Source organism: Myxine glutinosa, chromosome 6 (genome assembly GCF_964187855.1).
Source record: "Myxine glutinosa chromosome 6, kmMyxGlut1.1, whole genome shotgun sequence".
Lineage (NCBI taxonomy): Eukaryota > Metazoa > Chordata > Myxini > Myxiniformes > Myxinidae > Myxine > Myxine glutinosa.
The window spans coordinates 17,825,901-17,897,989 of NC_136266.1; the positions used below are offsets into that span (position 1 = coordinate 17,825,901).

At 45.5% G+C, this 72,089-nt stretch overlaps 2 long non-coding RNA genes across 2 annotated transcripts; both read left to right on the forward strand.

Moving 5' to 3' along the window:
* Nucleotides 1–2,246: 2,246 nt before the first annotated feature.
* LOC137429140 (uncharacterized) lies at nt 2,247–5,247 on the forward strand. Its single transcript, XR_010984811.2, has 2 exons — nt 2,247–2,477; nt 4,908–5,247. It is a non-coding gene; the product is annotated as an uncharacterized LOC137429140 (long non-coding RNA).
* A 6,135-nt stretch (nt 5,248–11,382) lies between these two features.
* On the forward strand, nt 11,383–19,891 carry LOC144892491 (uncharacterized). Its single transcript, XR_013623698.1, has 3 exons — nt 11,383–11,536; nt 16,059–16,214; nt 19,854–19,891. It is a non-coding gene; the product is annotated as an uncharacterized LOC144892491 (long non-coding RNA).
* The last annotated feature ends 52,198 nt before the right edge of the window (nt 19,892–72,089 follow it).

Below are 72,089 nucleotides of genomic sequence, written 5' to 3' on the forward strand. Positions count from 1 at the left end.
GGCTTTGGGGGGGGAGGCATGGGAATGGGGGGGTGGAGGGTGGGAGAGGTATAAAACATATGGACACTGCCAGGACTTCCAGGAAAGAAGTTGTAATTTCAAACAAGGTGGATCTGGGGTGAATTAGTGGGGGTAGAAAAGATCAAGGTTTTGGATGGGGGAAGATAAGAGATGGTGGTGAACAGCTGTTTTAAAGACCTGGAGGGAGGAGTGGGATTGAAGGGAGTGTGGGAGTTTGTTCCAGAGGCGGGAGAAAAGAGGAATGAAAGAGTGAAGGTGAGCAGAGAGCCGAGATTTTGGCAGTTTAACCATCAGAGGGTTGCTGGCAGATCTTGTGCGACCAGTAGGAATATTTGGGGGACAGAGCACAGAGAGAGCTGGGGGAGCAAGGCCGGAGAGGAGTCGGTAGAAGACAGAAAGACCACCTACCTGCCTGCAGTGAGTGAGTGAAAGGCCCTCAGAGATAGCTTCATCGCGGGAGATTCCAATGATTCTGAAAGCTTTGGATTCAACAGCGTGAAGCTGAGCCAGGTGTGAGGCAGGAGCACCAGCCCATAGGGGAGAACAGTATTCCATTGAACTGCGGATGAAAGCCTTGTATGTGGTGAGGAGCTCAGGTGTGCCTAGGAAGGACTTCGCACGACGGAGGATGCCCAGTCGGCGACTGGCTTTGGAGGCCAGCTTGGAAATGTAGTTTTCCCAAGAAAGATCATGGCAGATAGTGAGACCCAAAAGCTTGAACGACAGAACTTCTTGGAGAGGATTGGTGAGAAAGTAGATGGGAGGGTTGTCCAGTCGAACTTTTCGGAGAGACATAGTAAGAGTGTGAGATTTGTCAGGATTGAAAGACATGTTCCACTTGTTTGACCAGTCTGTGATTTTGTCCTGTTGATCTTTTGATCTTTGTCCAGGCTTGTTTGAAACTTTAGTTGAAGAGTATAGTATGACCTGGGTGGAGGTACCAGTTAGCAAATAATGTAAGTATTAAATTATTTTGAAGTACTATAAGTCTCTGAGCTGTCTGTCTCCATGGAAATTTTATTTTTACATATGGCCTACGTTTGTTGTAATTTGTATATATTAGTGAACTATTAAAGGTGCATTGCAAATTTGCAAATTCCCATGCTTCCTAACGAAAGCAAAGTTGAAAGGATAAGGTTCGATCAGGGTCGACCCAATATCAAATTTTGAGTTAAAAAAATTTTTTTGCACAACCATTTATGACGAGATAGCGTGACGGACAGATGAACGGACGGACAGATAGATTGAGCCAATTACAATGTTCTCCCCCACCCGCACCTCCCCGTTTTTTTTTTCAAAACCATGGGGACAACAAGGGTCAAACCCTGATTTAATTATTGGATTCAACAAGGGAAAAGTATGTATGGCAGATAACCACAGGCCACTGGGCTAAAAATATCCAACCAAAGCAAATAACTATCGGCGAATTGTGCAACATTTAAATTTCAATCAACTCTCCACTTTTCAAAGAAAATTTTGTCGTTGTACCATTATTATACAGGTATGGCAAAAACAGGTCGGTGATGCTTGCAATTCTCAATATACAGAGAGATTGATTGTTGAATTCGTAGGTTTTAATCATGTGAACCATATTGACATTTCAGTTATTGTCCTCCTCCTTTTGTCTTTATAAGTGGTGAGGTCTATAATTTCAGATTGGCATTTAAATGTTTTTATGTTTGCCACCCTTGTTGTATACATATTATGTAAGGGTCATTTTTAATTTGATGGCTTTGCCATAAAGGCCCCTTCAAGGGTTACCAGAGGGTCATAAATGGTCATAGAGTTTCGATTAATTTAGTTGAAATATAGAATAAATGTTTTGTTTTGGAAGCGGGGGAAGATTAACTGCCTGAAAATATTTCGGATTGCTTTCTAATGTTGCATTTATTGGTGGTGAAGAAGGTTACGAAGCATTTTCCAATTACCCACCACAAAAGCATCTCTAATTTACCGAGATGCTTTTTAGATATTAAAAGCTTTAGACCTGCGCTTTTGTTTTATCAATCAAATTTCAATACTGAGACGTAAGGCCTTGTTTGTGTCAATTGTTTTAAGGATAACCAATCTTCCGTTTCTCCTACCACAGCTGAAAAGACGACTGAGCTTATAGATTTAGAAGTTGAAGATGATGATCATGATGATGATGATCGTTGGCTGAAATATCATACTGTGAGTGACCTCGTGGAATATTTCAATGAAAAAACAGCTTGCTGATCCTGATGACAGTGAAGACTTGAAGAAGAGTAGAAACATCGACACAATGAACTCTCCTTTCCTCACTCCGATGGGGTTTGAACCCTCACTAACGGAAATGTCTGGAGCTGAAGGCGGATTCCTCGGAGGATCTTTGGATTCTGCCAATAATTGCACCCTTTCACCAGCACAACCAAAACATTTTCCGGTGAAGAATGACCAAGATGAACAGACAGCTGAGACTTGTGACAAACCACTCGGTAACGAGTGATTCAGGCCAGGAAGTAAAGTTATTGTTTTCGTGCTGTTTAATATTGTCACATGATTGGAATGTAAGTTTTCCTGTTTTGATATGCAATCTTGTCATTGCTGTTTAACACTTTAGACCAAATGTTTCACATCATGACAATGTCCATCTCAATTTATTTTTCCGGGTGGTGGAAATGGGATCATTTTCGATCCCAACATTATATACAGTACCCTCCATAAGTATTGAAACGGTGAAGTCAAATTTGGTATTATTGCTATAAACTTATGAAATTACTTTAGCGTTTAGTAAAATTACAAGAAATATACTAACAGCATCAACGTTCGTACCTCTCTTGTACCGTGCAGCTGTTGTCGACTGCTTTGAAGGTAAAGGTAGGGTTGTGGGCGTTTGCCATGGTTGTGTGGTGAAGGTCTGAATCTGTGGGATGGTGGTTAAGCAATCTGGATCGAGCAGGGTTGGTTTGAGCGTGGTCGTTAATAAAAGTGCGAGGAGGAGTTTGTTCTTCTGGAGGAAGGTAGTTGTGGTATGGTGGTGTGGAGATGGCTGGAAGGTTAATAGCGGTTAGTGGTGGTCTATGCGATTGCCTATAGTGGTGGTGACCATTGGAAATTGGCGACGGATTTGAATCTCGTTCTCGCCCGAATATACAAATGACCTGCACTTCCTTTATGGTGGGTCTACGGGGACAGCACTTCGTTTTAAAGAATAATAAACAAGAAATATGTCGTGTGTAGCACGATACTTGCGATATCCCTAAAATAAGTTGTTGGCCTATGATGACCTAAAAAATAATTGGTGGTTGAATTGAGTGACCAGATATGCAAATCCTCTAAATTTTCAAGTCAATCAGATGAAAATTGAAGATTTTAGAAATTTGGCCTATGTTGACCTTTTGGCCTATGTTGACCTCAAAAATACTTGGTGGTTGAATTCAGTGACCAGATATGCGAATCCTCTAAATTCCCAAGTCAATCGGATGAAAATTGAGGATTTTAGAAATTTGGCCTATGTTGACCTCAAAAATACTTGGTGGTTGAATTCAGTGACCAGATATGCAAATCCTCTAAATTCCCAAGTCAATCGGATGAAAATTGAAGATTTTAGAAATTTGGCCTATGTTGACCTTTTGGCCAATGTTGACCTAAAATATAATTGGTGGTTGAATTCAGTGACCAGATGTGCAAGTCCTCTTCAAATTTCAAGTCACTCGGATGTAAATTGAGGATTTTAGAAATGTGACAAAGTTGGTGACCTTTGGCCTATGTTGACCTTTTGACCCCAAAAACAATAGGCTGCTTGCTTATGACCAACTCTACCATTTGGTGATGTTTCGTGCAGATCGGTTGAAAATTGTGACTCTTAAGGCGACAGACATACAAACAGAGACAGACAGACAGACAGAACTAGCACAGCACTCAGTGGAGAGCATACCTCCACCAGGTGAACAGTTTACGTTTTGTATCCTCGTTCACAACACAACTAGACCAGAAAATCACAACACAGAATCATATTTAATCAAAATCAGCCGTCCACAACTTTTTGAGACATCCTGCTATGTGTTGGTTTTAGTCCTATCTCGCAATGGTGAAGAATCACTTAAAAAATTAAATAATTCACATATCCGAATCCATATTCAGATCTTCACCAAAATAGAAATGAATTGTCCTTGTCACACACACAACCTGTCCACCAAGTATCGTCCAAATCCGTCCACAACCTTTTGAGATATCCTGCTATATATCGTTTTTGGCCGGATCTCGCAATGGTGAAGAATCACTTTAAAAAAAAAAAAATTCTCATATCCGAATCCATATTCAAATCTTCACAAAAATCGAAATGAATTGTCCTTGTCACACACACAACCGGTCCACCAAGTTTCGTCCAAATCTGTCCACAACCTTTTGAGATCTCCTGCTATGTATCATTTTTGGTCCTATCTCGCAATGGTGAAGAATCGCTTAAAAAATTCTCGTAGCCGGATCCGGATGCGGATCCTCACAAAAATCTAGTAATTTCGTCCTCGTCACATTCGCTACATATCTGCCAAAATTCGTCGGAATCCGTCCACAACTTTTTGAGATATCTTGTTCACAAACGGACAGACAAACAAACAGCAGACAGACCAGGGGCGAAAACATAACCTCCATCCACCTTTGGTTTTGGAAGCCGGGGTAGATTAAATGCCTGAAAATATTTCAGAGTGTTTTCTGATGTTGCATTAATTCGTGGTGAAGAAGATTACCAAGCATTTTGCAGTATCCCACCACAAAAGAATCTCGCATATACCCAGATACTTTTTAGATAAAGCTTTAGGCTGAGCTTGTGTTATATCAGCAGAATTACAATACCATACAGAGATTTAAAGCCTTATCTATGTTTGTGGTTGAGGATGACCAATTTTCTATTTCTACCACCACAGATGAGAAGATGACTGAGCCTGCAGATTTAGAAATTGGAGAGGACGACATTGGGCTGGGTGATCTGATCATATTGTAGGTGATGTCATGAAAATGAATCACCACAGGAGATCTCTGGAGCAGAAGGTGCATTACTTAGAAGATCTCGGGATTGTGGTGATAATTAACCTCCTCTCACCAGCACAACCAAAGATTTTTTGTTGAAGCAAGACAAGCAGACAGATGAGACTTCTGACAAACTTATTTGGTAACTAGTGATTCATGCCAGGAAGTAAGGTTATTGTTTTCCTGCTGTTTCATATTCTCAAAAAATTGAAACAATAAACTCTTTTTTTGATCTGCCATCATGTCGTGCCTTTTTTTAACATGTCAGAGCAAATATGTCACATCACAAAAATATCCTTCATTTTCCTCACTTAAAGGGGCACCCAAACGCAATTTTTTTTTCTTTCTGAAAACCATTGAAAATCATGAATCACGGTCTAATTTGAAGGGTTTTTTTTTTTGCCAATCACAAAGTGCCAAAAGCCCTAGAATGTCGATTTTCGATTTCACCAGTGACGTCACATCAGTGATCTCACCTCAATCCAAATGGCGACTTCTGTGGAGGTGTAAATTTATGAAGCAAGTAATTTCTATGAGCCACAACCTGCTTTCCTAGTCTGCAAGTTTTTTTGTGCTTTCCATGCAGAATTTGGGATTTCCTACAGTTGGCAAGTTATCTCCGACACTCTGGCTAAATTCGTTTTGCATTCCATGCTTTCCATGCAGAATTTAGGATTTCCTACAGTTGGCAAGTTATCTCCAACCCTCTGACCAGGTTTGTTTGCTCGAGAAAAGTAAAACTCTTAGTATAGGCAATGGTAGATCGCATATTGCCATGGCAAAATTATTTTATGACTGAGGGGAATATGTAATACAGATGGGATGTTTTTTTTGGAAAATAATGTAATGTTAGATCGAGTATGTCTTATGGAGTTATATAAGCAAATTGGAGAAAAATATATTGTTTTCTTTTGATAATTAAATAATACAACTGGAGCCACAATGTCTACCCAGGCTCTTTGAAGTGATTTGCTGGGTTATCGAGGCTTACTTGCCAAAGCGCTTGGTAAACAAATGTTCGTTATGACAAATCGTTTCAGTACGAGGTCTGGAAAACTACCATTGTTTTAATAAATTAGATGTAAATATTTGTAAGGTGTGTCCCCTCCCACTTTTGCCTCGTGACTTCTGGGGGATGGTAGTTCCGAAATCCATCCTCAACTTAATGTTACAACTAGGTTTTGAGAAAAATTGTGTATAGAACGACAAAAATTGCGTGCAGTATTGAGTTTTAAAACAAAACTAAACTGAACAACGGTTCAGAAATAATAAAGTATAAAATCCATGGAGGCTAGCTCTCTCTGGCTCTCTGCTTCTCAGTAAAGATCTTTTGTGGGATTGCAGTATGATTTTGACTTATGAGGGAAAAGATGATTTGCAGATTGGAAAAGGATGTGATTGTCATAGCTACTGAGTGACCTTTTGATTAAATAAGGACTTTCTTATGGTATATTTTCTAAATATTAAATCATAAATGTCCCTGCAATGGCATTATAAAACGTTGCTGCAACGTTTACGCATCGTTATGATTGATAGTGTCTTGGTGCCGAAGAGTCTGAAGCAGCACATTCTTCTCATTAAAGGATTTGTAAATGCAGATCTGCTCCCAGCGGGGGGCATTCCCATCCCAAGATTTCACTTGACCAATCACATTGTATCCCCCGATCCTTGCTCCCTCCCACCCAAACTTTGCCCAACCAATCCTATTGCTCTCCTCCCCTCTCTTCGCTCCTCCCCCCTCCACTTGCTCCTCCCACTTGAAAATGTATAAAAATCAGAATGGATGTCCAAATAGCCAGGATACTTCACTTGGCTGGTCGATTCTGTATGTTCATACTGTATGTTAACTGTATTCTATGCATGCTACTGTATCCTTATGCTTCTGTATGGTTACACTGTATGTTAACTGTATTCTATGCATGCTACTGTATCCTTTTGATTCTGTATGGTTACACTGTATGTTGACTGTATACTGTGCATGCTACTGTATCTCTATGATGTTTCCTTTGTTGTACATCTCTACTGTACCAGGCGTTCACTTGGGACCTTCTGTGAATCTTGGAATGTGCTTTTGTGAATTGTAGCATGCTCTCCTTGGTTTGATAAGGGTTATTGTTTTCTTGCTGTGTATTTCTTTGTAGACAGAAAGTGTTATCCTCCTCGGGAATTAAAATTTGTGACTCTCTTCTGACATTGAATTTTTGGTTCATCTATTACATACTACTGTAGGAAAATATCCCTAACACTTCCATAGAGAAACAGTGTATTCCGAGTTCGGACTCCGATACCGATTCCTCCATCATTAGCAACTCTGAAGGCTCTCAGTATATTCAAACGGATCAGTGAGAGTGTGAAGAAGCTACTGGAGAAAAGATTATTGATAGAAACACTTTTGGAGGAAGGTGTAAAAGTCGTACCTATAAACTGGGCATCAGGGTATATGGATATGCTGCTCGATTGTATTTCCTGCATCTCCTGTGGAGATATCGTCTTTATATATTGCAGTGCAAGATTTTCTTTCTGTGTATGTCGGCACACTACCGTAATCAAAACACACGCACATGCACGCATGACAGACATTTCAGACATACTAACCCTCATTCTCTCTCTTTTCTTGAATGTCGATCATACTGAATTTGAATCTTCCTTGGGTGGTAGTTTATGGGGTTGATGTGATGGCGTCCGAGACAATGGCTTCTAGGTTTTTGAGCTCTTCAGATGTGTCGGGAAAGGTGTTGGCAATGTTCGGCAGCACATCTAGTAAGGTAGAGGTAAGTTCGGTCGACGGCAGACCAACACAGGTGTTCGATTCACTACTCAAATCGCCTGGGTCCATATGCTGGTAGCTCGGCAGAGAAGGTGTTACAGATTCATGTGACGGCTGTTTTTTTTCCGTTTAATCGCGGGATTGGCACCCTCTCTCAATCGTGGCGAATAACCACAAGATATAGCAATCTCTGTTGTTTCATAGCAGTTTAGGCCGTGTGCAGCAGGTGGAAAAAGCAGCTAGAAATCGGTTTTCGTTCCATGACTGAAGTGCAACTTGAAATTTCGCATATGTATAGACGACTACATGGTGGACTCTGAGTAAAAAGTTCTCCAATAAATATCTGTCCAACACGGTGCTGTGGGATGTTAAAGTTTGCTACCACGATCCAAAAATCCACTTTGTGGCAATTCAGCCATTTTTAAGGCCTCGTATCTTCAGCACCACTAATACATGAGCTATTGTACTTGGTAAACTTGAAGAATGGACAACATACTTTTAAAAATTCAAAATCCAAAGGTTGTCCTTGCTTTATTAAAATAATTATCCATGACGAGAACACAGTGATTTTTCATAGATAATGGCAACCACTCTCGTTTTTGATACGTCAAAGATTCCTAACTAATTACGGTAGAGACGCCATTATACATCAAAATACTCCGGTGAACGTCTGTCAAATGAAGTATGAAGGTCTTGTAATCTATAATGGTTCTGCTGTATTTATCGTAATCAGGTACTTCAGTAAATAAGGATTTGAGGATTGGCATTTGGCATTTTCGGCCTTTTTCATGCACCTGTTGCTTCAATTCAATTTTGTTTTGATTTTTTGCCAAATAAATTTGCAATTTTTTGCATTCATTGCTTCAAGACAAGACAAGTCAGACAGTTTAACCTGCAGTTTCTGAGAGTTATCAGAACAGGGTTTTCAAAGAGGAAGCAACAATGTTGACTGGCAATTATGGAGGGAATAATAATGCCTGGAGTATTGGGATTTATCCAAAGAATCAATATGGTATCTGCCACATTTTTAATGGACTAGTGGGTCCGTTGGACCAAATTTTAATTGGTCCTCACACGATGTAGCGTACCCGCCTGCAGTAATTGGGGGTTCTTTTGGGTCCTCACGGTCTTTTGGGTCCTCGTGGTCTTTTGGGTCTTCGGGGACTTTTGGATCTTTTGGGTCTTCTGGGACTTTCGGGTTTTATGTGTCTTTTGGGTCCTCGGGGATTTTTGGGTCATCTGGGTCTTAAATGGTTTTCAAAAGTCAAAGGGGTCTCAGCAGTTTAAAGGGCTAAAAACTACGTTACAACAGTATGTAATTAATTAATAGACGTACGTAATTAAAAGACACAAAAAGCATGCCATACACACATACATGCACTCACATGCTCTCCACGTGCACCACAACCACACATTCAATGAATTTATCCAATGGGATCAGAAAATGGATGAATGGTTCACAGAAGGCAACACCTTCCTCATCCCAAAATCTAAAGAGACCCAAATACCCCACAAATACCAGCCAATAACCTGTCTACCAACAACATAAAAACCTTTAACAGGAATCATCACAGACACAATGTACCACACCACAATGTAAGAGGCCTAGAGGCAGAACAGAAGGGATGCAAGAGAGGATGTTACGGAACAATAGACCACCTATTACTAAACAAGGCCATGCACGAAAATTGCAATACGAGAAGAACCAAATTGTCCACAGCATGGATAGGCCATAAAAAAAGCTTTTGACAGTGTTCCACATTCATGGATGATAAAGTGCATGCAAATGTACAAGATAAATCCCCAAATATATAATCAAGCTGATTGAGAAAGCCATGGATCTATGGAATACCACACGAATCCTGCAGCAATCAGAAGGAAAGATTGAAATACCAAGAGTAAAGATACGATGCGGGATCCTCCAAGGAGATAGCCTTTCCCGTCTCCTGGTTTGCTTGGCCCTGGATCCACTAAGTAACCTCATTAATGAGCAAGGACACAGATACACCTCTACATCTAATAAAAGAACACCCAAAGAAACAGGAAAGGTGACACATCTACTGTTTATGGATAATTTAAACCTCTTTGCACCACGACCAAAAAAATAAAAATCGCCAGAACAACTGAAATTAGTGAACCAGTTCTCCAACGACATCCAAATGGAATTTCGCCGAGATAATTGTGCCATGTGCATATTCGTACAAGGTAGACAAACAAAAACGGATAACATAAAAATCGACCTAGATACAACAATACAGGAGCAAGACAACAAAGCATCTTACAAATACCTTGGAGTAGAAGAGGGCTACCAAATTTGTCATAAAAAATGCGTAAAACAATGACCATACAATACCTACATAGAACGAGGCTGATCCTGAAAACACATCTCGCCCAAGAAACAAAATCAAAGCCATAAACCAACTAAATGGTATTCATAGAACACTTACCCTGCGCAGTCAACTTATTGCGAGCCAACTCTTCTGTATTTGTCCTCTAAACACCAACCATGTGAGCGATGACATCATAAGTTTATATTCTCTAATGTAATGGTTGCATAGATCATGCTCAATAGATTTCAAACTGATCAGACTAAGTGTTGTCCCTATCAAATAATGACGTCATAATTATGGCACCAATGACGTCATCGTCAACAACACCTATTCCCCATATGGAGTTCTTTACAATGAGCCAGGTCTCAATTTTTTCCATGGAGTGGTTTCAGAGATCTAGAGGTGTATGTATCTGGTCTCGTCCGTCCGTGCGTCCGCAGCCATATCTCGGAGATGTATGGACCGATTTTGGTCAAACTCGGCAAAACGACGATACATGAGAGTATACATAAGAAGAAGATTTTGTTTTGTAATCCGATCAAAGATGGCTGACTGGCGGCCATTTTAGTTGTAAAAAAAACCCCCCGATGTTGAACACGTCCTCAACCATATCTCGGAGATGTATGGACCAATTTTGGTCAAACTCGGCAAAACGACGATACATGAGAGTATACATAAGAAGAGGATTTTGTTTTGTAATCCGATCAATGATGTCTAACTGGCGGCCATTTTAGTTGTAAAAAAAAAACCCGATGTTGAACACGTCCTCAACCATTTCTCGGACATTCATTTACCGATGTAGTTCAAACTTGGCACACAGACACACAGACAATGAATGATGGTTTACGTATGCACGTCATTTTCTTTCGAGATCAGATCCAAGGTGGCCGACTGGTGGCCATTTTGTTACTTAAAAGTGTCCCCAACCATTTCTTGAACCTGCATCGTCCGATTTTGTTCAAACTTGGCACGAGCACAGTACATGAGCAACACAGGATGGAGATTTTCAGGGAAAAAATAAATCATGTTACATTGCATTCTTCTTTTCAGTGTGACCATCACAATGTGCTTCAAATATTCATGCAAGAGTGAACACTTCAACTCCATGCTGAGTAAGTTTTTGATTACTTCTTCCACCGGACCTGCACGTTTCCTCAATACTACCAGTAACATTACAAAGAGGATTGGAATCGAATTACTTATTGGACTATTTGAGACTGTAAGGGACAATATCAGTTGGATGTCTTTTTTTTTCCATTCAGAGCTGAACTTGAACTTAGCAGCAACTGTACAATCACCTACCTGGATACATCCAAAGTACCTAACCTTCCAGGGGCCTGACGGTGCTCCGCTTGCTGTCTTTAATGATTCGGTGAAGCTACCAAGGAAAGAGGAAGAGGAATGTGTAACAACCATCGCACAAATTACTGTGAGTGGTTCCTTGATGGGAATGAGAGTACATTGAGGGGTTATGGTAGATGATTAATGTCTTGTCATTAGAGGGAAGCAGCCAGTGCTGCCTTTTTAAAAAGAGGCTTTGCTCGCTATGATGACCTCTGCCACCTAAGGTGGGCAGAGGTTATGGTTTCACCTATACCTGTTTGTTTGTTTGTTTGTCTGTGAACAGGACATCTCAAAAAAGTTGTTCTACAGATTCAGATGAAATTTGGTGGAGGTTGGGTATGTGACAAGAAGGAATCGATTAGATTTTGGTGAAGATCCGAATCTGGATCCAGATACGAGAGTTTTTTTAAAGTCTTTTAGTGATTCTTCACCAGTGAGTGATAGGACCAAAAAACGACATATGTAGCATGATATTTGAAAAGGTTGTGGACGGGTTTTTTTTTTTTTTTTTTTTTTTTTTTTTTTGTATACAAGATCGAGGCTCGTGAAAGAGCGAACATTAATCACACAGAAAGACAAACCGACACATAAAACATATAACATCGGGAGCGGTAGACAAGATGGGGAGAGAGGGGGAAGGACACAAACACAACATTTGAGAGCAGGGACCGAGAGACATGGAGACATCGAGAGATCTGAGAGAGGGCGAGGGCTTTGGGGGGGGGCCATGGGAAGGGGGCGGTGGGAGAGGTATAAAACATATGGACACTGCCAGGACTTCCAGGAAAGAAGTTGGAATTTCAAACAAGGTGGATCTGGGGTGAATTAGCGGGGGTAGAAAAGATCAAGGTTTTGGATGGGGGAAGATAAGAGATGGTGGTGAACAGCTGTTTTAAAGACCTGGAGGGAGGAGTGGGATTGAAGGGAGTGAGGGAGTTTGTTCCAGAGGCGGGAGAAAAGAGGAATGAAAGAGTGAAGGTGAGCAGAGAGCCGAGATTTCGGCAGTTTAACCATCAGAGGGTTGCTGGCAGATCTTGTGCGACCTGTAGGAATATTTGGGGGACAGAGCACAGAGAGAGCTGGGGGTGCAAGGCCGGAGAGGAGTCGGTAGAAGACAGAAAGACCACCTACCTGCCTGCGGTGAGTGAGTGAAAGGCCCTCAGAGATAGCTTCATCGCGGGAGATTCCAATAATTCTGAAAGCTTTGGTTTCAACAGCGTGAAGCCGAGCTAGGTGTGAGGCAGGAGCACCGGCCCATAGGGGAGAACAGTATTCCATTGAGCTGCGGATGAAAGCCTTGTATGTGGTGAGGAGCTCAGGTGTGCCGAGGAAGGACTTCGCACGACGGAGGATGCCCAGTCGGCGACTGGCTTTGGAGGCCAGCTTGGAAATGTGGTTTTCCCAAGAAAGATCATGGCAGATAGTGAGACCCAAAATCTTGAGCGACAGAACTTCTTGGAGAGGATTGTTGAGAAAGTAGATGGGAGGGTTGTCCAGTCGATCTTTTCGGAGAGACATAGTAAGAGTGTGAGATTTGTCAGGATTGAAAGACATGTTCCACTTGTTTGACCAGTCTGTGATTTTGTCCAGGTCTTCAGAGAGTGAGGAGGCAGCAGACTGCCGATCTGAGGGAAGAGGAATGGAGCGGCAGAGAGTGGAGTCATCAGCAAAGAGATAGAGAGGATTTTCGAGAGAGTCAGAGAGATCATTGATGAAGACCAGAAAAAGCACGGGGCCCAGAACACTGCCTTGGGGAACTCCAGCCTGAACAGGAAGAGGAGATGAGAGAAACCCATTCAGGGCCACACGTTGACGACGACTAGAGAGGAAGTCCGCCAGCCATGCGTGGAGATTTCCATGGATACCAAAGGAGGAGAGTTTGGTGAGCAGAGCGGGGTGCCAGACCGTGTCGAAGGCACGTGATATGTCGAGGGAGACAGCTCTAATTTCCTGTTTGGCATTGAGGACCTCCATCCATTGTTGAGACAGCAGAAGCAGCATGTCCAGAGTAGAGTGACTTGGTCTGAAACCAAATTGATGATCAGAGATCAAGCCATTGGAGAAGAGGAAAGATTTCATATCCGAAGCAATGATGGATTCCATGACTTTGCTGATAATTGGGAGAAGGCTGATTGGTCTGTAGTTGCTAGGATCTGTTTTTGCACCTTTTTTGTGCAAAGCGGTGATGTTGGCTGATTTCCAAGCAGATGGCAGTTGACCTTGAGCAAAAGAGAGGGTGAAGAGAACAGAGAGAGGGTGAGATAGAGCGGCAGAGCAGGATTTTAGGACCCGTGGGCTGATGCCGTCGGGTCCAGTTGCAGAATCAGAGTCGAGGGTTGACAGAAACTTTTCCACCTTGTCAGGAGGAAAGGACACGGAGTCCAGGAGCAGCAGGGTACGACTGGGTATGGTGGGTACAGAGAGGGATGGGTTTGGGACACAAGATTTAGAGGCAAACACAGAGTTGAGGCATTCAGCTTTTTCACGTGCGGAGTCAGCTGTGTAGCCGTTTGAGGTAAGGGAGGGGATGGAGGGGGAACAAACACCAGAAACGGATTTGACCAGACGCCACCAGGATTTGGAAGAGGGAGACAGATAAGAGAGTTCGGTCTTGAGAACGGAGAGATATTGTTTCCTGGCTCTCCTGAGGGTGGACACACACTTGTTTCGGGCTTTGTGAAAGGAAATGAGATTTCCTTCCGTTGGATTTGCTTTCCAGGAGACGAAGGCAAGTTGTTTCTGGGCAACAGCCTCACCACAAGATTCCGTGTACCATGGACGGGAGGAAGGGTATGACAACTGAAGACGAGATGGGATAAATCTGTGCATGAGAGAGAGCAATTTACTTTGGAAGAATTCCCAGGATGGGTTGATGTCAGAGGTGGTAGAGATGGGAGACCAGTCCAGATGATTGATGGCTGCTTGAAGACCGTGCCAGTTGGCCTGAGTGAAATGCCAGACTCGTCGACGCTGAGCAGGCTCCCTGAGGATGGTCAGAGAGATGTCCACTTTAACAAGGACATGATCAGATGATCCGATCGGAGCAGAAGAAGAGCAGCAGACATTTTCAGGGAAGTTAGTCATAACCAAGTCCAGAAGAGAAGATGTTCCGTTGACTGAGATCCGGGTCGGGAAATTGACAGATTGTGTCAGTCCCAGTGAGTCGCAGAAGTCCTTTGCTGAAGAGCCATGGCTGGTGAGAGAGGTACCCACACCCAGCCAACTGGCATGGTGACAATTGAAATCACCACATATGAGGAAGAGAGAGTTGGGATGAGTAGATAGAAGTTGGTCCATATCATCAGACAGCGAGATGTAGATGGAGTCATCACTGTTTGGTGGACGGTACAACACACATATGAACAAGAGGTGGGAGCGAAGGGGAAGCCGTAGCCAGAGGTATTCCTGGGGGTGAGGTGGAGAGAGTGCAGTGCAGGGCGAGTGAGGAAGAGAGTTTTTGATAAAGATAGCAACCCCGCCTCCAGGACGAGGCTCAGGTCTATCATACCGGAGGAGGGAGTAGCCCGGGAGAGATACTATGGAATCAGAGACATCATAAAGGAGGAAAGTTTCTGTTAAGCAGATCACGTCTGGTTTGACAGAAGCAACCTGTATGGAGAGATCAGTTAAGTTTGAACGAAGGCCCCGGATGTTTGAGGTCCATACCGTTAATGAAGAGGAAGGGGGAGCATCAGATACAGAACAGGGGAGAGGAGGGGTAGGGTAAGATGTGGAAGAGGTGGAAGAGATAGGGAGAGCTGTTGAAGCTGATTAGATTTTGGTTCAGGTCTGAATCCAGATCCGGCCTATCAGTCAGATACAAAACGTGAACTGTTTAGCCTGGCAGAGGTATGCACCCTTCCCTTCCGAGTGTTGTGTTCCAGGCAGCTCACCTGGAACGTAGTTCCAGTGAGCTTATGAGATGGCGCGTCGCGCGTCCATCAGTCCATAAACACTTGCAACTTTTTTCTCTGAAACTGCTGATGGGATTATGACCAAACTTGGGTAAAATAATATTTGAGATGTGGCAACTCAAGTTTGTTCACGACATTTAAAAAAAATCTGGCCCTAAAGGGTTTTACGGGGGAGGGGGGGGGGTTGCACCCCCAAATAGGTATTTGGTTACTTCTCAGATACTACACACACAATTCCGATGAAACTTGACCACAACCTTCATTACCCTTGATGTACCAAAGTTTGTTCACGGCATTAAAAAATCGGGGTCTATGAAGGTCTATGGATGGGAGAGGACGGGGTGGGGGACAGGTGGGGTTGCCCCCCAAAATAGGTATTTTTTTGTTTGTCTTATGATTACGTTAGTGTGATTCTACATGCTACCCTGCCTATAGCAACCATTGAAATTGGTTTAAAATACCATGATACTGTTTAAAATACCTTCATTCAGTTTAGTATACTGCTTTATTCTACCAGGTGAGCGCCCAGGGCTGTTGCCCCTATTTATTTTATTTTACGTGCAATCAAATGCCCACATCACTCTTGAACCACCTTCGTGCAATGTTCTTTTGTTCTCCGTGCTTTAACCAACTTCAAATGAATTACTCTGTCTATCCCTTGAACATTAACTGACATTTTATTGGCTTTACCAGGGAAAAGTTGATAATCTTCTGAAGCCCCTGATCTTTCATGGTATTTATGGGATTCATGAGGATGAAATCTCAACACCTGAACATGGTGCCGTTCCCACTTTGATTGCCCCACATCCCATATTGGAAGATGCATCGAACAATCACTTTTCATTGCAGGTAATGTGCTGAACATGATATGTACCGGTTGAACAAATTACTGTGCAGGATAACTGGATAATCGATATAGAAAAGGAGCCAAATTTCTCCGGCCATAACGCTTTATTCCAAAGTTTCTGCTGTCGTACGAAAATAGAAATGGTGCTGTTGGAAAGCTAATAATCCATTTATTTGGAGCAAAAATTTGTTCCTTTAATCACAAACTTGCCTGCTTTAAAAGCCCAGTGTTTCAGGATTGAGGAAGAAGAAGCGGGACCTCGAGCTTTAACGTAGCGGTTCCAACGGTAACATATCTTATTCTACGACAGCAGAGACCCTTTATAAGGACACGGGAGGAGCACACAAAACAAAATATAATTATACTTCTTGAAACAATATAAAAATCTATAAACGTACACATTTCTTATTCTACGACAGCATATACCCTTTATAAGGACACGGGAGGAGCACACAAAACAAAATATAATAATACTTCTTGAAACAATATAAAAATCTATAAACGTACACATTTCTTATTCTACGACAGCAGAGACCCTTTATAAGGACACGGGAGGAGCACACAAAACAAAATATAATAATACTTCTTGAAACAATATAAAAATGTATAAACGTACACATTTCTTATTCTACGACAGCAGAGACCCTTTATAAGGACACGGGAGGAGCACACAAAATAAAATACAATAATACTTCTTGAAACGATATAAAAATGTATAAACGAACACGGAAGTAGCACACAAACACCAACAACCACAGCCACCACAACAACAATTATGTGTTATTAAATTCCTATTTCACACGTTTCATTCACTCTGCATTCTATTGACACGCACAGATCGACATGCAATATGTTTGTCTAGTACAACAACAACAACAACAACATGCATTTTAAGGCCATTTTCCCTGCTAGAGCGGGGGTTAGCCTTGCGGTCCCCATGACAATCTTCTCCATTTTGCCCTATTTTCTGCATCTCTCCTTGTTAACCCCCTTGCCCGCATTTCTTCTTCCACCATCTTTAGCCAAGTCTTTCTCGGTCTTCCCCGTCCTCTACTTCCTTCTACATTTATTTCCATCACTCTTCTCAACCAGTCACTTTCATCCTTCCTCAACTCATGACCAAACCATCTCAACCTGTTCCTCTTCACAGCATCAATCACAGGCAATATTCCCATCATCTTTCGCAATTAATCATTTGTCTTCCTCTCTCTCAACGATACTCCGCACATCCATCGAACCATTCGCATTTCCACCCTTTCCAGCCTTCGTTGCTGCTCTACGTTCATTACCCATGTCTCGCTCCCATAAATCATAACACTTCTCACACATGCAGCATACACCTTTCCCTTCAGCTTCAGTGACACTCTCCTCCTCATCAGCACGCCACTCAGTTCCCGAAACTTCTTCCATGCACATCTCACTTGAGCAACCGTTGCCGAGTCTGATCCACCTTCTCCATTCAGCATGTCTCCGAGGTAGCAAAATGTTTTCACACCTTCCAGCTTCACGCAGTCTCCAAGATCCAACTCAACATTTCCTCCATCTGCAGCTCCCTCTGTGCACACCTTACATTTGAATGTAGCTGCCACACTGGTTAATGACCCTCTCAGACCACTACATTTTTGACGACCCCACTCAGCGCACATTGTACATTGAATGGAGTTCACTCCGACACCCTTCCTGCACACAGCACACGGCCACTTCCCAGTTCTTTCCACCTCACCACATGCTTTACCACATTCCATCACCTTCGTCTTTCCGATATTCACCTTCAGACCTTTTGTCTCCATACATTCCTTCCACTTGTTCATCTTTTCCTTCAGTCCATCCATACTTTCCGCAATCAACACCAGATCATCTGCATACAACAACTCCCACGGTAAACCCTCCTTTACGTTCTGAGCCAGCACCTCCATCACAGCTACAAATAGTAGTGGACTTAGTACCGACCCCTGATGCACTCCCACCTTCACCTCAAACTCACCACTGTTCCCGTCTTTCGTCCTTACAGCTGTGCGCGCTCTTTTGTACATTGCCATCACTACTCTGATCAACCATTCCTCCACTCCTAACTTCCTCAATGCCCATGTCAATACTTTGCGTGGAACCCTATCGAATGCTTTCTCCAGATCAACAAACCCAAAAAACAACTTCTTCCTCTTCTCCATGTACTTCTCCTGCAACTGCCTCACAATGAAAAGCGCATCTGTCGTCCCTCTTCCTGGCATAAATCCAAACTGCATTTCGTCGAGCTTCACTTTCTTCCTTATTCTCCTCTCCAACACCCTTTCCAATACCTTCATTCCATGCTCCAATAACTTTATCGCTCGGTACGAGCCACACTCCCGAGGTTCACCTTTCCCCTTGTACAGAGGGACGAGGGTACTCAGTTCCCAAGCCACTGGAATGCGGCCTTCTTTCACCACCAGATTGCAGATCTCTGTCATTCTCTTCACACCCCAACTTCCCACTGCCTTCAACATATCTCCCACAACTCCCGTCGGCCCTCCCGCTTTTCCACTCTTCATTGCTTTTATCGCTTCCTCAACTTCCTTCTCAGTTATCTTCTCTGCCGGTCCTAAAACTGGGTTACTATCTTCGTCTAGTACAATATGCTGTATTTTGATTAAACATAAACATGTCTAGTATCATTAATTTGGGCAGTTGTGTGAATCGCTCATCATCGGAGCGTGTTGCTTTTCAGTGAATTTATCTTTGAATAATTTTTCCCCTGGAATTCGCCAGTTTTGTTAGCCTTCTCCGGAAGTTGGGTTGTTTAAAGGATCTTATAACTTTCGCCACAACATCTGAGGGGCAAAATCGTTCTGCTGATGAGTCTTGCCAAGATAAATTATCCATTAAGTATAGCCCGTTGTTAAGACATACCAGATAACAATGATAACCTAGCTGTAAGAGGCTAGCTTTTTAATCATCTGGGGAATTTCACCGAGCTCTACCATTTTATAGGTACAATGGGATGAACACTGATCCCAATGAATGCTAGTGTCAGTTACCACTGTGGTGAACACAGTGCAGCTTGTGTTTCAATTATGAGACCTTTATCGTCCTGGTGTTGGCTTAGCGGTTAGGGTGCTGGCTTGGGATCCTAGGATCCTGGGTTCGAATCCTGGTCGATCGCTGAATTAACACCAGGGGGGTTGACTCAGCCTGTTCATCCTTCCGAGGTCAGCAAATTGAGTACCAGTTCACTGGTAATTCCCTGTGACCCTCAAGGAGGTTACCCCCTCCTTGAGGGTCATTATTGACTCAGCTAGACTTTAACCAACAATCTGAAGATGGGATGGTCGTTTTCCAAAGGCTTAGTACTGCTGCCTTCAGCTAGGGTGTACTATATTAACAACTGTGATGTTAATCTAGTGTCGTAACCACTCGACTACTACTAACAGGTTACCTTTATAGGAATCAATTACAGGAATTATACAAATGGCTGTATAGTCCATACCCCAGAAGTTTTCTAGCTTTGCGTGCCCACCTCATGGATTGCCAGGATTATTTCCCAACTTCTGATATGTTCCATACTCTCCTTAAGTCTTTAAACGTAATAAGTTGCGACAAGTTGTTGAGATTATGACTTACTTTTAATCCTGATTCTTGTTCAAATGTTGGTCATGCTGTTTCAGGTTGGTTTCCTTATCCTGGGCTGTAAGGACAATAGAACTTACCAGAGCAAACTGAAGTTGAATAGCACCTTCTACCTGGGGAATGAAAACTCAGGCTTTCTGCAGCTGTCTCGGTAGGAAACTTTCTTGACTTCCAGTTTACTCATTCCTACATCACCACCAGTGCTTACCTTTTTCGCTACACCAACACCGAGGTTGATGAAATGGGAAGTGATATAATCTCCCATTGAAGGCTCATCATTCATGGGGTCCTTTAATGAATTTCGTCAATGTAGTAGAGGTTATTGACTGGTAAAGGTCCTAATTGGCAAAGTGATCAATCTGAACAACCAACTCCAATAGCAAGTTAACTCAAAGGTGAGCACACACTATGGTTGTTATGAGAAAAGCCCAAATCAAGAGTGATTTTCTGCTCTTGATAATCTCGAATCATTGTCTTGATAGGGCTGGGAGCACAGGAATCCTGGTCCCAACCAGGTAGATGCCACTGACATTGAGCTCTGTAGTCCATAGAGCTGGCAGTGTATCCCATCGAATGTAATCAAGTACTTCCTGCTTCTTCGCAGATTGCATGAAAAGGTGGACTTGTGAAATATAACAACCTTTCTAAGGGTTAGGAAGTCAAATATTTGCGGCAGTTTGGTTCGAGCATAATGCAGATACTGTGGCGGACACATTGTCAATGGGCAATAATTCCGCGCACCAGTGGGTGGCGCGAGCATCCGGGCGTGGAAGCGCAGCTCGGGCCACGCCCGGAGCGAAGGCGTCACGAGGCGCAGGGTGGAACTGAGGACATGCCCCGCCTTTCGGCCGACTGGCCACGCCTGGGGGCAAGGCGTGGCCTCAGGACATATATGCGGGCTCGATAGTCGAGCCCGCCCAGTGCTTACGTGCGAGCTGTTAATAAAGCATTTCAGTTTGTACAACGCGTGGTGGCCTACCTTCTTGGCAAACGTATCGTGTGTGCACAGCACCACACTGGTGACCCCGACTGGTTCAGCCGTAGCTGACCCCCGAATGCGCCATGGCTACTGTAGGGGAAGTAGTGGGGGAGACTCAAGACTCCAATGACCGGACACAGGTTTTACAAAAGGTCTGGTTTATTAACTGGTTATTCACTTCATTCCATTACCAAATAATACCGTTTAATTCAATGGACCAGGTTAACTCTATTCGCATGGTCCTTCTCGTTCGGCCGATGTTCCTCCGCCACTCCCGTCGGGCAGAGGGTCTGATGATGAGTGCTCGTCCGTTCCGTCGGTCAGAGCTTCTGGTGACAAGTCTCCTTGACTCAACGTTTGCTCTGGTTTATATGGACAAACTGGAGTTAATCCCCTGTCCGCTGAATGTTAATCCTTTCTCCGCTAATGCCCCGAGGTCATGCATGCACCGAGTCCTGGCATCAGCTCGCTCCCCTCCTGCTGCGAGTTCCGTTTACCAAACGATAGGGGGGTGCTCCAGCCAGGGGCTGTGACCAGGTGGACAAGAGATTACCATGTGCGTGCACATTCTTGGCATCCATTTACGAAATCGTTACCAGTCTTTAATCAATAAGTTACACTGAGTTACACTTCCACAATTCCCTCATCTTTTTGTTTTTGTTTATATTAACCATTAATCTAAACATCAATATAAGTAAACAGTCAATCACTACAAGTAAACATCATTACAAGTATAAGTAAATAATCAATCACTGCAAGTAAACATCATTACGAGTATAAGTAAATAATCATAACTTTGGTAATCAAATTCCCTTAGGCATACACCGTCATCCTGCAAGAATCACAAAACATTTCGTTGGTCATTGACTCCTTCCATATTGTTCAATCTATTGCATTTGCATCACAAATATATTTTCAAAACAACACTTCACCATCACCAAGATACAACAATTTCACTTCATTTTCAAGTTTTGTAAAGCATCTGCACCATCTGGCAAAAAAAGTTTGCCTCCACACAAATGTTGACTTTGTTTGAAAGGAAGGGCTGATCACTTGTGTTTGAATCCAGGTATGAAACATTTTCTCCTAATGTCTTCATAGCTCCTGCACTACTTCGTGTAGGATTTCGCTGTTGTGGTAACATTGCGGAGTCATAGACTGACCCTGCTCTCCTTGTAGCATTCTTGCCACTTTTTTTGCTGTGAACCATAATGATTCCTTGAACAAGGCCTTCGCCCAGTTGTAGTCGACTTGCCTCCTCCCTCATTATGAGTGGGCAGCAAGTATTGGTGTGACGTTGATTGGCCAGCAAGATGTGGAACAGGGATGCCGGATGCATCCACAATGATGTTGGGACCATGGTGTTCAGGTCATTCATGGTCCATACCAGGAGTGGCCCGCAAAATCGTGCACAGCTGTTGTGAAAAGGCACAGCCATTGGTTTGCAGCTCCATGCTGGCTCCCCGGAAGTTGGTGAAGTAATAACATATGTCCCCGCATTTCACAGAGGTTGCAGGTAAAATGTCGTTGTCCTGCAACTTCTGATGTGATGAATGTTCGAAGCCTTCGAACAAGAGTAAGTGATCGCCTTTCTTTCATATGTTGCAGTGTGATCCAGGCAAATGGTCACATAAATTTCCTTGGTGAAGGTAAGCATTCATCTCCAAGTTACACGGGAGAATGTCTTCATCATTCTTTGAGAAAGAGGGTGTATGCCACGTTTAACTTCATTTTTTTTAGCCACAAATTTTCTTTTTCGAACTTCTTCCCAATTCCGTTAGCACTCCCTTCAAAATGTGATCTCGTCTTATCCTTATGCTCAGTCACATCTGAATCTGCTTTCCGCACACACTGAATCAGATAGGGTACATCTTACCATGAAATCAGCATAATCATGTATATCTTCCGACAGTTTCACATTCAACAATTTGTTGTTTTTCCTTAACACAAAAAGTTATATTCATTTATATGCGTCACACAAATAATATTCAATCAGGTATGTATTTTATTACTAAACTAAGAATAGCATCCACAATTGCTTTCAGGTTAATATAGTTCAAAAATTAACTCATGCAGGTATTTTAGCACTACTCTAAGAAAATAAATTGTATATGATTACAATCACAAACGGGAATACCTAATTCCCAACAACAATTTTCCCAAACCAACAAATTAAGCCTAATGTATTATTACCATAATTCCTCTCCACTTTTTCTTTTTCCCCTTTTTTTCCTAACAGTGTGTCACTCGTGGTGATATGAGTTCACTGATATTGTGATTGACACAACTCATAACATTGTCGTTATGCCATTATCTTAATTCTACTGTTTATGTCGCCATAAAAGTCTTCCTTTTCTGGTTCCACATTTCTTTCCTCATTTGTCACTTCATGCGTTATCATCGTGTTGTTGGTTACCTTATTCAAACACACCGTCACTGAGGCTTTCAAGCAAGCCACCACTAAAACAATTGCCAATATAACTACTAAACCAACAAACAAGTCTGCTACTCCTTGTATATATTCATACCTATGACATAGTTATATGTCGATGACATTCAACATTATATACCAAACTAACAAGCTTCCTAAAAGGTAAATAAAGAAAATCCCTTAATATGTAACATAAATCAGATTATTTGTCTTACCCTGATCCCCCTATCTCCCGGGGTTGAACTCAATCCCCTGATCATGAGTGTAGTTGTGATACATTTTTTTTCACTCATGTTGTATTAATATCAGCAGGTAATTGTATGTCATGTAGGCAAATAAATGTCACTATCCCAAGTAGGAATATCACATGTTGAAAATGTAATGTTTATCAATGCAAGGGGTGTTAAAATGTAATTCAAATGACTGTAAATCACGACTATCATTTATCTGCCACTGAATGTTCTGCTGGGCTGCTAGGTGCAGCCTTATTTTCTGTGGGATCGTCCACCTTAGCCCCATGTGCTTGTTTGCAATGAGGGGCATGAATCCAACTTTCTATTTTGGGTCCATATTTTTTTCTATTCTTATCAACCTCCTATGGTTTATCAATTTGTTCCAAAACACTGCAACCAAAGGTTTTAACCAAAGCTCTACCACACTATTTCCAATTTGAACTCAAAATGCTAATTAAACAACAATTCAAAGAATTAACTTCAATGGGTCAACAAACTCATTTTATAAACAGATCTAATTTTCCCATCCAATAATTTTCCTTGCCAAATGTCATATTGCAACACTTTAATAAACCTTCGAAAAATGTCTCCCAAATCAATAAATTCCCTTTTTCTTCCCAAATACTCATCTGTAAATTACATATTCAATTACAGTTTCTCCCAATTTGTTCGGTCTAAATGGCCACCGAAGTGGCTGCCAACATGCAGTACCGTTTTTATCTACCAAGCAAGTATTCGTCCACATAAGGCCTCTACCAAAATGTTGTTTGTAAAACAACAAATCTGGGATTTCTGATTACATGGATGCACACTCTCAGGACATTTCAGGCTGCTTGTTAACAATCCACTACGATAAATTAATTCCTTTACCCACAATCAAATAATTAGTACAAATTGAGGATATTCTCCCTATCACATTCATTTATAGATTCATTATGTTGGATCTAAATTTTCTCCCACTGCTGCAAGGAAGAACAATAGCTCTTATAAGTCTTTGTAATATCTCACTTCATTTACCGCAGCATCAAAGAATTTATTTACTCTCCATTCCCATCTGTTAACCAGTGACTTTGTTTGAACTCCAAAACTTAATTTGATGAATCCCATGTGTACAGCTACCACTTATTGAAACCCCTACTTTTGTAGAAAATATCCAAGTAAGTGTTTTTTACACCCCCTTAACTGTTGCTCATCCATTTCTATGCACCCAGTGAGTACTACTGACACCAGTATGCCAATATAGGTGTGCGAGATTAACAAATATGTTGCAGGTACACGTGACATCGCGTTCTGAGTATAAATAACGTAACAGCGCGTTCATGGCTGCCCCTTGGTTTAAGATTCACAATGCATTCCGTTTTAAAACTCACAATAGTTCCAACCAGCAAGATATTCTTTACTATTTTCCCATATCATCTATGCCTAATACACAACCATACATGCAGCACAATTTATATGCTGATAAAATTCAAGTTTATATATATATATATAAATCCATGAGCAGAGTATTCTGGGAAGTCAGTGTAAGACCTCTCCCAAATTTGGATAATTTTGTACTCCCTCATTTCTTTTTATGAAGCTCATATCCATAAATAGATGTTATTCTCATATAAATTCTATCAAAAATGGAATCCCAAAATTACTCACAATTTTACTATTAATTAATGGCTGCTCATAACCCAGCACATCAAATCTTTATATTCCATCTCCCTTGACAAAAGAGATAATGTTCATAATCAAATTATATTTCTATTTTATTTTACGGATTCTCTGGATATTCAATCCCATCCACATAAAACTATCCATTTCCAGACAGGCACACTGTCGGTGTCAACAATCTTGTAAGATTGATATACAAAACAACAAAAAACAAAAACACTAACATTGACACACATAAACACACACACACATGCATTATGCGTATTTGTTTGCGTTGGAACCATTATTTACAGATCAAGATGGGTGTCAATTTTATTTCAATTTCATAAAATTTGTCCTTCAATTTTATAAATGCTAATACACAAATAGACCAAAAAGTTTATTCTTAGAAAACCCCTATAATGTCACATTGAAATTACCCTTTCAGTTCCCACCATAATTTATCCAAATTTGACTACACACCCATTTGCATGTCAGTCGACCACTGACCTATCAATCATGCGGAACACTAGTCCGAAATTCCCACCTGATCATCATGTGACTCTTGTCACTTGGTTTCAAAATTTTTTTTTGTGCCCAACATAAAAGATCCAATTTCGGCATTTGATCAATTAATTACTAATTTGCTTACAAGCAAAAGAAAAAATGAATAATTCTTGCTCCGAAAACCTTTTCAGACCCAAGAATCATCGACAGTTATTCATGTTTGTCCAGTATTCTAATTTGTTGAGGCCAATCATCATTTGGGATTTGCAGCAATGAAGGCCTAATCATTGTCTGAGGTACCGGTAAGCACTGGTACCCTTGATCTTGGTTTGCCCCATGAACTTGTCTTCCTGTTGACATACGGACATCTTCTTCTCCAATGTCCCATCTTTCCACACTTGAAACACCGGTTTCTGTCGTTGTCTGATCTGTGCACCTGTGCACTTGTATTGCTGGGCTGCATCTCTACATCCCTGAGTTGCCACTGCAATCTCTCGTTATCTCCTGAAACACGAAAAAATTCTCTGTACCGTCCTTTTTGGGGAGACAACTGGAAATCAGATGGGACAACTGTCACTTTCATTCCTAATTTCGAGGGCAGTTGTGCATTTGTCTCCTCCACTGTATCCTGTATCCTTTTTATTTTAAGTTCTAGATCCGTTATCCGTTCTTGCTGTTCCCGTTGTCTGGATTCACCATCCCAAAGATGGAATGCAAGCCAGTCTACCGTTAGATTCTGTCTCTTCCTGGCTTTCAATCTTTGTTCCAATCTTTCCAATCGACTTCGCTCAAATGTACCATCTCTTGGAAACTCCTCATCATGTCCCTTTGTCCACAAATACCAATTCTCGACCTGCCTTATAGCTTCGGCACCATAACGGTCGTACATATGATGTGTACAAGTACCTTTTTGTGGAATCTCTGGTTGTCCTTGTGTGTTCTTGCAGGCTCCATTTCCCATTCTGCCTTTTATCAAAGTAGCGTTGGATGTGTTGTAGTTTGTTCCTCTAAAGCTTCACTCGTACCTCCAGGAAGGATCTCTCCACCTGTTCAAACGGTGATTTCCAGAGAATCTCCCTCAGCTGTGGCTTTTGCACAATCCAATCTCACAGATCAGTATTTGCAGATGAGCCGGAGGGTCAGTATGAAATGGGTGAATCCTCAGGTGTCCGCTCTGTTGACGGGGAAATCACACAATGGTAACCGCACATATATATCTGTATATAAACTCACCACCTTGCTCAATTTTCCAAGGTTGTCTTCACATTGATAATATCTCACAAAGATATCAAAGCTTCTTTCTTGAGACTGTATTTTCATCAATCAAACAATCAATATATTCAATTCAATTTATTCAGTTCAATTTATTCAGTTAAATTTATTCAATTAAATTCAATCAATTAGATTCAATCAATCAACAATTCAATCAATTATTCAATTTCAATTAATTCATCAATATTCATCAATAAATCAAATTAATCATTTTGGATGACTCCTTGCATAAGCCCTTTCCCCAATGATGTCAGGACAGGTCCATCCATTGACTGAGATCGAATCTCATCGGTCGTCACCTCTGGTTCGTACCTCATGTCAATTGATGAATCACCGTCCTGTCCTAGGGTCATATCTGACATATTTCCCCATTTTGCCTGGTCTCCACAAATTTTCTTTGCAACCACTAAAGGCAACTCATCCTTCATTCGTGAGACAGCCAAAATGGATGGCAGATATTAAAGTTCATTGGGAAAAATATCTCATCTTTTTTTTTTAATAGTACCCAAATCTCTTGGCAATATAAATTTCGTAAAACTCCTGAAATAAGACTGTAAAATTCCTTCAATCATGCTAAATTTTGAAACTCCATCGCTTGTAACACCCAATTTATCCCATAGGGCTTGAAAGTTCTTTCCCAAGTTCATGCAATCATTCTGCATTTGAACCCTATGATATCATTCATAATAATCATCATGATTTTATAGTCATGGTCATATCATAATCATCTATTTAAAACGAACATTTCCTTTATCACCACAGCTATGTGGTATAATCAACAATAGAATAAAACTGTACATAGCAACAGGCTACCTCATGGCCACTTAGTATACCTATTGACAATAAGTCATAACAATATCGAATAATCATTGAACAATTCAAAAATCGCTTCCACTGCTCCAGCCGCAGCATTCGTCATTTTGTCTGCTCGTCCGCATGACCAAAACGAAATAAAGGGAGCTCAACCATTACACAGCGCTTTTAATGGCGCATGCCATAGGACCTCAACGCAATTTCGACTCAGCCAGAAAACGAGCAAATTTTGCAGGATGTTAACTGGAATTAGTCGTGAAAATATATCCAAAATGCACAAAAAATACACACCCACAAAAATAAACAACAAACCCAAACAAACCCAAGGTCGACCCTCTTACATAGTAAATTACATCATTTCAGCATCGTATTGATTGCTGAAATATTCCAGGGTTTATACACACCTTAAAAGAGGTATGCGTGGTGTTGCCCCCTCCCACGTTTATTCCAGGGTTTATACACACCTTAAAAGAGGTATGCGTGGTGTTGCCCCCTCCCACTTTTAATTCCTCATTAAATTCCTCATTAAATTCCTCATTAAATTACTTATTAAATTACTTATTAAATTACTCATTAAATTACTCATTAAATTACTTATTAAATTACTCATTAAATTACTCATTAAATTACTCATTAAATTACTCATTAAATTACTCATTAAATTACTTATTAAATTACTCATTAAATTACTTATTAAATTACTTATTAAATTACTCATTAAATTACTTATTAAATTACTCATTAAATTACTTATTAAATTACTCATTAAGTTACTCATTAAATTACTCATTAACTTAACTTACATAGTTTCAGCATTGTATTGATTGCTGAAATATTCCAGGGTTTATACACACCTTAAAAGAGGTATGCGTGGTGTTGCCCCCTCCCACGTTTATTCCAGGGTTTATACACACCTTAAAAGAGGTATGCGTGGTGTTGCCCCCTCCCACTTTTAATTACTCATTACATCGTTTCCATTAAAAAACATCGCTTCTACTGCTCCAGCCGCAGCATTTGTCACTTTGTTTGCTCATCCGCATGACCAAAACGAAATAAAGGCAGCTCAACCATTACACAGCGCTTTTAATGGCGCATGCCATAGAAACTCAACGCAATTTCGACTCGGCCAGCAAACGAGCAAATTTTGCAGGATGTTAACTGGAATTAGTCGTGAAAATATATCCAAAATACACAAGAAATACACACCCACACAAATAAACAACATTTATTCCGTTCAACAGAACAAACATTTCCTCTATCATGACATGCATGTCTTCAAAATTATATGACCAAGAGAAAAAGTAAAACTAATTAACACTGCGGGCAGTGATGATCCGGGGACCATACCGCTCCATCCTGATTGGACGAGTGCATGCTAGAGTCGTTAACAACGACAGTCCAGATCCGATTGTTCAAAATTTCAACTCAATCGATCGAAAAAATGAACGCAGGGATGCATTTTAAAGGTGCAGTGGCACTAACTGAGTTGCCACGAATATGGCCACGAAATTGCCAATATGGCCATCACAAAATATTTTCCTTAATCAATTGGCTCATAGCATAACCAATCTGCAAGTATTTCATCCGAAGATGTATCTCTGAGGAATTTTAATTAAATAAGTCATTTATAAATCAACGAGTTAATTTATTAAATGATTAATCAATAAATCAAAATTTTTCTTGACAGCCACATCACTTGGTCAGTGTCATGTCCAAATATCAGCTTCCTTACTCAAAAGGTGCCTGAGTTAATGTAATGTAATACTGTAATAAGATTACTGCAATTACTGTAATGATTACTGTAATTACTGTAATTACCGGAACTGTAATTACTGTAATTACCTCAGGTAATTACTGTAATGTAATTACTGTAATGTAATACGAAATGTAATTAATTAAATAAGTACTTCCTTAATCGCTAATAATTAAATAACTCGTGAATTCTTATCCGATTTACTTAACATTTGAGTGTCCCCAAAACGTTGGAGCAAAACGTTGCAACAACGAAAGTGAAACGTTGTAGCGACGTTGTGGAAACGTCAGCAAAACCCAACATTTAAATGTTCCCAAAACGTTGGAGCATAACGTTGCAACAACGAAAGTGAAACGTTGTGGCGACGTTGTGGAAACGTCAGCAAAACCCAACATTTAAATGTTCCCAAAACGTTGGAGCAAAACGTTGCAACAACGAAAGTGAAACGTTGTGGCGACGTTGTGGAAACGTCAGCAAAACCCAACATTTAAATGTTCCCAAAACGTTGGAGCAAAACGTTGCAACAACGAAAGTGAAACGTTGTGGCGACGTTGTGGAAACGTCAGTAAAACCCAACATTTAAATGTTCCCAAAACGTTGGAGCAAAACGTTGCAACAACGAAAGTGAAACGTTGTGGCGACATTGTGGAAACGTCAGCAAAACCCAACATTTAAATGTTCCCAAAACGTTGGAGCAAAACGTTGCAACAACGAAAGTGAAACGTTGTGGCGACGTTGTGGAAACGTCAGCAAAACCCAACATTTAAATGTTCCCAAAACGTTGGAGCAAAACGTTGCAACAACGAAAGTGAAACGTTGTGGCGACGTTGTGGAAACGTCAGAAAAACCCAACATTTAAATGTTCCCAAAACGTTGGAGCAAAACGTTGCAACAACGAAAGTGAAACGTTGTGGCGACGCTGTGGAAACGTCAGCAAAACCCAACATTTAAATGTTCCCAAAACGTTGGAGCAAAACGTTGCAACAACGAAAGTGAAACGTTGTGGCGACGTTGTGGAAACGTCAGCAAAACCCAACATTTAAATGTTCCCAAAACGTTGGAGCAAAACGTTGCAACAACGAAAGTGAAACGTTGTGGCGACGTTGTGGAAACGTCAGCAAAACCCAACATTTAAATGTTCCCAAAACGTTGGAGCAAAACGTTGCAACAACGAAAGTGAAACGTTGTGGCGACGTTGTGGAAACGTCAGCAAACCACAACATTTGAATGTTCCCAAAACGTTCCAACAACAAATGATCACAAGTAATTATCACATTGCAATGACCTCTAAACATTCCTAAACCAATAAGCTAGTCTGGCGATGCCAAATACCCCACACCCCTGTCATCCTAGAAGTCACTGTTTGCCACAACCATTATTTGGAAGTCTTTTGCTGTCAAAACTCAATTTCTCTGCTGTCAAAGGCCCAAAACCCGGCCTCTGTGACTTCTCCGCCAATTGTCACTTTCTCTTGACAAAAACAAACATCTTCTATATTTATCCCATTAAAATCCCATTAAAATCCCATTAAAATCCCATTAAAATCCCATATCTTGTCACCCTTTGCATTGTTGAAAGCAATTAATTCCATAACTCAATATTACCTCAATTTATATATATAAAAATCCGATCCCATTAAAATCCCATTAAAATCCCATTAAAATCCCATATCTTGTCACCCTTTGCATTGTTGAAAGCAATTAATTCCATAACTCAATATTACCTCAATTTATATATATATAAATCCGATCCCATTAAAATTCCATTAAAATCCCATTAAAATCCCATTAAAATCCTCAGACAAACCACTAGCAATATTATTCCTAGGACTAAAATTACCAGGACCATTATCAAACATTTATCAAAATATTAGGACCATCATCAAACCAATGAATGACTCAATCCTTTAATGACTACATCCAAACCCAGACATTTTGAGTTCCGTAACTTTAATACTTCAAATTTTCCATTCCTTCCCTTCCTGATCCTTAGATGTAGGGATGGGTTCTTTTTAGGATCATGTTGCATCGAGCATTATTTTCCAAAACAGTGTGAACATTAAACCACACCATTACCTCTGACATCCCACCATTAACACCAGCTTTCCCATGATGTCGCGATATGACCCCATAATCCCACAAAACTCTTCGTTGCTTTAACATCCAATATGAAAATTCTCATTTAACCCGTTCAAAGAACGTCCATTTCGCAAAATCGAACCAACCACAACCTTCGCCATTAATATCTATTGTAAGCGTGCCGAATCAGTAAGCATCACCCCTCCTATGAGCCTCGACCAGAGGGTGGTTGTTACTCACAAACACTCGTCGCTAGCTGTTCCATTGTCTGCCGATTCTCATTCTGCTGCCTATTTCCATTGAGCCATCAGAGTGGAATTTGGAATTTTTTATTTCTCTGAGCTCATGAAAGTGGTGACAATGGGTGGTCTGCCATTGCTTTTCCACAAAAGCATCTTTCACCTTTCAATAAAATATTTGTACCAACCAAATCTGCGAGCATGGGGCGCAGAGAAAATACACAAAAAGCAACAGCCCTGGCTTTGCTTCCTGGAAGCTTCCTGGAAGCTTCCTGCAAAACGCTTTGCTTCTCGCAAAACGTCCGCCAATGGGAACTAGAGGGAGGGGAGGGAGAAGGAGCGGGAGCAAGAGACAGGGTGCCGGAATGGACATGAGGGACAATGAGGGACAGTGAGGGAGTGTTGGTATGCAATTTTCATCCAATCGCCATCTTTCACAATAATTCTGGACCGGCATGAGGTGGGGTTGTCTGTCATGAATTTATTTGTTGATCGAACGAGTTTTAGACATGGCGGGAAAACTGAAAAAAAAAATTTCTCTCCTCCACCCCTTTTTTTTTTTTTTTTTTTTTTTTTTTTCTTTGGACCCACGGCTTTCGTCCTACACAATTCCGTTTAATTTGTCTAAATCCGACCAGTCGTTCCAAAGATATAAGCCGTTTTGTCGCAATACCATAAATTGGAATGAGGTAAAAATATATATATATAAATATAATTCCATTTCCCGGCTCCCTGTTGCACGCCGAGCAAGTCGCGTGCTTTGAGCAAGTGCAAAAAAAAAACTACTTTACACGTGTACGGGTGTGTAAACGAGTGTACCGGCCTTACACGACCTGGAAGCAAATGGTCGCATGGTGCACTCATGCTCCGTTTGCCCCCAGGTCACAGTAAGGCCCTTAATGACCAGCGCCGACCTGGTGCATTTTATTTAGACAGCGCAAAAAATACGTATTTACAGAAATCATTTAGAAAAACACGAATAATAGCTACAATCGTTTATTGAAGTACCATTCGTGACTTCATCACGCCACCTATATCGCGGCATCGGTGCGCAAGGAAGCCCCAGACCACCTCCTCCACCATGTATGTACAAAATTATTCCCAAGTTCGTAAATCATACTGGACAAAAACAAGACACACTCACCTTTTAAAGACTTGTTTGTGTCCAGTTGATGTCAGCGGTGCCTCCAAATTGTAGGGGAAGTAGTGGGTGAGACTCAAGACTCCAATGACCGGACACAGGTTTTACAAAAGGTCTGGTTTATTAACTGGTTATTCACTTCATTCCATTACCAAATAATACCGTTTAATTCAATGGACCAGGTTAACTCTATTCGCATGGTCCTTCTCGTTCGGCCGATGTTCCTCCGCCACTCCCGCCGGGCAGAGGGTCTGATGATGAGTGCTCGTCCGTTCCGTCGGTCAGAGCTTCTGGTGACAAGTCTCCTTGACTCAACGTTTGCTCTGGTTTATATGGACAAACTGGAGTTAATCCCCTGTCCGCTGAATGTTAATCCTTTCTCCGCTAATGCCCCGAGGTCATGCATGCACCAAGTCCTGGCATCAGCTCGCTCCCCTCCTGCTGCGAGTTCCGTTTACCAAACGATAGGGGGGTGCTCCAGCCAGGGGCTGTGACCAGGTGGACAAGAGATTACCATGTGCGTGCACATTCTTGGCATCCATTTACGAAATCGTTACCAGTCTTTAATCAATAAGTTACACTGAGTTACACTTCCACACTACCAACGCTGTCGCCGTCAAACTCCCGGAGTTCTGGGAAGCGCAAGCCGACGTTTGGTTTGTGCAGGCCGAAGCTCAATTCCAGCTCCGGGGCATCACGGCGGACGAGACCATGTACTACCACGTGGTCGCCGCCCTCGGGCCCAGCACTGCCGCCCGCGTCATGTCCATCCTTCGGTGCCCGCCGGGCGACCACAAGTACGCGGCGCTCAAACGTCTCCTCCTCACCACGTTCGGGCTCACGGAGGTCGAACGCGCCGACTGCCTCCTGGACCTTCCCGCTCTCGGCGACACACGACCGTCCGTTCGGATGGATTTTATGCTGTCCCTTCTTGGAGACCAGCGCCCGGATATCCTGTTCCGAGCGCTTTTCCTCCGCCAGCTACCTGTGCAGGTGCGGCTCGCGCTGGCCAGTTCTAAATTAACGGAACCCCGCGCCCTGGCCGGAGAGGCCGACAAATTTTTCACGGCCTGCGACATGCGGTCGGTGTATGGTGCTGCCGTAGTGGATCCCGGTGCAGAGGCTACAGCGCCCCCTGCTTCCCTCATGGCTGCTGCTACGCCCCGCCCACTACCGCCGCCGCCACCAACACCACCACCACCCGGACGGCCGACGCGGCCGCCACCACCGCAAACCTGGTGCTACTATCATGCCAGGTTCGGCCGCAAGGCTAGAACGTGCCGCCCCCCGTGTTCTTTCGATGGGTCGGGAAACGACCGGGCCAGCGCTCACTTGCGGCCATGAGCGTCGGCCATTCCGGCAGCCTCCTGTTCATCACGGACACCTCGTCTGGTTGTCGTTTTCTGTGCGACACGGGAGCGCAGGTAAGCGTCCTCCCTGCCTCCGCGTCCGACAAGCAAGCCGCGGGCCTGGGCCCCGCTTTGCTCACCGCCAACGGAACACCCATCCGCACATTCGGGAAGCGTTGCCTCTCATTGCATTGTGGCCTCTCTCATGACCCTCCCATCACCTCCTACATGACTCTCCCACCACCTCTCATTACCCTCCCGCCACCTCTCTCATGAACATCCCACCACATCTCATTACCCTCCCACCACCTCTCACTACCCTCCCACCACCTCTCTCATGACCTTCCCACCACTTCTCTCATGAACATCCCACCACCTCTCATTATCCTCCCACCACCTCTCTCATTATCCTCCCACCACCTCTCTCATGAACATCCCACCACCTCTCTCATGACCCTCCCACCACCTCTCTCATGACCCTCCCACCACCTCTCTCATGACCCTCCCACCACCTCTCTCATGATCCTCCCACCACCTCTCTCATGACCCTCCCACCACCTCTCTCATGACCCTCCCACCACCTCTCCCATGAACATCCCATCACCTCTCTCATTATCCTCCCACCACCTCTCTCATTATCCTCCCACCACCTCTCTCATTATCCTCCCACCACCTCTCTCATGAACATCCCACCACCTCTCTCATTATCCTCCCACCACCTCTCTCATTATCCTCCCACCACCTCTCTCATTATCCTCCCACCACCTCTCTCATTATCCTCCCACCACCTCCCACCACCTCTCTCATGACCCTCCCACCACCTCTTTCATGACCCTCCCACCACCTTTCTCATGACCCTCCCACCACCTTTCTCATGACCCTCCCATCACCTCCTTCATGACCCTCCCATCACCTCCTTCATGACCCTCCCATCACCTCCTTCATGACCCTCCCACGGCCTCTCTCATGAGCCTCCCATCACCTCCTTCATGACCCTCCCATCACCTCCTTCATGACCCTCCCACCACCTCTCTCATGACCCTCCCATCACCTCCTTCATGACCCTCCCATCACCTCCTTCATGACCCTCCCATCACCTCCTTCATGACCCTCCCATCCTCTCCTTCATGACCCTCCCACTACCTCTCTCATGATCCTCCCATCACCTCCTTCATGACCCTCTCATCACCTCCTTCATGACCCTCCCATCACCTCCTTCATGACCCTCCCATCACCTCCTTCATGACCCTCCCATGACCCTCCCATGACCCCCTCCATGACCCTCCCATGGCCTCTCTCATGACCCTCCCATCACCTCCTTCATGAACCTCCCATGACCTCCTCCATGACCCTCCCATCACCTCCATGACATTCCCATGGCCTCTCTCATGACCCTCCCATCACCTCCTACATGACCCTCCCACCAACTCTTATTATCCTCACACCCCCTCTCTCATGACCCTCCCACCACCTCTCATTACCCTCCCTCCACCTCTCTCATGAACATCCCACCACATCTCATAACCCTCCCACCACCCCTCACTACCCTCCCACCACCCCTCACTACCCTCCCACCACCTCTCTCATGACCTTCCCACCACTTCTCTCATGAACATCCCACCACCTCTCATTATCCTCCCACCACCTCTCTCATGAACATCCCACCACCTCTCTCATGAACATCCCACCACCTCTCTCATGACCCTCCCACCACCTCTCCCATGAACATCCCATCACCTCTCTCATTAGCCTCCCACCACCTCTCTCATTATCCTCCCACCACCTCTCTCATTATCCTCCCACCACCTCTCACATGACCCTCCCACCACCTCTCACATGACCCTCCCACCACCTCTCACTACCCTCCCACCACCTCACTACCCTCCCACCACCTCGCACTACCCTCCCACCACCTCGCACTACCCTCCCACCACCTCGCACTACCCTCCCACCACCTCGCACTACCCTCCCACCACCTCTCGCATGAACATTCCACCACCTCTCTCATGACCCCCCCACCACCTCTCTCATGACCCTCCCACCACCTCTCTCATGACCCTCCCACCACCTCTCTCATGACCCTCCCACCACCTCTCTCATGAACATCCCACCACCTCTCTCATTATCCTCCCACCACCTCTCTCATTATCATCCCACCACATCTCATTACCCTCCCACCACCTCTCACTACCCTCCCACCACCTCTCTCATGACCTTCCCACCACTTCTCTCATGAACATCCCACCACCTCTCACTACCCTCCCACCACCTCACTACCCTCCCACCACCTCGCACTACCCTCCCACCACCTCGCACTACCCTCCCACCACCTCGCACTACCCTCCCACCACCTCTCGCATGAACATTCCACCACCTCTCTCATGACCCCCCCACCACCTCTCTCATGACCCCCCCCCACCACCTCTCTCATGACCCTCCCACCACCTCTCTCATGACCCTCCCACCACCTCTCCCATGACCCTCCCACCACCTCTCTCATGAACATCCCACCACCTCTCATTACCCTCCCGCCACCTCTCTCATGAACATCCCACCACATCTCATTACCCTCCCACCACCTCTCACTACCCTCCCACCACCTCTCTCATGACCTTCCCACCACTTCTCTCATGAACATCCCACCACCTCTCATTATCCTCCCACCACCTCTCTCATTATCCTCCCACCACCTCTCTCATGAACATCCCACCACCTCTCTCATGACCCTCCCACCACCTCTCTCATGACCCTCCCACCACCTCTCTCATGACCCTCCCACCACCTCTCTCATGACCCTCCCACCACCTCTCTCATGACCCTCCCACCACCTCTCTCATGACCCTCCCACCACCTCTCTCATGACCCTCCCACCACCTCTCCCATGAACATCCCATCACCTCTCTCATTAGCCTCCCACCACCTCTCTCATTACCCTCCCACCACCTCTCTCATTATCCTCCCACCACCTCTCTCATGAACATCCCACCACCTCTCTCATTATCCTCCCACCACCTCTCTCATTATCCTCCCACCACCTCTCTCATTATCCTCCCACCACCTCTCTCATTATCCTCCCACCACCTCTCTCATTATCCTCCCACCACCTCCCACCACCTCTCTCATGACCCTCCCACCACCTCTTTCATGACCCTCCCACCACCTTTCTCATGACCCTCCCACCACCTTTCTCATGACCCTCCCATCACCTCCTTCATGACCCTCCCATCATCTCCTTCATGACCCTCCCATCATCTCCTTCATGACCCTCCCATCACCTCCTTCATGACCCTCCCACGGCCTCTCTCATGAGCCTCCCATCACCTCCTTCATGACCCTCCCATCACCTCCTTCATGACCCTCCCACCACCTCTCTCATGACCCTCCCATCACCTCCTTCATGACCCTCCCATCACCTCCTTCATGACCCTCCCATCACCTCCTTCATGATCCTCCCATCCTCTCCTTCATGACCCTCCCACTACCTCTCTCATGATCCTCCCATCACCTCCTTCATGACCCTCCCATCACCTCCTTCATGACCCTCCCATCACCTCCTTCATGACCCTCCCATCACCTCCTTCATGACCCTCCCATGACCCCCTCCATGACCCTCCCATGGCCTCTCTCATGACCCTCCCATCACCTCCTTCATGAACCTCCCATGACCTCCTCCATGACCCTCCCATCACCTCCATGACATTCCCATGGCCTCTCTCATGACCCTCCCATCACCTCCTACATGACCCTCCCACCATCTCTTATTATCCTCACACCCCCTCTCTCATGACCCTCCCACCACCTCTCATTACCCTCCCTCCACCTCTCTCATGAACATCCCACCACATCTCATTACCCTCCCACCACCCCTCACTACCCTCCCACCACCCCTCACTACCCTCCCACCACCTCTCTCATGACCTTCCCACCACTTCTCTCATGAACATCCCACCACCTCTCATGAACATCCCACCATCTCTCATTATCCTCCCACCACCTCTCTCATGAACATCCCACCACCTCTCTCATGAACATCCCACCACCTCTCTCATGACCCTCCCACCACCTCTCCCATGAACATCCCATCACCTCTCTCATTAGCCTCCCACCACCTCTCTCATTATCCTCCCACCACCTCTCTCATTATCCTCCCACCACCTCTCACATGACCCTCCCACCACCTCTCACATGACCCTCCCACCACCTCTCACTACCCTCCCACCACCTCACTACCCTCCCACCACCTCGCACGACCCTCCCACCACCTCGCACTACCCTCCCACCACCTCGCACTACCCTCCCACTACCTCTCGCATGAACATTCCACCACCTCTCTCATGACCCCCCCACCACCTCTCTCATGACCCTCCCACCACCTCTCTCATGACCCTCCCACCACCTCTCTCATGACCCTCCCACCACCTCTCTCATTATCCTCCCACCACCTCTCTCATTATCATCCCACTACCTCACTATCCTCCCACCACCTCTTTCATGACCGTCCCATCACCTCCTTCTTGACCCTCCCATCACCTCCTTCATGACCCTCCCATCACCTCCTTCATGACCCTCCCATCACCTCCTTCATGACCCTCCCACCACCTCGTTCATGACCCTCCCATCACCTCCTTCATGACCCTCCCATCCCCTGCTTCATGAACCTCCCATCCCCTCCTTTATGACCCTCCCACCACCTCTCTCATGACCCTCCCACGGCCTCTGTCATGACCCTCCCGCATATATATTTTGGGGGGAGCTTTGAAAGGCTCCTCTGTTTTGGACAAATTTAAAGGGAGGACAAATTTACCCGTGCGAAGAATTAACCTCAGCGTTGCCCAGGTAAAAAAAGAGAATTGTAATACCCTCTGCCGCCACCAGCAGGTGGTGATACACAGTACACAATCACGTCGAGAATGTATGCCCCCCGCTGCCCCCGACACCCTCACTTGAGGCTGCGGCGACATAGCCAATGTTACTCTCCACAAAGTTGTATTTGTACCCCGAGTTTTGAGTTTGTAACTCAAAAGATGTGGCCGTGCATAGAACACACACAAACAAAGAGAACCCATCAAACTATGGACATTATCTATCTATCCATATCTGTATATATGTGCAGTAATGTATTTATGTAAACATTTATTAATCTTTATTTGATCAGTGTTGAGATTACACTGTTGTTTTTAGTTTGTCAGATATACAGAGGACACTGACACTTTCTAATTATTCCGTGTCGTTTTATCCCACAGCTTATTCAAACTTACATATCGGCGCAATCGCAAGAAGGTAAATATAATTCCCATTCAGGTGAGACTTCTGCTGTTGATTCGAAATGGGTACAAACAAGACAATATTTTTGGACTCTACTGGACCATAAGACTCTGCTATTTATCTTATATCCGCTCTCTCATTCTTCTTCTTTATTCCTTTGGTTTTTGGTGTTCTCCAAAAGGCAATCTCATAAGTTTGGTCGGTTGAGTTGGTTTGCTTATTTATTCCTTCAGGTTTCTGGTCAATAACTCAAAGTTGTATGAAGCTGAAGGTTTTGCACATTTTGCATCTTACAAACAAAAAGTTATTCCTTCAAACATGAAGGAATGTTCAACAGAAGAAAAAAGAACTGCACAGAAGGAATGCTCAAAGTATCTTGTGTGACGATATCTCCGAAATGTGAAGTCTTCAAAGATGAAGCCTCGTAAATTTTGCTCACAAGAACATCTTGTGTGAAACGTTGAGTTATTTCCTTATTCGCCAATTGAACAAAGAGCTACAAAATGTCGGTGGTCTGTCTGTCTTCTGCCGCCTCCTTTCTGCTGTTTGAAGTCACCTTTTCGGAAGATCTCAGAATACTCTGTTGTATATCTCAAGAATGCAAAGGCATCGAATGTTGAATGTTTCTCCGCATCCTCTCAATGGGCATTTGGCTTTTGAGTAGAATTTTCATTTGTCAATTGATGATGATGACCATTCCTTTTTGCATTGTGATGATGCATAGGGCTGCCGAAGCAGTTTCCTTGGCTATTGGGCACAATGTTGGACGGGTCGCCACTCCGACGCAGGATACTCTAATGGCTCATTTAATCTAATAAGCTGGTACTCAATTTGCTGACATCACAAGGATTACAGGCTGAGTCGACCCACCTGGTGTTAATTCAAGTGCATGAGAGGAGCTTGAACTCAGGACCATGAGATCTCAAGCCAGCCACCTGAACCATTAAGCCAACACGAGGCCCATTTGTCAATTTGTCAGTAATTTATATTTGTGTTTCTACACAATGTTAAGTCCAATGTAGGAGAAGTATGATGAATCTCAATAATTTGGTAATCTTACACCTTCTTACATTCTTAATCTTAATCTTACATTTCTTACAGAATCTTACATTAGAGAATCTTACATTTGGTAATCTTTGGTAATCTTATTTGGTAATCTTATAATTTACCAAATGTCCGTCCGTTTAATGAAAATTCCACATTTGAGTACATATAAACCTGCCTATCTTTACTGACCTTGTTATTGTTGTTTTTTCCTTTCCTCACTCAGGATTATGCATTTCTCCCACTATCAGAACAGGGAATCCTCTTGGAGGTAAGCTTCCATCATTGGTTCATAAAGGTGTGATTCCTTGAACGCACCATTACAGCTTCCCCTTCATCGCTACACCAACTGGTTGTTTGTTTTTGCATATCTTGGTGCATTTTTACTTCCCTTCCAAACTGGTTTAGTCTCGAGATGACAGAAGGTACAGTACCAAGTGACTAGTGACGCCATGTCTGCCTTTTTCTCTCATTATGTATTTGGATGGTACAGCAGTCAGGATAAATGCATTAATTTAGGCATTTCTGGAATAACAGAGTATATTAGTATATTATATCAGACAAAACCCACGAAGGTCGATGAAAATCCCGTGAATGTATGCCGCGGCATTGTTTCAATGGGGGAAAGAGGGATACGTTATAGGTTCCCGGCGGTTCATGATTCATAGAGGAAACTTTTTAAACTTTAAAATGTTTTCGACCGCAAATGCACATTTTTGCAGTTGTGCAAATATGGTTACAAAAAAAACAAAAAAACAACAACACCAGGTACCATTTCCAATTTATTGAAGGAATGCGCCTACAGTTTATTAAAAGTGCTCAACCATACCGTACCGTGAAAGTAATAAAAAACACAACACCATCATGTACCGTTTGAAATTTTTATTTTACAAACACGCAACTTTCAAATGATGATGATGATGGTGATGGTGATGGTGATGATGATGAATTTAAATCCCAAGAATTCCTCGAACTTTGAGGGCGACCCAAATGATGGTGCAGCAAAATCGTGCACTAAGGGAGAGCCAGGAGAGATTGGAGAAGGTGACGATGCTGGTCAGGACGCTGGTGAGAATGCTGGTGATCTTGAGGTGGAGGGAGCAGGGCTGAAGAAATGGTTGATGGGGAGCTGCCTGACACATTGCCCAACATTTCGATGCAGCTCTTTGTCTGGGAGCAGCACATCATCCAAGGTCCTCTTGAACTTGAGGTACCTCTCCACGACTGGGTCAGTGTCTTGCACACTGTCGACAATCGCTCGCATGTCCTGCAGCAACTCGCCCAGGAACTGGACTATGAGGTTGGACCTAAGCACCTCTTCCTCATTACTGACCTCCTCCGCCTCCTCCTCCTCGGAAACCTTTGGAATGGCGTTCAGGTCATCCTCGATGAGTGGGTTTCGGGAACGGTTCAGCATCATGGTTTTCAGCATGAAGTCCCTCGTCTGCTTGTTGTCCTCGATCCATATTCTGAGAGTCTTCTACATCCTTTACATGTGGACATTCCGGATATGGGTGACTACCTTCGTTCTCGATACAGTGCTCACTGAAGCTTTCTCACGAATGGCCTTCTCCTTCTTCCTTATGTAGCGAACGGTGGATTCGTTAACGCCATAATGCCTGCCAACAGAGGCCACATGCTCTCCTCACAAAAGCCGGTCGAGCAGCTCCACTTTCTGGCTAAGGCACATCACTTTCCTCTGCCTCTTGGTAGTCGACGCATCTCCGTCACTGGTCTTGCTCTTGGGAGCCATTATTGAACGATGAGCACGGCGAGTCAAAACCACAGGTTGAAGCAACAGGACGAGAACAATGATCGAGATCGAGGACACAATCTGTATATTATGTAGCATTGCGAGCATTGTGGGTATCTGCGGGAGCCCATTGTTTGTGGGAGATGTTATCCGATGATGCCATATCTAGCGTATCTGCTAATTTCAATAATAGATTTAATGAAGCATTTGCATTCTATAACTTGTGGAGGATGAATTGTTTTAGTCGCTGATGGAACATCACCCGAAGCGTTTTCATTGTGTAACATCTCTGATGATGCTTTACCGTAAATTGATCCTTTAAAAAGGATCGAGGACAATATCCCGCGAGCTCGCTTACAGTGTGGCTAAAATTTGGGCCCGCCAAAGCCATGAAAACGCAAAGCACACAGCAGGGAATGTACGGTACTGTACTGTTGAAGCACGGTGCCACGCGCGGTACTTGCTACCAAGGAGGAAGCGGACAACGCGGTAAGGTTTTGGTTCTTTATTCCAAAGAAGTCACTGTAGCGTATCTCCGGACTGTGCTCCGGGCTGCGCGCTCGGTGTATATCCTGAGGCCACGCCTACCCCTCGGGCGTGGCCGCCGCCTACTTGGTGCGCGGAATGATGTCCCCACGCCAGTGAGCTTTTGTGTCCGCCACACGCGCCCCCCCAGAATTCCCGCGCACCTGGAGGGCCAGTTTGCGGGCAAACGGATGACCCGGCCGAAGCGCCCTCTGGCGACCGGCGGCGTCCGGGGTGCAGGGATGCCAGCTGGGATGCCCCCGGCTGTACCCGGGATGGGTGCCGGACCGGGGGGTGGCGTGCCAGCGGTGCTGGGCGGTGCCGGGGGTCCGCCCGCAGGGGGGCAGCCCCGGCACGGGAGCTGAAGTACCGGCGGTGGGTGGTCCACGTCGAGGTGGGCCGGCTTGAGTCGATCCACCGAGACGCGGTCAGGAGTACCGCCGATGTCCATGGTGAAGTGCTCCACCCCGGTTTCCAGCACGCGGAAAGGCCCGTCATACGGGGGCCGCAGTGGTGTCCGGTGGGCGTCGTGCTGGATGAAGACATACTCCGCGGTGCGAAGCTCCGGGGCGACGTGCGTGGGTGGGTGCCCGTGGTGCGCCGTCGGCACCGGGGCGAACCTCCGGGCGGTCTCCTGCAGTGCGGAGCGCTCCTGCGCCACGGCCCATGGTGCCGTGGGGTCGGGGAGGAACTCGCCCGGCACCCACAGCGGTTGTCCAAAGACCAACTCCACCGCGGATGCGCGCAGGTCATCCTTGGGCGCCGTACGGAGGCCCAGCAGGACCCAGGGGAGCCTGTCGACCCAGCCGCCGTCGCGGAGGGTGGCCTGGAGCGCGGCCTTCAACGAGCGGTGGAACCGCTCGCACAGGCCATTGGCCTGGGGGTGGTAGGCCGTGGTTCGGTGCAGCTGGACCCCGAGCCCCCGCGCGACCGCGGCCCAGAGCTCCGAGGTGAACTGGGCGCCGCGGTCGGACGAGATGTCCGAGGGGGCGCCGAACCGGGCGACCCAGGTGGCGATGAACGCCTGGGCGACGTCCGCCGCCATCGTCGCCGCCAAAGGCACAGCCTCCGGCCACCGGGTGGTGCGGTCCACCATGGTAAGGACGTGGGTGAAACCCTGTGAGGGGGGCAGAGGTCCCACCAGGTCCACGTGCACGTGGTCGAACCTACGTGCCGGCACCGCAAACGGGGCCAATGGGGCCTGGGTATGCTGGTGCACCTTCGCGCGCTGGCACGCGAGGCACGTCCTGGTCCAGCCGCTGACGGCCTTCCGGAGGCTGTGCCAGACAAACTTGTCGGCGACCAACCTCTGGGAGGCCTTCGTGCCTGGGTGGGACAGGCCGTGGATGGCGTCAAAAACCTGGCGCTGCCAGCCCGCGGGCACGATGGGGCGAGGCCGCCCGAGGGAGACGTCACACAAGAGGGCCGTGCCTGCGCCATCGAACGGCACCTCGGTGACGCGGAGGCCCGTGACAGCGGTCCGCAAGGCCTGGACACCGGGGTCGGCAGCCTGGTCCGCCGCCATCTGGGCATAGTCGATGCCGAGGTGGACGGCGTGGGCGACGGACCGGGAAAGGCAATCCGCCACCGGGTTGTTCTTTCCCGCGACGTGCCGGATGTCCGTCGTGTACTCGGACACGGCCGCGAGGTGACGCTGCTGCCGGGCCGACCACGGCTCGGTGACCTTGCCCATCGCGAAGACCAGCGGCTTGTGGTCGACGAAGGCTGTGAACGCACGGCCCTCGAGCAGATGGCGGAAGTGCCTGACCGCCAGGTGAAGCCCGAGCAACTCGCGGTCGAAGGTACTGTAACGGCGTTCGGGCGGGCGAAGCTGCCGGCTAAAGAATGCCAGCGGTTGCCAAGCACCACGCACCCATTGCTCGTGCACCGCGCCCACCACGTAGTCCGAGGCATCGGTGGTGAGTGCGATCGGTGCATCGGGTGCCGGGTGCGCGAGCATGGTGGCGTTAGCCAAGGCGAGCTTCGCGCCCGCGAACGCCGCGTCCATCTGCTCGGTCCAGGTAACGTCACCTTTGGCCGGCTTCCCTCGGAGGGCCTCGTGGAGGGGGCGCAGGAGCTGAGCGATGCGGGGCAGGAACCGATGGTAAAAGTTCACCATGCCCAGGAACTCCTGGAGCCCCTTGATCATGCGGGGGCGTGGAAACCCCCTCACCGCCTCCACCTTGGCTGGTAGGGGGACGGCCCCGTGCCTCGTAACGCGGTGCCCCAAAAAGTCGATGCCGGCGACGCCGAACTGGCACTTGGCGGGGTGAACGATGAGGCCATGCTGGCCCAGACGTTCGAAGAGCGTGCGGAGATGTTGAAGGTGCTCTTCGCAGGATGCGCTGGCGACGAGGATATCATCCAGGTAGACGTAAATAAAATCCAAGTCGTGCAAAACGCTGTCCATGAGGCGCTGGAACGCCTGAGCCGCATTTTTCAAACCGAAGGGCATCCGAAGGAATTTGAAAAGCCTGAACGGCGTGATGACAGCCGTCTTCGGGATGTCCTCCGGCCTGACAGGGACCTGATGGTAGCCGCGTACGAGGTCCACCTTCGAAAAGAAGGCGGGGCATGGCGGCGGACACGAGCGGTGGTGCATCAGCATCAGCCCCGAAATCCATGAGGTGTGGTGCATCACCAGCAGGGACAGCCCCGGGAGCCGCCACGACCACGGCAAAACTCGCCTGCGTGTCCAACGCCGCGTAGAACCTGTCAGCCTCGGCAGCGAGGGCCCGGGGTTCCGTTGTTGTAGAACCCGCCAACGCGAGGCGGACTCGTGCCGGCAACTGGCAACGAAATAACGCCCGGAACAGAGCGGTCCGGGTTTCGTCGCCCATCAACGCCAACATATGGTCCATGCGGACAGATGGTCGCGTGCCACCGAGCTCGGGGAGGTCGAACAAGCGGTCGGCTCGTGCGTCCACCGTGAGGCCGAACGTGGCGAGGAGGAGGCGCTTGATCGCCTCGTACCTGCCGTCGGCCGGCGGGTGTGTCAGGAAAGACACGACCCGGGCAGCTGAGCCGGGCCCGAGGGCGGTGACGACGTGGAAGTACCTCGCGTCGCCCGTGATGCGCCGAAGCTGAAACTGGGCTTCGGCCTGGACGAACCAAACCTCAGCTTGGGTCTCCCAGAATTCGGGTTAGCTTCACCGCGTTGTTGGCCATGTTGTTATGGCGTATTCGGGCGGTCAACGACGGTTGACCGGGAACGTCGAAAGGTCACCAATGAAGCACGGTGCCATGCACGCTACTTGCTACCAAGGAGGAAGCAGACAACGCAGTAAGGTTTTGGTTCTTTATTCCAAAGAAGTCACTGTAGCACTGACTGTGCTCCGGGCTGCGCGCCCGGTGTATATCCTGAGGCCACGCCTACCCCTCGGGCGTGGCCGCCGCCCACTTGGTGCGCGGAATGATGTCCCCATGCCAGTGAGCTTTTGTGTCCGCCACACTGTACTATATAAGCAGGTCATGCTCAGGGTTCGTAGAAGAAGCTTTTTGCGTATGTCCAGCTGCTTTATGCATGGCTGGTAAAAGATGTGTATTATAAATGTGTGTCAAGCTCGTGGCTCGTGAATTTTTTTTGGCACCCCTGAAAAACCATGAATTAGCGGAACATGGCCATGAACGGGGGGGGGGGGGGGGGGGACCGCGATTTTGCGGAACACAGCCACGAAAAGAAAAAAACTGCAAATTCACGGGACATTTATCCATGAATAGAGAAACATGTCGCATTTTATGAACCGCAAATACGAGGATTCGCGAGTAACGGAACTGCACATAGCGGTGTCCGACGGTAATTGAAATCTGGATTCAGATTTGAGGATCTTATCACACACATCAAATAAGTATCGAAATCTGGAGTTCTATCTGAAAAATTGAAGACATTAGCGATTCTTATAACAAAGTGTATATCTTTTACTACACTTTAAGCAGGGCTGTCCTTCCTCCTCATCCATGTTGCCAAATCATTAAACTTACCTTTTTCTACTGTTCCAACAATTGTATTGAGTGAAGAAAAGATTAAGGAATGTGCGCAAAGTGGAACGGTATTGATTGTAATGAAAATAATTCACCAGCGGGATTGACGTCAAGGCTTCTGCAGTAGCGCCAGTGTACTCTCTTGGGGAAATCTCCCGGGTTAGGAAGGCAAAATAGATCAAATTAATGATTGAATTAGCATAACATAGCCCTCCTACTGCTAAAGTCTATTTAATTTATCACCTTCTTTTAAAAAGTAGAAAGTACATCGATTGATGAATAAAGGCCTGTTTCAAGGTAAACCTTTGGCATTCCCTCGGTCACAGCACACAAACGCTCATATGGGTGTGTGTGTGTGTGTGTGTGTGTGTGTGTGTGTGTGTGTGCGTGCGTGCACGTGCATGTGGGCATGGTCATTAAACATAACATATCATTCTCTTTGATAACACCTCCCCCCCATTCTTCCCCCTCTTTTAACTTTTCGAAATTTTTCTAAATTTTCTAAAAAAGAAAAATGTTTTCGAATTTTTTTCTCAAAATTTTCGAAATTTCGCTCCATTTCGCTCTTTTTTTCCTCATCACACTGCCCCCCCTCCATCCCTCCCATTCCTCCCCCACACCCCTCCCTTCTCCACTCCTCCTTTTCCTCTCCTGCTCTTTAACCTCCGTCCCCAGCCCTCTCCCTTATTCCCCCCTTCCTCCCACCCCTCCTTTCTCCCCCCCCCCCCGGCTTCCCCGTCTATTTCTTCACCCCCTCTCTTCATATTCCCGTAACGAAGCAACTCTGTGTTGCCCGACAACACGTGGTACCTTTGGTATTGTAATAATATCTTACGATAATTCACCAAATGTCCGTCCGTCCATCTGTCTGTCTGTCTGTCTGTCTGTCTGTCTGTCTGTCTGTCTGTCCGCCCGTTCGAAGGTACCGCAAAAACGGCTGAACCGATCGCAACGATATTTTGGGTAGGTAATCCCGGGATCTCCTGGAATAAAATAGGGTATATTGTTTTTCCAATTTCAGCTTTGGCCTCCAGCATTTTCAGGTTTGGCCTCCCGCGTAACGTTATTTTCCCGGGTGCTGCACAAACGGCTGCACCGATCGGACTCGGTCACGTCAGACAAAGATCTTTTATAAGGACGTGGGTTGAATCCCTGCTTGAGAGATTGCCAACCCCCTGCCCGCCATCACGGCCGTCTCTCCAACTCACAATCCCACGAGATATGCAGAAAGGACCACCCAAAACCAATTATCTTCTTTTTGATTCGTATATAAACATCATCAAAAGTAAATAATGACCTCTGCCAAAGTTCAAACGACGTGAGTTTAATCTCTACATGAGAGAATTCCACATGGCTATTTGGGCGGTGCATAAGCCAACAGATCGCTGTCTCCATCGATCTTGCCGAGGCCGTAACATCTATTGGCTCAAAATCCCTTTTTTTTTTTTTGTTTCAAAAAGGGGACCGAAAAACAACAACAACCACAGTTCACGAAAAAGGCCAACCCCCGCTTGCGGGGATAAATGGCCTCTAAAGGTGGTTTAAAAAAATTTTTTTTATACAACATCGAGGCTCGTGAAAGAGCTAACATTAATCACACAAAAAGTCAAACCGACACATTAAACACAAAATATGGGGAGCGGTAGACAAGATGGGGAGAGAGGGGGAAGGACACAAACACAACATTTGAGAGCAGGAACATCGAGAGAAATGTGGGAGGGAGAAGGCTTTGGGAGGAGGTGGGAGAGGTATAAAACATATGGACACTGCAAGGACTTCCAGGAAAGAAGTTGGAATTTCAAAAAAGTGTATCTGGGGTGAATTAGCGGGGGTAAGAAAAGATCAAGGTTTTGGATGGGGGAAGATAAGAGATGGTGGTGAACAGCTGTTTTGAAGACCTGGAGGAGGAGTGGGATTGAAGGGAGTGGGGGAGTTTGTTCCAGAGGTGGGAGAAAAGGGGAATGAAAGAGTGAAGGTGAGCAGGGAGCCTAGATTTTGGCAGTTTAACCATAAGGGGGTTGCTGGCAGATCTTGTGCGACCTGCAGGAATATTTGGGGGACAGAGCACAGAGAGCTGGAGGAGCAAGGCCGGAGAGGAGTCGGTAGAAGACAGAAAGACCACCAACCTGCCTGCGGTGAGTGAGTGAAAGGCCCTCGGAGTTTTTTTTGTTTTTTTTTGTATACATAATCGAGGCTCGTGAAAGAGCTAACATTTATCACACAATCAAATCAAACAGACAAACAAACAAAGTATATAAAAAGGGGAGCGGTAGACAAGATGGGGAGAGAAGGGGAAGCACATAAACACAACATTTGTGAGGGACATCAGGAAGGTGTGGGAGGGAGAGGCCTTGGGGGGAGGCGGCGTGGGAAGGGGTGGGGGGGGGGGGGGAGAAGTATAAAACACAAGGACACCAAGGACTTCCAGGAAAGAAGTTGGTATTTCAAAGAAGAGGATTTGGGGTTAAATTAGCGGCGGTAGAAAAGATCAAGGTTTTGGATGGGGGAAGATAAGAGATGGTGTTGAACAGCTGTTTTAAAGACCTGGAGGGAGGTGTGGGATTGAAGGGAGTGGGGGAGTTTGTTCCAGAGGCAGGAGAAAAGAGGAATGAAAGAGTGAAGGTGAGCAGAGAGTCTTGATTTTGGCAGTTTAACCATAAGAGTGTTGCAGGCTGATCTTGTGCGACCTTTAGGAATATTTGGGGGACAGAGCCTAGAGAGAGCTGGAGGAGCAAGGCCGGAGAGGAGTCGGTAGAAGACAGAAAGGCCACCAACCTGCCTGCGGTGAGTAAGTGAAAGGCCCTCGGAGGTAGCTTCATCGCAGGAGATTCCAATGATTCTGAAAGCTTTGATTTCAACAGCGTGAAGCCGAGCTAGGTGTGAGGCAGGAGCATCGGCCCAGAGGTGGGAACAGTATTCCATTGAGCTGCACATGAAAGCCTTGTATGTGGTGAGGAGGTCAGTTGTGCCAAGGAAGGACTTCGCACTATGGAGGATGCCCAGTCGGCGACTGGCTTTGGAGGCCAGCTTGGAAATGTGGTTTTCCCAAGAAAGATCATGGCAGATAGTGAGACCCAAAAGCTTGAGCGACAGAACTTCTTGGAGAGGATTGTTGAGAAATTAGATGGGAGGTTTTTCCAGTCGCTCTTTTCGGAGAGACATCGTAAGAGTGTGAGATTTGTCATGATTGAAAGACATGGTCCACTTGTTTGCCCAGTCTGTGATTTTGTCCATGTCTGCAGAGAGTGAGGAGGCTGCAGTCTGCCGATCTGAAGGATGAGGAATGGAGCGGCACAGAGTGGAGTCATCAGCAAAGAGATAAAGAGGATTTTCAAGAGAGTCGGAGAGATCATTGATGAAGACCAGAAAAAGCACAGGGCCCAGAACACGACCTTGGGGGAACTCCAGCCAGAACAGGAAGGGGAGATGAGAGAAATCCATTCAGAGCCACACATTGACTACGACCAGAGAGGAAGTCCGCAAGCCAGGCATGGAGATTTCCACGGTTACCATAGGAGGAGAGTTTGGTGAGCAGAGCTGGTGTCAGACCGTATCGAAGGCATGTGATATGTCAAGGGAGACAGCTCTGATATCCTGATTGGCATTGAGGACCTCCATCCATTGTTGAGACAGCAGAAGCAACATGTCCAGAGTAGAATGACCTGATCTGAATCCAAATTGATGATCGAAGATCAAGCCTTTGGAGACGAGGAAGGTTTTGATATCCGAAGCAATGATGGATTCCATGACTTTGCTGATAATTGGGAGCAGGCTGATTGGTCTGTTGTTGCAAGGATCTGTTTTTGCACCTTTTTTGTGTAAAGCGGTAATGTTTGCTGATTTTGAAGATGCTGGCAGATGACCTTGAGCAAAAGAGAGGGTGAAAAGAACAGAGAGAGGGTGAGATAGAGCCGCAGAGCAGGATTTTAGGACCCGTGGGCTGATGCCGTCTGGTCCAGTTGCAGAATCAGAGTCGAGGTTTGACAAAAACTTCTCCACCTTGTCAGGAGAGAAGGACACAGAGTCCAGGAGCAGTTGGGTTCGACTGGGTAAGGTGGGAACAGAGAGAGATGGGTTTGGGACACAATATTTTGAGGCAAACACAGAGTTGAGGCATTCGGCTTTGTCACGTGCGGTGTCAACTGTGTAGCCATTTGAGGTGAGGGAGGAGATGGAGGGGATACAAACACCAGAAACGGATTTGACCAGACGCCACCAGGATTTGGAGGAAGGAGACAGGTTTGAGAGTTCATTCTTGAGTGTGGGGAGATAGTGCTTCCTGGCACTCCTGAGGGTAGACACACACTTGTTCTGAGCTTGGTGGACGGAACTGAGATTGCCTTCAGTTGGATTTGCCTTCCAAGAGGCAAAGGCAAGTTGTTTCAGGGCAACTGCCTCACTACAAGATTCAGTGTACCATGGACGGGTGGAAGGGTAAGACAACTGAAGACGAGATGGGATAAATCTGTGCATGAGAGAGAGCAGTTTGTTTTGGAAGAATTCCTCGGAAGAATTGATGTCAGAGGCAGTAGAGATGGGAAACCAGTCCAGATGATTGATGGCTGCTTACAGACCATGCCAGTCAGCCTGAGTGAAATGCCAGACTAGTCGGCGTTGAGGAGGCTCTCTGAGAATGGCCAGAGAGATGTCCACTTTAACAAGCACATGATCAGAAGAACCGATTGGAGCAGAAGAAGAGCAGCAGACATTTTCAGGGAAGTTAGTCATAACTAAGTCCAGAAGAGAAGATACTCCATTGACTGAGATCCGGGTCGGGAAATTGCCAGATTGTGTCAATCCCAATGAGTCGCAGAAGTCCTTTGCTGAGGTGCCATGGCTGGTGAGAGAGGAACACACACCCAGCCAGCTGGCATGATGACAGTTGAAGTCGCCACATATGAGGAAGAGAGAGCTTGGATGAGTTGGTAGAAGTTGGTTCATGTTGTCAGACAGCGAAATGTAAATGGATGGAGTCATCACTGTTTGGAGGATGGTACAGAACACATATGAACAAAAGGTGGGAGCAGAGAGGAAGCCGTAGCCAGAGGTCCTCCTGGGGGTGGGGTGGAGAGAGGGCAGTGCAAGGAGAGTGAGGAAGAGAGCTTTTGATAAAGATAGCAACCCCACCACCAGGACGAGGCTCAGGTCTATCATACCGGAGGAGGAAGTGACCAGGAAGAGATATTAAGGTCAGAGACATCTTGAAGGAGGAAAGTTTCTGTTAAGCAGATCAAGTCTGGATTGTCAGAAGCAACCTGTATGGAGAGATCAGTCAAGTTTGAGCGAAGGCCCCGGATGTTTGAGGTCCATTCCGTTAATGAGGCGACAGGGGGAGCATCGGGTGCAGGACAGGGGAGGGGAGGGGTAGGGTCAGATGAAGGATGACAGGGGGAGGTAGGGAGAGCTGTTGATCGTGTGTCAGAGATTACAGAAGAGTTGCAGGAAAGGGAAGGATGAGGAGAACGAAAGGTTTGATGGTGATGGGATGAGGCACAGTGAGGGGTTGTTTGAGGGGGGGGGGGCAGAGGAAAGTAGAAGGGTGGGGGAGGTGGAGTTATGAGACAGAAGGGAGACGAAGTGGGGAGGAGGCAGCTTTGAGGAGGAGGAGGAGGGAGGGGGGAGAATTTGAGAGGGATGGTCGGGGGGAGATTTGAAGGGGAGGGGTTGGGGGGAGTTTTGAAGGGGAGGGGGGAGTTTAGGAGGGGAGGGGCAAGGGGGGAGATTTGCATGGGAGGGGCAAGGGGGGAGATTTAAAGGGGAGGGGCCAGGGGGGAGTTTAGAAAGTGGATGATTAATGAAAGACAAGCATTTATAACAAATTGGGTTTGTTGGTATTTTTCAAGTTAGCATCCGTTTAAGAACGATGGAGGAGGGGTAGAATGAATGTGAATTTAGAGCATGCAGCGAGGAAGAATTATAAGAGATTGTATTTTTTTTTGAAATGGAATGAGTTGAAGAGGAAATTGAAAAGAACCTTTTAAATAGGAAGAAAAACAGCGTGTTGTAATATACCACTGAATAAAACTGAAGGGGAAAGTTTAAACATATTTAAACAGAACTGTGAAGAACAATCTTATATTCACAAAATACCAACGGGGAGAGGGAGCCGAGAGGGACAACCACGAGTCACGTGAACAGGGGAAAAAGGAAAGCTTCAGGGGAAATTTTAACATTTTAAAATTGAACAGTGAAAACTATCTGGGGAATTGGGTGAAAATGGTGGTGAAATGCGGGTGAAACCCATGGTTGAAGAACGAACGAACGAAAAGAACAAAGAAGGAAAGGCTTTTGTTTTGTTTTTTGTTTTTTTTTAGTTAAGATTTTAAACAAGGAAGTATTGGGTGAGAAGACTGGGTAAAAACTGAGAGAACGAGAGTAGAAGGACCACAATCGACTGCTGAGAGAAAAGAAAGCCTCAAGGTAGGAAGCTTCAAGAACTGGCCGCAAATAACGCAGCACTAAATACTCGACTATTTTATACAGGTATGAAAGATTAACATCGAGAATCTTCCGAGGGACACACAAGAGGTACACACATGTAAGATAAATACAGTTTCGACAAAAATACAATTGTGAACAATTACTTAACTTCGAGCGTGCGTGAAGATCGTGGACAGCTTCGAAAAACCGTGACCTCCCCCAAAACCGTTTTAACTGTTGACTTGGTAGTTTTTACAATGAAGGAAACATTAACAATGTTAAAAGTTTATTTTGTGATTAATTTGTGATTGGAGTTATGTTGTTTGGAATGAAAAAAGAGATATCGAGTTTAAGTGAATGACAACATGCCGTGATGGTTTCTACTTTCTGAACGTGAACTTCGCGGATCACCATATGCAGATTCGCCACGGACCCACGATCGATGTTTCTATACATGAACATTCCCGTTTGTTTGCGAACGGGTACATTTTTAATCGAAGTCCTTCACCAACTTGCTGTCCATGTCTGATGTGCGACTGAAGGTGCCACAGGAATGTGGAATTTATTGGTTTCGTGCTTTAGCATTTGCCGTATCTGCATTGCCTGTTTGCTTCTGGCCTCCCACTCGTGCGTTGCACGAGTCCCTCACTAGTCTTTGTAATATGAGTTCCCTTACAAGGAACTTTGATGGATTCGGAGGCCATTTGGCCCATCAAAGCCTGTGCTATTATTACCAACCTATGGTTCTTTGTCTGTGCTCTATCTTTGCAATGGTGAACGTGAAGCAAGGAAGCAACACGTACCATTTTTAAAGACTTTGGCATGACATGGCCGGGCTTTGAACCACCAGCCTCCCAGACTCGGAGTGGATGCTCTTGCACCACAGAAGTTGGTGAGTGTATCCTCTGGGCAGGTGCTATGTTGGACGTGCAATAACCGAGTCAATTGCACTGTAAATCTCTGTTTATTGATTGTGGTGAACATTGCATGGCAACAGTGGTAAAGCATCCAGAATTTGCATCGAAAAAATTGGGGCGCTCCTTCACCCCGAACCGCCATGAATATGAATTTTTAATACCATCTAAATCCTTCCTCTGACTACAACCACAAGTTTTCAACTCATTCCATGTGGTGGTTCAGGAGTACATAGTGTTACGTGGTCCCCTCGGTGACTACCTGGTCTCGGTGACCCCCGGACCGTGAGAGGACCTTCGCCAGCAAGTAGTATTATATATATGCGCTTTCGCAACGCAATCCCTATGAATTCCACCCAAGAGAAACTGATGTGCAATGATATATTTCCAGGGTAAGGATAGCATACGATTTCAATGATACAATCACGGATATTCCCCGAGCAATCAACAACAAACAACCATCAACAATTCCCCAATCCACAATCAATTCCCTATATGCTTAAGATGGCCATCTTATATAGGTGTGTCCACTTCTGTACTCATGACCCCCTTTTGGTCTCTGCCCCTCACAATGTCTCTGGGCCCCTCCTGACCGAGATGCTGGTCGGCGTCGCCGCTCTCGGGCGGTTGAACGAACCCCGGGTGGACGTGTTTCCACCGGGCAGGTATCGTACCAGGCACCGCGGCTGCAGCCCCTCGTGGCCACGCGAAGCGGGTACGGTAAATCAAGCCAAAAGCCCCACGCCGCTTGCAAGGCGTGTTAGGCCCCACGTGCGACCCGTACGCGTCTGTTTAGACGGTGCCGCGAACGGTGCCAGACGCGGGGTCGATGCACGGCCCCACGTCAACTTGACGTCTCCACTGGGTAGGTACACGTCCCGGTAACTCCTCTCGCCAGACGGGCTTCGGAACGCCGCTTTTCCACGCAGAGCAAGGTCGATCCCACCTTTCGTCGGAGCGGGCGAGGAAGAAGAATACTCGTCGCTTTTCTTCCTCGTGTCTTTTTTCTTCCGTTTCCGGTCACTTCCGTTTCCGGACACTTTTTCAGAAGGGCTCCTGACCCTCCAACCACAACAACCCTTAATCTACTACGCATGGATAAGCAAAGACCTGAATGGTAATTCACATACATTCACATAAATATGTAACACTCCCCCCCTTCAAGAAAGAAAGTTTGAACCCAGCGAAAACTTTCTTTGCCGGCCAATTTGGAGAAACAAACCAGATAACTCAACCCCCCCACATTATCAGTTCCCCCCGGGCACAGTTATCACTTAAAGATAAAGCAACCAAAATTTCACCACAACCCCTCCAGATTACTCACTCTGGACTAAGCACCAGCAACGACATTGTCCCTGCCAAATGATGTCCATCTCATGACCCTCTGACTTTGACCGTCAGTTTCTTGTGAATGAAGGTTAAGGGGTTGATCAAAGATCCAAAGTTAAGCAACTCGATAGCACTTTATCCGGGAGGCCAAGCCGAGTATTCACTACATGGATGCCTTTAGGAACGTGGAGTTCACGGTTAGTCCGTGCAGGAAAGTTCTCTACATGGGCGCCTTGAGGAATGTGGAGTTCACGGTTAGTCCGTGCATGAAAGTTCACTACATGGACGCCTTTAGGAACGGCGTTCACGGTTAATCCATGTAGGAATCTTGGCTCGGCGGCTCCGCCGCATTCAGTGCTTCAACTTCTCAGAACTTCCCTAACAATTAGGGTGGGACCACTTGTCCCTGTAGTCCCATGAATAGCGGTCTCCTTCTCGGCCACTACTTTGCCAATCCTTCCTTCGGGAGCGGCCGTAACTCAGGGAGCCTCCATAATAATATTGGTTGCGGCCACCACCAAAACTACCGCCCAGTTGTCCTCTCCTGTAGACCTCTCGACGCCTACGAAATGCCTTCCCTACTGTTATGGTCCGACCCTCCAAAACCTTGCCATTCCAATTCTTCTCTGCCTCTCTGGCGTCTTTTGTGCTGGCAAACGTGACAAAGCCGAACCCTCTTGACTGTTGCGTTTCCCAGTCTCCTACCAACCGCACTTCCACCAGCGGCCCATATCTGTTGAAGACAGAGGTCAGAACTTCTTCCTCTGTTTTGAAGTTCAGTCCCCCTACAAATAACTTGGCACTTTTGTCGCCATCCCGAGCTGGTGTGGTGTTATTTTCCCTGCTGGGCTCTTTACCAACCCTCAGGTTACCATAAACTTGACCCCCGGCCAAATCATTCCCGATAACCACAGATACACCCTCTACAGGAAGCGTGGCTTGTAAACCGACGGTGACCGGTCCTGACACCAAACCGGACTCCAAATGGATGACATGAAGGGGAGCACTAACACCGCCCCCGATCCCCTGTAAACGAACACTATCCCCCGTTGCCGTCTCCTCGGACCATGGCAAAATGCCTTCAAGCATTAAAGATTGATGTGCCCCTGTGTCTCTCAATATCCTAACCGGTCTCCGGTTAGTCGAGGCTCCATCCAGTGACACAAACCCCTCTGAAATAAATGGCTGGTAACCCTTTTGATGGCGATTTCTCACAATGGCCATTGCATTTGGAGTCGTAATAGTCGGACTCCGCTCTGGGTCTTCCCTTTTCATGCGGTAACAACTGGACATCAAGTGTCCAGGTTTCTTGCAAAAAGCGCAAGTAGGCCCGGAGGAAAAACTCGTGGTCTGCCTTGGGCCCCCCGAAATGTAAGTTTGTCTTGGGCCCGCATCCCTCTGATTTCGACCAGGTGGGGTATCCGCGTTGTCCCCATAATCCTCTCGAGGTCGCCGCCATGTATTGTCGCTCTCCGCACCTGCTGTTCCCCACCTCCCCTGCGGAGATCTAGGCGAGGAGTTAGGTTCGTGGACCCCTATTCGGTGGGTTAAAGCATAATCATCTGCCATGGTGGCTGCGTCCCACAACTTTGGTACTTTCTTTTCCTGCAGGTACACTTTGATGTCCTCGTGGACACACTGCTGGAATTCCTCCACCAGGATCAAGTCCCGCAATGTTTCGAAGTCTTTCCCGACTCCTTTTGACTCACACCACCGATCAAACATGTTTTCTTTCACTCTGGCAAACTCCACATGGGTCTCACTCTCCCTCTTCCTGGCATTCCTGAATTTTTGCCTGTAGGCTTCCGGAACCAACTCATAGGCTTTGAGGATGTGCTTCTTCAGTACCTCATAATCTGCACATTGGTCCATTGGTAGCGCCGAATAAATTTCCTGAGCTTTCCCCACCAGCACACTTTGCACGAGTATGGTCCAGGCCTCCTCCGGCCAGTTTAATTGTCGAGCCACTTTCTCAAAGTGTGGAAAAAATTTCGCGACTTCCTTTTCACTGAACGGTGGAACCAGCCTCACATGTCTGCCCACATCCCAGGTTTTCTGGTTAGGTGTCGACCCCGTCAGCAAGGGTGGTGCCTCTCCCCGTTCTCTCATTAACTCCAGCTCCTTGAATTTGATTTCTTGCTGAAGCTCCATGTCACGTTCCTTTAATTCCCTTTCCGCTTTTCTCTCCTCTGCTTCGAGGTCCCTTGCAGCTCTCCTCTCCTCTGCTTTTCTCCCTTCTAACCTTTCCTGGAGTTCTCTTTCCACTCTCCTTTCCTCTGCTTGTTTCTCTTCTCTCCTCGCTTCTGCTTTCCTTTCCTCTTCTTTTAACCTTTCCTGGAGTTCTCGTTCCACTCTCCTTTCCTCTGCTTGTTTCTCTTCTCTCCTCTCTTCTGCTTTCCTTTCTTCTTCTGCTCTTTCCTTTTCTGCTTTCCTTTCTTCTTCTGCTCTTTCCTTTTCTGCTTTCCTTTCTTCTTCTGCTCTTTCCTTTTCTGCTTTCCTTTCTTCTTCTGCTAACCTTTCCTGGAGTTCTCGTTCCACTCTCCTTTCCTCTGCTTGTTTCTCTTCTCTCCTCTCTTCTGCTTTCCTTTCTTCTTCTTTAATCCGTTCCTGGCTCCGTAATTGCAACTCCAGTTTCCGGAGCTCAACGTCTTCTGGTTCTTCGGGTAGCCACTCCCAGGCTAACTCGTCCCATGTTCCTAATCCCACCATAGATTGTATCACCGTGGCCTGCAACTCTGCCTTCCTCAAATTAGTTCGGACCTCCAAGTTAAAATGTTTGGCCAATTTCAAGAGGTCCGACTTTAGTAACGCTCGGAACTGTGCCTCACTCGGTGTTACCGCAAAGTTCTGTGCCACAAACGCCATGGTGACTATCGTTAACACCTGTTAACCTTCACCCAAGACTTTACCCCAATTTCCCCAAAAATTTTCCAATTAATACTTAATTAATAAATTTTAATTAATAAAAATATTATTTTATTATTTTATACAAATACACTTTTAGATCCCGGACGTAGACCCAATTGCGTAATCGTAATTTGGACGAGCCCCCAATTCTGTTACGTGGTCCCCTCGGTGACTACCTGGTCTCGGTGACCCCCGGACCGTGAGAGGACCTTCGCCAGCAAGTAGTATTATATATATGCGCTTTCGCAACGCAATCCCTATGAATTCCACCCAAGAGAAACTGATGTGCAATGATATATTTCCAGGGTAAGGATAGCATACGATTTCAATGATACAATCACGGATATTCCTCGAGCAATCAACAACAAACAACCATCAACAATTCCCCAATCCACAATCAATTCCCTATATGCTTAAGATGGCCATCTTATATAGGTGTGTCCACTTCTGTACTCACGACCCCCTTTTGGTCTCTGCCCCTCACAATGTCTCTGGGCCCCTCCTGACCGAGATGCTGGTCGGCGTCGCCGCTCTCGGGCGGTTGAACGAACCCCGGGTGGACGTGTTTCCACCGGGCAGGTATCGTACCAGGCACCGCGGCTGCAGCCCCTCGTGGCCACACGAAGCGGGTACGGTAAATCAAGCCAAAAGCCCCACGCCGCTTGCAAGGTGTGTTAGGCCCCACGTGCGACCCGTACGCGTCTGTTTAGACGGTGCCGCGAACGGTGCCAGACGCGGGGTCGATGCACGGCCCCACGTCAACTTGACATCTCCACCGGGTAGGTACACGTCCCGGTAACTCCTCTCGCCAGACGGGCTTCGGAACGCCGCTTTTCCACGCAGCGCAAGGTCGATCCCACCTTTCGTCGGAGCGGGCGAGGAAGAAGAATACTCGTCGCTTTTCTTCCTCGTGTCTTTTTTCTTCCGTTTCCGGTCACTTCCGTTTCCGGACACTTTTTCAGAAGGGCTCCTGACCCTCCAACCACAACAACCCTTAATCTACTACGCATGGATAAGCAAAGACCTGAATGGTAATTCACATACATTCGCATAAATATGTAACAATAGAAGTGAAACAAATACACAAATACTTATTAAATTATAATATGATGATGAAACTTAGCAACCAGTAACTTGCTTAAGCACCCATTAGTCATAATGTTTGTCAGGAACACATTATTTACCTGGAACCCTATTGTGCTGCACTTGCAGGTAATGCACCATGTCACAAAAAATGCTGAAGCGCCGAGAGGGATCCACACGCTGTTTGATGCTCCGTATATCCCCAAGGACAAAGTGCTGAAGGTCAGTACATTGGATGACTTTTACAACCGGAAACTCCATTTTGTTTCACAGTTTCACTTCACTCGCTCTTCCTTTATCAAACAAGGCCGAGTAACATAACCCTGATTGCACAACTATCGGGGATGCCTCTTTGTGGTGGTTGTACCCATTCCACCCCCTCCCCCCCTTTCAACGCAAGTCGGGGGCCAAATCTTCCCATTCTTCCTTGCTGCCCAGATTCATCAAGACAGTGTGGTCATGGTCATGGTCAGAGCGCCGATCCGATCGGTCCCCATAGACTGGCCCTTTCCCTCTTCTCTCCCTCTCTCTCTTCTTCTTTCTCTATCCCCCCCCCCCCCTCCCACTCTCTCCCCCCTCTCTCTCCTCTTTCTTTCTTTCTCTCCCCCCTCTCTCTCCCGCCCCCTGTCCCCCCTCTCTCTTTCTCTCTCTCTCTCTCCCCTTCTCTCTATTTATCCCCCCTCTCTCTTCCTCCCTCTCTCTCCTTCTCTCTCTTTCTTTCTCCCCCCCCCCCCTCTCTCTCCCTCTCCTTCTCTTTCTTTCTCTCTCTTCCCCCCCATCTCTCTCCTTCTCTCTCTTTCTCTTTCTTTCTCTCTCCCCTCCCCCCCTCTCTCTCCCTCTCGCGCCCCTTCCCTCTTTCTCTTTCTCTCTCTCCCCCCCTCTCTCTCCCTCTAACTCTGTCATGGCGCTGACTTTGTGAAGGCAGGGTACACCATCCTGGATATGGGGGATCTCTGGGTTGCTCCTGCGAGATCGATCGGCTGTCTCCGTGCTGCGGGCTTGTTCAGGAGAACTGGCCGGGGCTATTCAACAACAACACCAACTACCCCGATTGAGGTTCCATAGCAAAATTATGCCAATGTGCTCACAATTCTCGTTAAAGTTTGGAAAGCTAACAGTTGTCGGAAGGCCAGAATGACGGTGTTTGTTTTTATTTTTTTGGGACACCTCTTGAATGACAATCTTTTGTTCCTTTTGTTCTTCTTTTCCAATTTGTACAGTCCACAGTCTGCATCAGGGATACCTGCATCACAACTTCCCAAAGAATGCCAGGTCCTATTAAGGCCGAAATCGAGGTGTCAACCAGTGCTGAAGTGAGAACGCTTTCTTCTATTTCTGATCCGCATCCCACACTCACTAAAACATGGCACGTTCGCAATCTTGGAGCCCAGATTCAAATCAAATGAATGATATGTACATTGCGTACTCATCTCAAATCAATTTATTCAAATGTACATTGATGCCACTTAATGTCCTTATCCTGCACCTCATTTATACAAAATGAATGCTCAACCAACGTTTTAAAGAAACACAAAGGTGAAGTTGGGAACAAGATGCTGTGAGAAGTTTAAAGTTTACTTTCTTGAGGAGGTTTTGAAACTTTCTTTTTATTGTTGTAGTTTTATTTCACTTAATCAAGTGTCAGCATTAAACATTTTGAAAATTACAAGATTTGGAATGACCGGGCAAGGGGGGAACTCTGACTGTCACTGGCAGGCAATGGTCAATGTGAGGCTTGAAGGGAGATGTGCAGAGATATAATCAAGATTTAAATGATTAAATGATTTAAAATCAACTTCACCACTTTAAACCAATATTACTGGAGTTTTGCAGTACGCAGCTATAAACGAGGGGTTTGCAGGATGACGTAGAGGTACTTACTCACACTTGCCTCGGACCTGTATAGCCTGGTTTGAATCCCGGCCCAGCTATAAACTATCTCCCTGGTGTTTTGTCGGCAGGGTGAGGGACCAATGTGTGCACCATCCCTCGGATGGATGTGAGGCCGGAGGACCCGTGAATTAGCACTGGTTATTGGTGGACATTCAAGATAACAAGGTGTCCTTCACGAAGGCTATGCTAGTTATTGCTGGTAACCTGAACCAATTCCAAATCCTTACTAGCTTTACTCAAACATTATGCCTGGCCAAACTCGTTCATGCCTGGCCAACCCGGTTCATGTCTGGCTAACCCGGTTCATGTCTGGCTAACCCGGTTCATGACTGGCTAATCGGGTTCATTCCTGGCCAACTCGGTTCATTTCTTGCTAACCTGGTTCATGACTGGCTAACCGGGTTCATTCTTCGCTAACCCGGTTAATGACTGGCTAACCCGGTTCATGACTGGGGAACCCAGTTCATTCCTGGCTAACCTGGTTCATGACTGGCTAACCGGGTTCATTCTTCGCTAACCCGGTTCATGACTGGCTAACCGGGTTCATTCTTCGCTAACCTGGTTCATGACTGGCTAACCCGGTTCATGAAAGAGTTGAACTAAGATCTATATTGTCATCTGCATCTGATGTTTCATCCTCCACTTGCAAATAAATGTTTAGCATAGCTTCACAGCAATCAGGACACTTGCTATAACATCTGTCTTCGTTATTCATAATGTAAATGCAAATAAGAAAGAGCAATCAGAGATTGCAAACCCTCACCAGGATGTATTTTCAGGGGTTTTTAAGGCTTCTGTGTTAAAACAAATATGGCGGCCGAACCACTTGAACGTTCACGTCATCAGTTTTTTTTCTAAACTAATTTATTCCTAGATTATGCTCAATAAATTTCATCTTGATCGGATGAGGTGTTGTACTTGTCGAATTATGACGTCAAAATGGAGGCACCTATGACATCATCATTAAGATATTTTATTCCCCATGGAGAGTTCTTTACAATGAGCCATGTCTCAATTTTTTCTATTCAGCGCTTTCGGAGATATAGAGGTGCAAAGTTTTTCGGGTTTTCTAAGGTGGCGGCCAAACCACGTGACCGATGACGTCATCATTATTTTATTTTTTTCCACCAGTTAATGCCGACGTGGCGCTCAAGAAATTTCATCTTAATAGGATGAAGTTTTGTACTTCTCGAATTATGACGTCATAATGGAGGCACCTATGACATCATCATTAAGATATTTTATTCCCCATGGAGAGTTCTTTACAATGAGCCATGTCTCAATTTTTTCTATTCAGCGCTTGCAGAGATATAGAGGTGCAAATTTTTTCGGTTTTTCTGAGGTGGCGGCTGAAACACGTGACCGATGACGTCATAATTATCATTAAAAAAATTACACAGGTGGGGTTGCACCTATGGTGAAAATTTCCTGTCAATCGGACCAACGGTTGCAGAGAAAATCATATTTATTCTGTGCGGACAAACAAACAGACAGACAGACAGACAAACGGACTCGAATGCAATACCCTCTCCTCAGGCGAGGGTAACAAGGTCTTTTTTTGGCTAACTGTCCAAATAAATGAACATCAGCAGGTGACAAAGGGTCAACGAGTCAAAGAGTCTAATGGATCTAGAGGGTCTAAAATGCCTGAAGAGGTCTTAATGGTCTTATGCGGTCGACTCGTCTGAAGGTTCGATGGGGCCTAAAGGTCCAAAGGGTACCTTCCAATAGTAGTTGTGGTCTATAGTGTGTATAGTATTAAATGGTTTTAAGGGTTGAGGGTAAAAGGACTAAAAAGGACTATCCCCCCCCTGCCACCTCCTTCCTCGCCCCCCCCCCCCCCCCATCGCCCATCCCAACTCTCTGTCCTCCATCCCCCTTTCTTTCCCGTTCTTTAAAGCAAGAAGCTATTAATGACATGGAGGTTAAAATTGAATCAAGAGGATAAATTAAATTATGATCGAGATCAAATTAAATTAAGAGGTTTAAATTAAACAGCAACGAGACCCCTTGTGTTGTGCGAGAATCTCGCGATATGTGATGGCCACACAAACATGGATTAGATTTTGAGTTAATTAACTAATTAATCTCACCACCTGAATGGAAATTTTAAAATGGCTCCATGATATGTTTTGCTGCACCGACGTCATGAATCATCATGCTGAGTTTCAAAACTATCCGTTGAGCCACCTCGGAAGAGTAGGGAAGAATACGGAAAAATGTTAATGGACCCACGGATGGAAGCAAGGAAGGAAGGGCGGACTGACTGACTGAGGGACATTGTTATGGCGTTAACAGCCCATATCGAATTCGTCGTAGACGAGAGAAAAAGGCCAATAAGTTGTTTCCCCCTGACCATGCTATCTTTTATAATCCTGTTTTGTCCATTTCTCGCAGGTGCTCGATCTTCTGCTTGCGGCAGCTTCATTTGCAAAGAGTCACCTGAAAAGCAGAATGAATCCATCGGTGATTGTCCCGTATCCCACGATTGTTCACCCGAAGAAACTCAACACTCTGGCCTTTCACCCTGGGAATGTGAGTGAGTGTGTGTCGTTGGTTGTTATCTCCATATACGAGTTACCGGTTGCAGAAGGTGGAGTGGAGCCCGCCCAGGTCTCAAAGTATCCATCTCAGTTTGTGTGTACGCACATATGTGTGTATAATATGTATAACATGTCGCGAATAGTGTGTGTGTGTGTGTGTGTGTGTGTGTGTGTGTGTGTGTGTGTGTGTGTGTGTGTGTGTGTGTGTGTGTGTGTGTGTGTGTGTGACTGTCTATGTGTGTGTGTGTGTGTGTGTGTGTGAGTGATTGTCTCTGCCTCTGTGTGTGTGACTGTCCCTGTCTCTGCCTCTGTGTGTTACTGTCCCTGTCTCTGTGTGTGTGCCTGTCTCTGTGTGTATGTGATTGTCTCTGTCTCTATCTGTGTGCCTGTCTCTGTGTGTGACTATCCCTGTCTCTGTCTGTGTGTGTGCCTGTCTGTGTGTGTGCCTGTCTGTATGTGTGTGACTGTCTCTGTGTGTGTGACTGTCTCTGTGTGTGTGACTGTCTCTGTGTGTGTGCCTGTCTCTGTGTGTGTGCCTGTCTCTGTGTGTGTGACTGTCTCTGTGTGTGTGACTGTCTCGGTGTGTGTGACTGTCTCTGTGTGTGTGACTGTCTCTGTGTGTGACTGTCTCTGTTTGTGTGACTGTCTCTGTGTGTGTGACTGTCTCTGTGTGTGACTGTCTCTGTTTGTGTGACTGTCTCTGTGTGTGTGACTGTCTATGTGTGTGTGCCTGTCTATGTGTGTGTGACTGGTAGCTCATCCGGCTGCCAAACCATGTGAACTATTATGTCAAACTTAAACTTCATTCCTCATGGCTCGCCGTTTTGGAAGCTCCCCTGTAGAAATAATCAATGCCCACAGTTATAATTGGCAGTCATTGGGATCGTCTAGCCAGAAATATAGTTTGATAAAAATGACGAAAGAGGATGGCATGGTCCTTGGAATGTTTGGTGTGGAATGGCATTTGTCATAGGATGGCATCGTCATTAGAATGTGTGGCATAGGATGGCATCATTATTGGAACGGGCATCGTTCGGTGCCCGGAATAACTGCTCGCAGTTATAAGCGGCAGTTCTAGTTATTATTCTCACCGTCGGTCCAATATGCAATCATTGTTGAATCCACTTCATGACAACATCTAATTTTAATGTGCACATTCTGACACTGAATTCTGTTTTGTTGACAGAACAAAAAACTTGCAAAGTTCAGAGAAACTCTCTGGAGAATTCCATCACCGAAGAAGATGACAAAAGTAAGTGATTTTGAAAAGTTTTGCCTGACTTACTCAAGCTTGCTTCAAGTTTTACAAAATGTTTATTTTCATTTAAAATCCGTGATACATAAAATAACCAGCATAAAGATGCAACATCAAAAGAGCAAGCGATGATGGATGATACCATTGCATAGTATCGACTATGGAGATTAGAGGTTCAAAAGGTCAAAGATCTAGGACACAAGTGCTTATTCTAAAATCTCTGTCACGCTCTTTTGAAGACCATGTCTTGTTGTAAGAATAACCAAGCAAGAATATCTTTTTGCAGTTATTAAGTGGAATGTAACTCAGTGATGTAATGGTGAGAACATCGAGTTTGAGGCTGAGTGCTCGGTGGTCCAAACCCCATCTGAATCATACCAAAGACTTTTAAAATGGTACTTGCTTGCTTGATGATTAGCATTTAAAAGGACTAGTGCACCAGTTCCCTACGGGAGCGGCAGGAACGGTCATTCCTCTCTGGGGTCTAAAGATTACAGTAGATCTACAGTCGTGGCCAAAAATATTGGCACCCTGGTACTTTTTTCAAATAACTCACAATTATTTCTAAAATTAAGTTGAAATTGACAAAAGTATTTGGTCTCCACAATTCGTTATTTCACTGTTAATATTACAGAACCTTTGTTTTTGATTCAGAACTTAATATATCCCTTTAAATCAGAAAATAAAAAGAAATGGCATTGACAAAATTATTGACACCCTGGACTTGATATTTAGTAGCACAACCTTTGGACAAAATAACTGCAGTCAAGCACTTCCTGTGCAGCCTGGTGTTGGCTTCGCGGTTAGGGTGCCGGCTTGGGATCCCAGGATCCTGGTTTTGAATCCCGGTCGATCGCTGAATTAACACCAGGGGGGTTGACTCAGCCTGTCATCCTTCTGAAGTTGGCAAATTGAGCACCAGTTCACTGGTAATTCCCTGTGTGCTGCAAGAGGTGACTAACAGGGTTGGCAGCAGGAAGGGCATCCGGCCATTAAAAAATTTCTTCAAAAAGGGGCCCACGATGCCCGAAAAAGGCCAACCCCTGCTTTGCGGGGGAAAAAGCCTCGATAGTCAGGCAGATAGGTGTAACAATTGTGGGTTTATACGTACAAGCATGAAATTTGGCACAGTCATAGATAATAGTCTAATGAATAATTCCAGATATGGACCCACCGCGAAAACGTCCTATGGTAGCCGTGGCGGCCATTTTACAAAATGGCCGCTTTTAGTCGAGTGACTAGATAGGGGTCTCGTGCACCCCCCCGAAATATACTTCTCATTGGTGTCTATAGATAGGAAAAAATGTGTAGAAAATGATTTGCTATGTTAAATAGTTGAAAAAATGTCCTGTCGCGTGGATATAGTCTGGGACCAGTACCGTGACAACAGCCTGAAATCTCAAGCCAGGGACAAACGTGGGAAAGGCATTCGAAGGAGAGTTGACGGATCCACTGTTCTTCCAGGAAATTGGCAGCAGTTCCTGAGAATTGATGCAAACAAAACAGAACTGTTTGCCTTCTTGACAAAACACATCCCACATCTTGTATCAGATAAGCAGATAGTCACCACGGATGGTTCAGATGTGACGTGCATTCCCGCACGCGACACCAGTCATCTTGCCCCATGTGACCATGAGGAGGCTGATACACGAATGATGATACATCTCGCGGATGCAGTCCGTGATGGATTTCAGAAAATTCTTTTTCCCGTACGGTGGATACAGTTATAGTGGTATTGGCTGTGGCAGCAACAACCAAACTCAAAATCCAGGAGCTTTGGGTGGCCTTTGGGACAGGCCAGTACTTCAGGTATATTCCAGCACATGAAATTGCAGCATTCCTCGGACCAGATAAGTCACAGGCCCTCCCGATGTTCCATGCATACACAGGGTGTGACACAGTCTCGTCATTTAATACACGGGGCAAGAATACAGCCTGGGATACCTGGAAAGTATTTGACGAATTGACGCCAGTGTTAGTTCATCTCTCCACGGGGACAGCAGACATCTCTGATGACGTTGTGGCAGTGCTCGAGCGGTTCACCATTCTTCTTTACGATCGCACCAGCAATCTCGTCAACATAGACGAAGCTCGACAGGCACTCTTCACGAAGAAAGGATGAGCCATGCAAGCTATTCCCCCTACCAGAGGGAGCCCTGGTACAACAAATCAAGAGGGCTGTGTACACGGGTGGCCACTGCTGGGGAAACATGCTCAAGGTTGTTATGGATCTGCCCTCACCTGGGGATTGGGGATGGATCGATCCCCACAACTGGAAACCCCTGTGGTCCATGCTTCCTGAAGCCAGCATTTCATCAAGGGAGCTGATTTGTTGTAAATGCAAAAAGGGTTGCAAGGGACGATGCAAGTGCAAACAAGCTGGTTTGAAATGTACCGCTTTGTGCCAGTGTGGTGGAGAAAATTGTGACGTATAAACAAGATCAAACTGGAACTATCTAGTAATATAAGTTACCGTTACAGTGCTTGGTGGGTTAATTGACATTGCTGGCAACACAAATGCAAATTGTGGTCATTTGGAGAATACAATTATGGCATATATGTGTATCTAGAGTCATTTCATTAGAACATAAAGAAGCATTTGTGTCGTCCGGTAAAAAATAATCGCGGTCAAAACGGCCATTTTGTAAAATGGCCGCCATGGCTACCATAGGACGTTTTCGCGGTGGGTCCACATCTGGAATTATTCATTAGATTATTATCTATGACTGTGCCAAATTTCATGCTTGTACGTCTAAACCCACAATTCTTATGATGGATACACCTATCTGCCTGACTACTAAAGGTGATTAAAGCACTTCCTGCAGCCATGAATGAGCTTCCTACACCTCTACTGGCAGTTTGGCCCACTCTTCCTGTGCAAACTGCTCCACTTCTCCCGGATTTGAAGGGTGCCTTCCCCCAACTGCTGTTTTCAGATCTCCACAGGTGTTCAATGGGATTTAGTTCTGGACTTATTGCTGGCCACTTCAGAACAGTCCAGCGTTTTGTCTTGAACCATTCCTGGGTGCTTTTTGAAGTGTGTTTGGGGTCATTGTGCTCCTGCAAGACCCATGACCTTTGATGAAGACCCAGCTTTCTGACATTGAGTTCATCATTGTGCTCCAAAATGCCTTGGTAATCTCCTGATTTCATGATGACATGCACACATTCAAGGCACCAAGTGCAGAGGAAGCACAGCAACCCCAAAACATCACTGAACCTCCTCCATGTTTGACTGTAGGGAAGGTGTTCTTTTCTTTGAAGTCTTCATTTTGTTTTCTGCAAACACAGAGATTATGTTCTTTCCCAAAAAGCTCTAATTTGGTCTCATCTGTCCACAGGACATTCTCCCAGAAGGATTTTGGCTTGTTCAGGTGTGTTTTGGCAAACTCCAGTCGGACTTTCTTATGTCTCTCTCAGTAGTGGGGTCCTCCTGGGTCTCCTACCATAGAACCCCCTTTCATTGAGTTGGCGATGGATGGTTCAAGTGGAAACTGTCGTACCTTGAGTCTGAAGGTCAGGTTGAATCTGTTTGGCAGTTGATCGAGGTGCTTTCTCCACCATTCAAAACAATCGTTCGCTGCAATCTTCGATCAAGTTTTCTCTTGCGGCCACGTCCAGGGAGGTTGGCTACAGTTCCATGGGCCTTAAACTTCCTGATAACGTTGCGTACGGTGGACACGGGAACATCAAGGCCTCTGAAGATGGGCTTGTCGCCTTGAGATTGTCCATGCTTGGCTACAATCTTGTGTCTGACCTCCTCAGACAATTCTCTGGTTTTCTTTCTTTTCTTCATGCTCATTGCAGTACACACAGTGACACAAAACAGCAGAATGACTCGTTTTCTCCATTTAAACTGGTTGAATGGGTGATTTTTATATTGCAGGCACCTGCAACTTACTACAGGTGAGTTCAATTCCAAAGTAAAGGAGAATCACCTGCTTGAAATCTAATTATTTCTAACAACTTCTAAAAGGTGCCAATAATATTGTCCGGGCCATTTTAGGATTTCTGTGTGGAATAAGCTAAGATTTAATAGTTTTTTCAGCTTTTTTGTTTTGTTCCACTGTAAGCCAAAGAAATACAAATGTGGAAACCAAAATATTTTTTAATTTCAATAATTTTCTGGAAGAAATAGTGCATTATTTGAAAAAAGTGCAAGGGTGCCAACATTTTTGGCCACGACTGTATGGTCGGTCCTCAAGCACATCAGGTGTGTGTTCATTTACCAAGTTTCTTGGACAGCGCTCACCGAGTTGGCTTAAGCCTTCGAGCAAGCACTCTTTTAAAAACCGTTGCTGAGGAACGCATGGCTTGGCAAGCACTGGCTAGCTGCTTGGAAACTAAACACATCCCAGGTTTCCTCCCTTTCATTTTCGTGTTAAACAGCAGGAATGACTGTTTCAAAAGGTAATCATACGTGTTTGCAGTTTATAATATTTTCACTTCTAGTTGGGGTGCTCCCACCAAAACGGCACGATAAGCTATTTATACACGTTAACATGGCGTTTGTTCAAGGAGGAAAAACCCCTTGGAGAGATGGGATATTATTAGTATTGTTTTGTAAGAGCATTAATATTAGGCTATTATATTTAGTGTTGTTGTTACATTTGTTATTAGACTTTTACTGTTTACCGTTTAAAATCGTCATGGTAAAGCTATCCTAACACGGATATACACTTTAACATGCAACCCCCTTTGCGGGGAAAAGTCTCTTGGGGAGAGAGGCAAATTCAGTCGCTGCAACCTTCATTTTGTGACCCTTAGTCCTCCTGTCTTGTTTGGTTGAGATTGCATAAGTAAAGACCGAATGTATCGCAGTCAAAAATCCTCAGACAGACAGACATCAAATTGCGTATTTTAGTGTGGTCGAGCACGGATGGACAAAACAATGCTGTGAATTCAATCGCAAAGCACCAAGTATAACCTGTACGAAGGCATTGCTTCGGTAGCACACGTCGGGATCACATGGACGTCAGGATCACAATCCACTCGGCAAGAAAGTGAAAACTGCATCACCATACGAATCATTGACGCATTGAATAAGTGTAAGTGCAGAAATATGGGGTTAAATTGAGAATCCTACAAATTGGTTGCTGTGTGTAACGTGGAAAAGTCACCCGTTAACTTTATATGATGATCAAACTCGATGTTTAGCGATCCAGGCAATAGCTTGAAAGTAAAAAAGGGAGCAGAGTTTGGAGAGCAATAAGGCAGGGGTCTTTCAATCAGAGAGTGGTTAAAGCATGGAATATTGTCGCTTGAGAGGTAGTGGCAACAGAAACAGTACAAACACCAGACCAAATACAGCATTGGCGCCCTCAGGAGGACCCGAATAAGTAAAGATGGAGTCATCAGAAGGAATCTGGATAGGATTGGGGTTTTCGCTGTTAATCGCTGTTAACCCAAAAACATATCCAGATGCAGATAAGTGAGCCTTACAAAAAGTAGTTTACAAGAGTTCACTTCTACATAGACAAAAAAGAGAAAAATGACCACAGTATGGTCACCAGCTGCGACGTGTAGAATCATGAGGATATCGGTTGCAATATAAGAGACACATAAAGCATAAAACATATGATAAAGGGAGCGGGAGACAAGATGGAGAGCAGGGACATCACGAGATCTGTGGGAGGGAGAGGGCTTGGGGGGAGAAGGCATGGGAAGGGGGGGGGGGGGGGGTTGGGAGAGGTATGAAACACATGGTGGACGCAGCTCGGTCTTCCAGGAAAGCAGTTGGTATTTCAAAAAAGGTGGATCTGGGGTGAATTAACGGGGGTAGAAAAGATCAAAGTTTTGGATGGGAGAAGATAAGAGATGGTGGTGAACAGCTGTTTTAAAGACCTGGAGGGAGGAGTGAGGGAGTTTATGTGCGAGATATTATTATTGTTGATATTATTATTTATTATTTTTATTATTATTCAATATTATTATTTATTATTAGTGAGATTTTATTATATCGATATTAATATATAATATTATATTATTATAATATATTATTAATATAAATATTAGTGAGATATTATTATTCACCAAAACCGTTGTACTATGTCATAGACATAGAGTCTGTGACTCACGTGATGTAAGGCTAACAAAATAACATTGCTTTTTAAATTTTTCTTTTAAGTGGTCTTCCATGCAAATAAAACAACGTTTGGAGAAGATGGATCCTTTGGCGTATCCTCTGTTGAAATGGTAAGAATTATTTTTCTGTTGAAATGTTTCCTTCAATTGTGATGATTTTTTTGAGTTTGTGTTAATTTTAAGAAGTGCATATGTTTCTCCCATATTGTCTTCCCCAATGATATGCAATTGCATTCATCAGCTGTTTTATGCACTTGGTGGTCATTTCCGTTGCAAGTAAGATGAGGCATTCGGGATGTATTCCTTTGTTTTTCTCCTGCAGGGTCATTAAAAGCGTCAGAATCCCAATCGTGAAACTTCCCGCCAGTCAGGTGAGTCGCTATCTGCAACATGCCCAAATATCATGGGTTTTTTTCCTCTGTGGACCAAGGTAAATAAATAGAGCTCAACAGCCGAGAGCATCTGGCAATAATTAATAAATGAACTAGAACGGCACTCAGTAGAGAGCATACCTCTACCTGGTTGGCCATATAACTCAATGGTGAAGAATCACTTTAAAAATTATACTAGCTGGATCCGTATCTTCACCAAAATTGAGTCATTTCGTCCTTGTCACATACGCTACATCTCTGCCAAATTTCGTCCAAATCCATCCACAACTTTTTGAGATACCCTGCTATGTATCGTTTTGGCCATATCTCTCAATGGTGAAGAATCACTTTGAAAATTCTAGGAGTCAGATCTGAATCCGGATCTTCACCAAAATCTAATCATTTCGTCCTTGTCACATACGCTACATCTCTGCCAGAATCCGTCCACAACTTTTTGAGATATTTTGTTCACAA